The following is a 72089-nucleotide window of genomic DNA, read 5'->3' on the forward strand; positions in this document are numbered from 1 at the left end:
CTTGCGGTGCAGCGATAGCCGGCTGCCACAGTACTCTCAAAATGGCGGCCGGCTCTTCAGATTTGGGCGTGGTCCACTAAAATTGCCCTGCGACACCTTGGAACTCGGACGCTTGTCTGCTAGAGATTGGGCTCCATTCTCGAAAGCGTCCCCTCAGCCTTGAAGATTCTACAAAAGTCTTGGGGGCCCCCGACTCCCGCAGGCTTCTGGTGGAGAGCGGCTAGCATTATTGCTCGTCGAATGGCCACGACGGAGCTACGAAATGGTGGTGCTCTCATGCTAACGCCAGCTTCAGTCTGAAACATCCAGAAACACTGTAGACTACCAATTCGATCAGTTCCGGTAGCGCCCCAACGTGACCCGGTAGAGAAGAACTAGCCCTCCCCTCTTTCACTGATGGTTCTTGTTGCCTGTCCCTTCTGTTGTCATTTAACAGAACTATTTAGCCTGCTGAAAGGGGTTGTGTTCCGACCGCTGGTTGGTGGAGACATTTTGACTATATTCTAGACCTGCGTTGTCGCGTAATGCGTCATATGACGCGCCGCGTTAGCGCATCCGGAAGTGATCCGGGGCGCGACGCGCAGCGCGTAACGTAAGCATAACAGGTCATATGACTTGTTAATAAAACTTTTCATTGGTTCATTTTACTTTTCTTATTCTAATGATGCTTTCGAACATTATTTTTTCTTAAATATATGTTATAATGTTCCAGGCTAATGTACTTTCCCGGAAAATTTACAACTGTCCTGCAAGTAAAATATATTCCTTTTTCGAGAAAAAGGGCGTTTCTTCGTCCCATGACGGAGCCGTTGAGCAAAAGAGGGTCGGCCTGCTGTCTTAGTCGCCGATACGCCTGAATATCAGATTCTTATCGATCACTTTATGTTGCAGGAGTAGAAAACACAACAGCCCTTGACCATTTATCTTTACTGCGTTCCTGCGTATTATACCTTTTACCCTTCATGTAATTGGACTGCTTTATTTCACTTGCCTTTTACTGATTCGAAAACAGTGACTATTATTAAAAACTTTACCAATGTATATACTACTACCATGTTTTCTTTTAAAAACCTTTATTGTGAAAATTTCATTATACAAATACGGGCCTATAACCACGTGGGCCGGCCACGGAGCAAACTGTAATCGTATATGATGAGTAGACATTTACACTGTAGAGGAACGTAACGTGCGGGCCATTAGGTTGCAAGAACTAAAGTGTCTAACAGTTGCGGAATCGGTGGACGTACATTTTATAGTTAAAATACGACAGGGCCACTTACAATAAAATTATCTAGATATACATTTGCGGGCAAGTACCATGGGTGACGTTAATTCGAACTTTCAATAGTACAGTAATCAATAACACATCAGAACTTAATATCAATAGGGATATCGAAATATTCAATCTATTCTCGTCCCCGCCCGCCATGTGCTTCAAAACTGCATACGTATCTCGTGATATCAAGGTTGTGCAACCAGTACACAACAAGGAGTTACGAGTCCCATTTATTCCGGCGCCATTTTGGGCGAGGACGGAAAGGTCCAGGATATAGTCAAAATGTCTCTACCAACCATCGACTATGATGATGTTCATATGCTGTATTTATTAGAGTAACACTCATCTGTCCACATGAAATTAATTTGCCACAATCTAAACATGTCATTTTAATCTTTCCAAAGTTCTTCTAAATATTTGGGACCATTTCCCTTGCCTCTGATGCTGTCAGTGCCACTTCTTTGATGAATGTACTGGCAGGTCGGGGGTTCTCCTCCAAATCTCTCTTTTATGCAGCACTATAATTAATCGGTGCCACCTCTCCATATGTCGATGCATGGTATAGTTACCATAACTATATTTTTTTTCGGTTCCTCTGGAGAGTACATCGTGGCAGATGAAGCGTGTAACGTACCGGGCATTTACCTTTTTTTGCATGTAGAGGAAAGGAAAAAAAATTCGAGCGTCCGAGTTCTAAGGTGTCCCAGGGCCATTTTAGTGGACCAGGCCCAAATCCAAAGAACAGGCCGCCATTTTGAGAGTCCTCTTGCAGCCGCCTGTCGCTGTAGCATCAAGAGCGGCCGAAACTCAGCTGAATGGCAACTGAAACGGTAAAGGGGCGCCCCACTACAGCAGACGAGCCTCCACCTAGGAAGGCCCGTTCACGCCGCCTCCCCCCCCCCCCTTCGGGCACCCCACGCCGTTATTCGGAGCAGGATTGTAGGATGGCCACACCAGTACGGCAACTTGCTAGACACCACCTCGGTGCCTACCGAATCTCAGCGCCTTGTGGTGTCTTCTATTCAGAAAACATTGTTGTGCTGCCTTCGACCTATTCGCCGCAAGTGCGCACGCAACTCAGCTGCATAGCTTGCTAGACACCACCTCAGTGCTAACCGAATCTCAGCGCCTTGTGGTGTCTTCTATTCCGAAAATATTGTTGCGCTGCCTTTGGCCCCATTCGCACATCGGTCCGCTACTGACGCCATCTCACAGGCCAACGGGGCGCCCCACGCCGACTTTCAGCATTGTAGGATGGCCACACCAGTGCAACTTACTAGACACCACCTCGGTGCCATCCGGATCTTGGCATCTCAGCGCCTTGTGGTGTCTTCTATTCAGAAAATATTGTTGCGCTGCCTTTGGCCCCATTCGCACATCGGTCCTTTACTGCCGCCATCTCACAGGCCAACGGGGCGCCCCACGCCGACTTTCAGCATTGTAGGATGGCCACACCAGTGCGACAACTTGCTGGACACCACCTCGGTGCCATCCGGATCTTGGCATCTCAGCGCCTTGTGGTGTCTTCTATTCAGAAAATATTGTTGCGCTGCCTTTGGCCCCATTCGCACATCGGTCCGCTACTGCCGCCATCTCACAGGCCAACGGGGCGCCCCACGCCGACTTTCAGCATTGTAGGATGGCCACACCAGTGCGACAACTTGCTGGACACCACCTCGGTGCCATCCGGATCTTGGCGCGTTGTGCTGCCTTCGGCCTATTCGCACATCGGTCCGCTACTGACGCCGCCTCATGTGCCAACGGATTTTCTACGCTTTTAAACCCTATGCCGCATAACAGGTCATGTGACTTGTTTATAAAACTTTTCATTGGTTCATTTTACTTTTGGTTTCCTAATGATGGAAGGCTTGATCATATGACCTAAAAATAACACTTTTCATTGGATGAAAACTATTTTTTTTTCCCAAACGATGAAAGCCCCACCTTGTTTCTGGATGTTTCAGACTGAAGCTGGCGTCAGCATGAAAGCACCACCATCTCGTGGCTCCGTCGTGGTCATTCCGCGAGCAATCATGGCAGCCGCTCCCCACCGGAAGCCTACAGGAGTCGGGGGCCCCCAAGACTTTTGTAGAATCCTCAAGGCGGAGGGGACGCTTTCGAGAATGGGGTCCAAGACCTAGCAGACAAGCGTCCGATTTCCAAGGTGTCCCAGGGCCATTTCAGTGGACCAGGCCCAAAAAGGAAAGAGCCTGCCGCCATTTTGAGAGTCCTGTGACAGCCGCCTATCGCTGCACCGCAAGAGTGGGCGCAACTCAGCTGAATTGCGGATTTTGACACAGTGGACCAAAAGCGGATGGAATGGCAACTGAAACGGTAAAGGGGCGCCCCACTACAGCAGACGAGGCTCCACCTGGGGAGGCCCGTTCACGCCGCCTCCCCCCCCCCCCGGGGCGCCCCACGCCGTTATTCGGAGGGCGGCAACTCAGCTGAATTGCGGATTTTGACACAGTGGACCAAAAGCGGACGGAATGGCAACTGAAACGGTAAAGGGGCGCCCCACTACAGCAGACGAGGCTCCACCTGGGGAGGCCCGTTCACGCCGCCTCCCCCCCCCCCCCGGGGCGCCCCACGCCGTTATTCGGAGGGCGGCAACTCAGCTGAATTGCGGATTTTGACACAGTGGACCAAAAGCGGACGGAATGGCAACTGAAACGGTAAAGGGGCGCCCCACTACAGCAGACGAGGCTCCACCTGGGGAGGCCCGTTCACGCCGCCTCCCCCCCCCCCCCCCCCCGGGGCACCCCACGCCGTTATTCGGAGGGCGGCAACTTACTGGACATCACCTTGGTGCCATCGTTCTGCTGCCTTGGAACTATTCGCACAACAGACCACTACTGATGACCCACCCCCCGCGACGCCCCACGCCGGATACCGAAATCAGTGCAGCACCCAGGCAACATCACCTGGGTGCCGTCCAGAAATCTGGACGTTGTGCTGCCTTGGGACTATTCGCACAACCGACCGCTACTTCCTTCTTTTTCCCTAAAAATGTTTAAATGTTTTTACTGTTTTTGTTTTGTTGTATATATTTATAAGTTATTAAAGTTTTATAATCCTACTACTTTGTTGGAGTGCTATATATTTTTAATGTGACACATAATTGTAAAAACTTTGATGTACAAAGAGTCATCCCTGGAATCTTCCGCTTCAGGCTCGGTCCCCTCCCCAATCACAATACAGGATGGTTTTCAGATAGTAGGAACGCGTGTGGTGTGACGGATCTCATCGGGTGTGGGCCTTGATCTACTATAACTCCTTTGAAGAGGGGTAATTCTTTACAGCTGGGGCCATAAACTACATCTGCAGGGCTAGCTGATAGCCTGGGACCGGCCTGGACAATCGGACACAGAGGAAGAGGAGTGTCAGAGGGTGCGGTAGTGAATAGGGCGAAAGGGAGGTGTCGGGCGGGCACAGGGTGTGATTCTCAGGGAAGAGCAGCGCAGATGGGGGGAGGTTTATTGCCCATGCATAAGACAGAGAGCGGGGGTGACCAGTGCCTGGGGGAGATGCTTGCGAGGGTGGGGAGCCATGCTAAGGATCGACAGCGTGCAGAGAGTGGGTCTGGTCAAGTCATCTAAAATGGCTGCCGTGCACGACAAAAGTGTGGCATTTGAAAAAAGGCAAGATGGCGCAGACAATGTTTTTCAACACTTCCTGATTTCCTTCGAATCGAACGTTAACAGACGTTGGGGCATATTACCAAAGTTAAGCGATATTTATCCCTAACGATGCTTAGCAACAAATTTTTTACCGCTAAGCATCGTCAGAAATTATCGCAGATAAACCTTGCTATTATCAAGGTTTATCGCAAATGCGATAAAAAACGGCCGCAATGCATTAATATCGCTGAAAAGTCCGCGATATTCATGCATTACCGAGCTAATGCTCTTAGCCATGTTATCCACCTCCCATTGGATAACATGGCTAAGAACTGCCCAGGGCAGGTGTTACTTTTTGGAGATATTCGCGCTTAGCGCGAATATCTCCAAAAGTTGGTAATAGGAGATAGCGATGTTAGCGACTGTTTCCAGTCGCTAACATCTTGGCATGCCCACTTTGCATGTCATTAGTGATAAATATCACTGACATGCAAAGTGGGGCCCAAGATGGTCGCTATCTCCTACTAGCGGTCGCTAACTGGTGTTAGCGACAGCTAGGTAATACGGAGATAATTTTATCTCCGCTTTCTTGGCTTTTAAAGCCAAAAAAGCGGAGATAAACCCCCTTGATAATATGCCCCGTTATCTCTCCCACACTACCGGTCCCCCTGGGCTTAAACGCCGAGATGGTAGGGACTGCATCCCGTGAAGATAGGCCGAGACGTCACTCAGCAGAAAAAAAAGTTAAAAAAAAGTCTATAAACATACAATAAGTTAAAAGTCAATCATTCTTCATTCCTTGTAGTACGCTCCCCAGTCCGCTTCCCGTTACGCTAACCGGGCGCACCCCACCAAAAAAATGATTTTTTTTTGCCCCGCGGAGCCCTTTTAAAGCCTCCACATCAAACCTATGGGGTCAGGGAGGATCTACTATGCCCCCTTATGGTCATTTGCCCCTTCGCTTTGGCCTCCTCTTGTCTCTCGATCCTACCGAGAGACAAGATGGCGGCCGCTACGGACTGTTTGGAATGTTTACAGACGCCGGAGAACCAATCAGCTTCGCTTCACAAAGCTCCGTAACGCGAAAAGTACGCGAACTGGAGCGCTGCCCGTTCCGCTGTTACAGATATATATCTTTTTTTGAACGTTAATTTCTCAAAATCCACTGGAGCACATATATTGAGACCTAGCAAAGGCACATCGGGCTACCAGTCCCTACAATTTTGCCAAGTTTCGTGCAAATCCATTCAGCCGTTCGATTATTATTATTTTTTTTTTTTTTTGCCCCGCGGGGCCCTTTTAAAACCTCCACATCAAACCTAGGGGGTCAGGGAGGATCTACTATGCCCCCTTATGGTCATTTTCCCCTTCGCTTTGGCCTCCTCTTGTCTCTCGATCCTACCGAGAGACAAGATGGCGGCCGCTACGGACTGTTTGGAATGTTTACAGACGCCGGAGAACCAATCAGCTTCGCTTCACAAAGCTCCATAACGCGAAAAGTACGCGAACTGGAGCGCTGCCCGGTCCGCTGTTACAGATATATATCTTTTTTTGAACGTTAATTTCTCAAAATCCACTGGAGCACATATATTGAGACCTAGCAAAGGCACATCGGGCTACCAGTCCCTACAATTTTGCCAAGTTTCGTGCAAATCCATTCAGCCGTTCGGGCTAAAAGTGAGGCCAACCGCCCTATGGAAAACTCAATGTTAAAAACACGTTTTGGGACCCCCCTTTTTTCTCGGCCCCCCCTTGACGAAACCCCCCCAAATTTTCAGGGGCTACTCAGAAACAAAATGTTCCATTTTCCTGAAAATTTCAGCCAATTCCGTCCACAAACGCCAAAGTTATTAGACATAGAATTTTCAAAAATCCCATAGAGAAAAAATCCTAACTATATATACCTACTGGCGACCGCCAGTAGGTAATGTATATATATATATGTATATGTATATATATATGCATATGTATGTATATGTATATATATATATATATATGTATATGTATGTATATGTATATATATATATATATGTATATATATATATATGTATATATATATGTATATGTATATATATGTATATGTATATATGTTTATATATGTATATGTATATATATATATATATATATATATATATATATATATATATATATATATATATATACATACAGATATATTTATGGTATATTATATGGTATATATGTATATATATTCACTGAAAAAAACATAGGTTTCAGGCACGTTATAGTTAGAAATTAGCATTTAAAAAACCTTTGAAATTCACTGGAAAAACCATAGGTTTCAGGCATGTTATTGTTAGAAATTAGCATTTTAAAAACCTTAGATATTCACTGAAAAAACCATAGGTTTCAGGAGTATTATAGTTAGCTGGACATTTCACTTGTACAAAACCATAGTAATTCCTCCGTTATAGTTAGTTCTTCTAATTATAACTCGCGCCCCTGCAAAGCACTGCTGATAAAGTCACATATTATATCACTCATGACATGGTCAGTGACATCAATGATTACATCACTGATGACATCACTGATGACTGCATCCAGTGACTGTGTGTTTCTGTAAAGTTTAAATATGTTTAATATATATGGGGAAAGGCGCATTGAAGAATGAGTGGGTGTATAAGTGTCTGAATGGATGATTTAGTAGGTACGTGACTGGCTTTATAAGTGAGTGATTAAACGGATCTTACTGAATGCATTGGTTAGTGACTAAACTGTGTGAATGTCTGTATCCATCTGTCTCTTTGTGTGTAACCGGCTACATGGGTTTGTGAATAGCTACATGAGTGTCTATATATGTTATTGATTGGTTGGCTGAGTATCTGTATGGGTGCCTGAGTGTTTATGTGGGTAGGGTGTGTGTGACTCTGTGCATAGATGTGTGAGTGGGTGATTTACTGGGTGCATGGTTTCAAGAGTGCATCTGTGATGGACTGTATGGGTGGATGAGTGTGTGTATGGGTGTGTTAGTGAGTGAATGTATATCTCAGTGGTACATATGTGAGTAACTACATATGTGAAAGGTAGTATATATGTGTGTTGGAGTATATAAAAGGCTATAAGTGAGTGTGTGTGATTCTGAGAGTGGCTGTATGGATGAGTGGGTGCTTGTATCAGTGATTGTATAAAGAGTGTAAGAATGTGCTGGTATTTGTATGAGTTATTGAGCTGGTGTGTGTATAACTGTATAGGTGAGTAAATGGCAGTGTGATTAATTATTTGCATGACTGACTAGGTGTGTGAGTACCTCTATGGATGAGTGGTGGTGTGTGAGTGTTTATTTTATATGAGTGGATACGATAGTACTGTACTGAGTGACCATGAGTATGAGTGTCTGTACAGGTGAGTGAGTGGATGTGTGTATAAACCTAAGAATCAGTAAGTGTGTATGTAGTTATTGCTGTTGGAGTGTCTATGGTTTTGAGAATGGCAGTCTTTAATTTAGAGTGGGTGTATCAAAGGTTATATTAGGGTGTGGGAAGATGCATCAATTTATCACATGGATGATGTCATCAGTGATGTCATTTGAGATGTCATCAGTGATGTCATCATTGATGTCACTGACCATTTCATTAGTGATGTAATATGTGACGTCATCAGCAGTGCATTGCAGGGGCGCGAGTTATAGTTAGCAGAACTAACTATAATGGAGGAATGTCTATGGTTTTGAACAAGAGAAATATCCAGCTAACTATAATTCTCCTGAAACCTATGGTTTTTTCAGTGAATTTCTAAGGTTTTTAAAATGCTAATTTCTAACTATAACGTGCCTGAATCCTATGGTTTTTCAGTGAATTTCAAAGGTTTTTTAAATGCTAATTTATAGCTATAACATGCCTGAAACACATGGTTTTTTCAGTGAATTTCAAAGGTTTTTCGAATGCTAGTTGCTAACTATGCCAGAGGTAGGACATGTGAAGAAAATAGAAAAAACGCACAGAAAGAAGTAAAAGAAATGCAGAAAGAAGCAACGGAAGTCCAGAAAGACGAAGAAAAGTGCAGGAAGAAGAAAGACATGTGCAGAAAGAACCAACAGAGGAGCAGAAAGAGGCCTTGTTACAAAATCATCCTGTGCCACACTTTTTCAGATAGGTACTGGTGGTAATTGACTCTGACTAACAAGGCCTAGAGCCAGTGGTATGCTAAAAGACACTTAGAATACAGTGAAAACACCTACATACACTAGGGAGAATTATGTGTTGGGGTACCCCTGTGATTAGCATGACCTCCTCTGTAAGGCCCAAGTACATAATAGAGCAGGGGGATTAAAACTACCTCTTAAAACGCGATATGGGGCACTTTTGCACAGTGGTGAAGGGAGGGGGGGCCTGAGGTGACATGTGTGCAAACACGCCCTGTGGCTGTTTTAAGTTGGGAGATTAAGTGCCCTTGAATCCTGACGGTCCCTGTGGTCCAACTAGCCAACCAGGTACCTCCAGTAAGCGCCATAGAGCTGCATTGCAGAGAGGTGTAAAAAGGGGCGTGATCTTGACCACCTCTCTGCAACGCAGGCCTCTGGCACTCACTGGAGGTACCTGGCGGGCTAGTTGGCCCCCAGGGGCCCTCAAGATTGAAGGGGAATTAATTCCCCAACTTAAAACGCGCCACAGGGGGTGATTGCACACATCACCTCAGGTCCCGCCCCCTCCCTTCACCACTGTCGAAACACGCCCGGTAGCACGTTTTAAGTTGGGGGATTAAGTCCCCTTGAATCTTGAGGGTCCCTAAGGGCCAACTAGCCCACCAGGTACCTCGAGTAAGCGCCACAGAGCTGTGTTGCAGAGAGGTGTAAAAACCCGCATGGCCTGCACCACCTCTCTACAACGCAGGCCTCTGGCACTCACTGGAGGTACCTGGTGGGCTAGTTGGCCCCCAGGGGCCCTCAACATTGAAGGGGAATTAATTCCCCAACCTAAAACGCGCCACAGGAGGTGTTTGCACACATCACCTCAGGCCCCGCCCCCTCCCTTCACCACTGTCAGAACACGCCCGGTAGCACGTTTTAAGTTGGGGGATTAAGTCCCCTTGAATCTTGAGGGTCCCTAAGGGCCAACTAGCCCACCAGGTACCTCGAGTAAGCGCCACAGAGCTGTGTTGCAGAGAGGTGTAAAAACCCGCATGGCCTGCACCACCTCTCTCCAACGCAGGCCTCTTGTGCTTACTGGAGGTACCTGGTGGGCTAGCTGGCCCTCAGGGGCCCTCAGGTTGAAGGGCAATTAATTCCCCAACTTAAAACGCGCCACACGGCGTGTTTGCACACATGTCACTTCAGACCCTGCCCCATTCCTTCACCACAGTGCAAACGAGCCCTGTGGTGCATTTTAGGTTGGGGGATTAAGGCCACTTGAATCTTCAGGGTCCCTGGGGTCCAACTAGCCCACCAGGTACCTCCGCTAAGCTCCAAATAGCTCCATTGCAGAGAGGTATAAAAAGGGGCATGGCCTGGGCCACCTCTCTGCAACGCAGCTTTGTGGCGCTTACTGGAGGTACCTGGTAGGCTAGTTGGCCACCAGGGACCCTCAGGATTGAAGAGGAATTAATTCCCCATCTTAGTACGCACCACAGGGCGTGTTTGCACACATGTCACCTCAGGCCCCGCCTCCTCCCTTCACCACTGTGCAAACGCACCCCGTGGCGCGTTTTCAGTTGGGGGATTAATTCCCCTTGAATGATAAGGGTACCTGGTGGGCTAGTTGGACCCCAGGGACCCTAAGGATTTAAGGGGACTTAATCCCCCAGGGCGGGAGCCACACGGCTCCCGCCTTGTCATAGCAAACTGCAGTGTCCCGGGGGTTTGCACTGCAGGAGCCGGCCCTGGGGAGTGGCGGTCTCCAGGGCCATCACTGGCTCCATGAGGGGGGCCACATGGCCACATATTGCAAAGCTAGGAGGGTGGTGGTCCCCGGGCCTCGGGGATCCGTTACGGACCCCCAAATTTAAATATTAGTGCCCCAGGGAGGTGGCGGTCCTCGGGGAGTGTGGGGGGGCTCGAGCCCCCCCACAGGTTTATTTTTTTTTAAAAAGAAGCCCCGGGGTGGCGGTCCCCGGGACTGTGGGGGGGCAGTGTGCCCCCACAATTTCGATTGATGAAAGCCCCGGGGATGGTGGTCCCCAGGGCTTGGGGGGCCTTAGAGGCCCCCAAACTCTAAAAACACAAGCCCCGTGGGGTGGCAGTGCCCGGGGCTGCGGGGAGGCCGTGTGCCCCCGCAAATATTGTTGCAAAGCCCCAGGGGGTGGTGGTTCCCGGGGCAGTGTGGGGGGGATTGGGGCCACCTCACATTTTTTTACTGCCGCCGGGACCTGGGCCACCCGGGGGCTTCAATTAAAAGAAGCGCGCACTTCGTTTTAAAAAAATGTTCACAGCTGGATTCGCGCACCCAGCGCGAATTCGGCCGATTTAAAAAAAATGCTTTTTTGGGCCCTGGGGGGTCCTTGTGGGACCCCCTGAGCAGGCCAAGGGGGTCAGGGTGCTTCTACCCTGCCCCTTTTCTTGTTTTGCGCCTTCGTTTTTCTGTTTTCTTGTGCCCCGGTTACCGAGGCACAAGATGGCTGCCAACACTTCGGGGGAGAGGGGAGAGGAGTTGGCCTAACGGCTAAAGCGCTCGACCTCGGACCTGGGGATCTGGGTTCGAGTCTCGGTAACAACGCCAAAACCTCCTGTGATTCTGGGTAAATCACTTAATCCCTCCATTATGCGCCAGGGAGTTGCTTGCAGAGAGACGTTCAGAGGCCACATCCCTTTTTACACCTCTCTGCAACGCAGCTCTGTGGCTCTTACTGGAGGTACGTGGTGGGCTAGTTGGACCCCAGGGACCCTCAGGATTGAAGAGGGATTAATTCCCCAACTTAAAACATGCCAGAGGGCAGGGAACCTGCTCTCGCTTTCAAAAATCAAACCACATTGCTTTTCCACACGGGGAGCTGCATCTTAGAAGCTCCCCGGGTGGAAAAGCAATGCCGGCTCCCGCAGGAGGAGGGGAGCCGGCAGGGACTGTGGGTGCATCGGGGCTCCCACTACGGCCCCAAACGGAGAGGGTCAGCCCCGGGTGATGGGGTCCCCGGGGCTAGAAGTGGCACGGGAGGGGGGCCGCGCGGCTCCCCTCCACTACAAAAATGTTTAAAAAAGGAAGGCTGGCCCCGGGGGATTGGATACTCGGGGCCATAATTGGCCTGAGGAGGGGGGCCGCTCCTCAAAAAAAATAAAAAAACAATGGCCAGGCCCCGGTGTTGGGGTCTCCGGGGCCAGAAGTGGCCCGGTAGGGGGCCACGCAGCCCCCCTCCCCTCAAAAAACTCTAAAAAATAAATAAAGGCCGGCCCCAGGAGAGGGGGTCACAGGGGCCAATAGAGGCCTCAGGAGGGGCGCCACGCAGCCCCCTCCAAGATAAATAAATAAATATTTATATGGCCATACCCTGGGGGATGGGGTCACCGCGGCGGGAATTGGCCACAGGAGGCGGGCCCATGCGGCCCCCTTCCTGTTCAAATTAATATTTTCTTTTTGAATGGGGGTAAGGCCCTAGGGGATGGGGTCCCAAGGGCCCAAAAAAAGTAAAATGAAGGGGGGCCACACAGCCCCCCTTCTAAAAATATATAAGAATGCAAAACACAGCGATTGTGCCGGAGGCCCCGCCCCCTCCCAGCAATACTCTGCAAACGCACGTTTTACAATGGGGAATTAATTCCCCTTCAATACTGGGGTTCCTGGGGGCCAACTAGCCCACCAGGTACCTCCAGTAAGCGCCACAGGGCTGCGTTGCAGAGAGGGGGTCAAGGCCAGGCCCCTTTATACACCTCTCTGCAATATATATTACCTACCGGCGGTCGCCAGTAGGTAGTTATAGTTAGGATTGTTTTCCATAGGAAATCCGCAACATTCTATTGGGAATAACTTTGGCGCAGATTGAGGGATCTGCCTGTAATTTTCCTCAAATTTGCCTCGCTGCGCTCCGCTCCTTTCCTGAAAGTTTGGGGGGGATTCGTCAAGCGGGGGCCGAGATAAAAGGGGGGTCCCAAAACGTGTTTTCCCCATGTTAATTTCCATAGGGCGGTTGGACTCACTTTTAGCTCGAACGGCTGAATGGATTTTCACCAAACTTGGCAAAATTGTAGGGACTGGTAGCCCGATGTGCCTTTGCTATGTCTCAAAATATGTGCTCCAGAGGATTTTGAGTAATTTAGGTTAAAAAAAATATATATATCTGTAAGCGCGCCCCGGTACGCGCACCGGGAAGCGTACCAGCGCGCAACGCGAGTTCGCGCGCGGAAAGCTGATTGGCTCTCGGGTGTCTGTAAACATTCCAAACAGTCCGGAGCGGCCGCCATCTTGTGTCTCGGTAGGATTGAGACACAAGAGGTGGCAAAAACAAAGGGGGAAATGACCAAAAGGGGGCACGGTAGACCCTCCCTGACCCCCTAGGTTTGATGTGGGGCCATAAAAGGGTCCCGCAGGCCCCAAAAATGTTTTACTTTTTTTTCGATTTTCGCGGGGGGAGCGTCAGGTACGCGCACCGGGGAGCTTACCGGGGACCGTACCAAGAGGCAACCCCAGTGAAACAGTAAAATAATAATTTGAAGAGCTTAGAGGTAGGGTAGCTCTGCATAGAGTTGTTGTGTTGTGTGTGTGATATAAGTACCAGCATGTAGGTACCAATGCAGAGTTTGAAATTCAATGTAGATTGTCTCCTCTGTAGATAATTTGCATGTTGTCACAGAAGTTATTGTGGTATATGGAATCCATACCATAGTTTGTCAGGAAAGTAGAAACAACATGGAGGCAGGAGATGAAAAAGAGATGTCAAATACACATTGGAGATAATATAGTGGGAGAAAGGAAGTAACTATGAGCAAAATTACTATGTAACATAAAAAAGTTGCACAGTATACTATAAGTCTCACATTATATTATATTCATTTTGGTACTATTTCATGAATTACATATAAAAAAGAATAATGTCTGGAACAATTTTTAATTATTAAATAAAAATGTATTGCTCTGATTTTTCAAAATGTAATAACACTTCCAACATTATATCGTCAGGAATGTCCTCATTTGGATTCCATGATTCCATTTCTTCCAGACATTTAAGAAACTCTTGATCAAGAGACTGATCAAAAAAGTCTAAATCATCAATCTCTTCCTCTGGGTTGTTCTCGAGATCAATTTCGAATGAAATATTAAATTTCTTTTGTTCTCCTTCCATTTTGTTGCTGTAAATTGCATAAAAAATAAATATATCAGTAGAGATAGGGCACTGTTAGGTTTAAGTTCAGACAGGTACTTCTGAGTTTTTAACAGTGAAGTTATCTTTGGGCAGTGTATGGTATCAGGCAGGAAGTAGAACTATTAAAAAGTGCATGTGAAGAATGTATGCGCTCGCGTGCTCTTACGCTGTGCGTCATATGACGCATCACGCGGCTACGTGATATGTCACGATGTTGTTTTCGTTCGTGGGAATAGCGCTAACGGGACGCTCAGCGGTACGCACTGTTGCACTACGCTTACCGGTGAGCGCATCGGTACGCGCCCCAGGAGCGCTCCGGGGCAAAAAAATTAAAAAAAAATTACATAATTATACAATATAAAATTCGTTATAAAAAATATTACATTTCATACCTATAGAGATTTGCTATTAAAAAACCTATGAAATTCACTGAAAAAAACATAGGTTTCACACCAGTTATAGTTAGGAATTAGCATTTAAAAAACCTATTAAATTCACTGAAAAAACCATAGGTTTCACACCAGTTATAGTTAGCTGGAAATTTTACTCGCATAAAAACATTGAAATTCCCACGTTATAGTTAGTTGGACTCACTATAACTTGCGCGTGCAATGCACTGCTGATGACGTCACATATTACATCACTCATGACATGGTCAGTGACATCACTCATGACATCACTGATGACACCATCCTTGTGATACAGTGACAGACCTCCTTTCACTGTAATGTAACCCTTAAAACACATATTCAAAAATAGAAACTAAAATTTTCAAAAAAATGGAGATACCCATACCAGTTACAACAACCAATTCAATAATTCCATCTATATACACATCCACTCATTCACCAACAGTTCTATATATTCACTCATATGTATACTCACTCATCAAATATAATGATACACATATACATCCTGTTACACACCGACAGTCATCCAAAAGATACTCTCACACATACTCACACATGCAAATAAAGTATTGAACATCCATTTATTTGCATATACAGCTATACACACACTACCACCTTACTTCTAAGGAACCTTACACATACTTACTCTCTTAAACAATCACTTATAGAAACACATACTTATTTAAAAAGGAACTCTTACAATCCCTTACTCTCACATATGCTCACTTATATACATCAATATTCACATATACTACATTAAAACATATGTAGTTACTGATAAAGACACTAGTGAGACAGTCATTTAGTCAGTAACACACACATATACACAGTCATCCACCCATACAGTCCTGCACATATGCTATCTTCAAAACACATACAGAGAGTCAGTTATTCATGCATCTATGTGCTAAGTAATACCCCCACCAAACCATACAAACACTCATACTGATACTAAATCAAACATCTAATAACCCATATACATACACATGTAGCTACTCACCAACCCATGCAGCCACTTATACAGAAAGTGAAACACTAATCCTTATATTTAAATATTTAAACATTACTCACTAATATATGTATTGCCTAAGATACACTTATTAAGCCAGTTAACCAATCAATTAAAAAAGAAAAACATCTAAACACTAATTTATTCTTCCATCAACTTTTACATATACATATATAACACATATTTATTTCTCGGATAGACACACATTCACTGGATGATGTCATCAGTGATGTCATGAGTGATGTCACTGACCATGTCATGAGTGATGTAATATGTGACGTCATCAGCAGTGCATTGCACGCGCAAGTTATAGTGAGCCCAACTAACTATAACGTGGGAATTTCAATGGTTTTATGCGAGTAAAATTTCCAGCTAACTATAACTGGTGTGAAACCTATGGTTTTTTCAGTGAATTTAATAGGTTTTTTAAATGCTAATTCCTAACTATAACTGGTGTGAAACCTATGGTTTTTTCAGTGAATATATATATATATATATTTTTTTGTTGTTGTTGTTGTTTTTTTACATTTCTAAATTCGCCCTTGCCGTCCTTATGCGTGACGGTCCCAGAACAGAGCACAAACTCCTCTTGTCTTGCGATATATTATTTATTTACCCATACCATAATGCCATAACGTTTTGGTCACCCTTTGACTTTGCTCACATAAGGAAACGCTATACATTTGTGATTTTAGACACAACATGTGACCTGATCATATGACGTAATGGAGCATAGGCATAGTAAACAGACTGTTCTGTTGCAATGTGTCAATTTCACTACGCTTGGAGAGTACTCATGTTAATAGGGGAAAGATCATATTTTTTAAAAGCCTTATGTACATGAGTAAAAGCACAATAAATATATCAATATAATAAATAAATATATACATGTGCAAAAATAATTAGCTGTCCATATTGTGACCAATAGTGGTTATAATAATATTTGTTACAATATTGACAACTTGCACTGACACAGGTCTTGAATCTTGAATTAGGCCCTCATCATTCTACAATACCATATAACTGCTTAAATGCGTTATTATAATTGTAGTATGGCCCACACACTTTAATACCACTTGGTGTTAACTTTATCATGCATCCTGTAATGCCTTAAAAAGTCTCCTATTGCGTGTCTCATTACATGCTTAATGTTCAGATACTACCTAATTCATTATCTCCAATGTGCAACGTGTGCTAATGTATAAATATGCTTAACCATAAGCGCCTAAGTGCAGAAAACGTGTTTGGTGCTTCACAGTGCAAATATACAAATCTGTCACCTTATATTATAATGTTGTTTTTATCTATAATAAAAAGAGAGGTTTCTTAGGCGGTTGTATTGTTGCATTAAAATAAATGCAGTTGCCTTATTAGTCTCATATCTAATATATATATATATATATATATATATATATTTATATATATATATATATATATATATATATATTACCTACTGGCGATAGCCAGTAGGTATATATAGTTAGGATTGTTTTCCATAGGGAAATCGCAACATTCTATTGGTAATAACTTTGGCGCCGATTGAGGAATCTTCCTGAAATTTTCTTTAACTTTGCCTCGTGGCGCTCCGCTCCTTCCCTGAAAGTTTGGGGTGGATTCGTCAAGCGGGGGCCGAGATAAAAGGGGGGTCCTAAAACGTGTTTTCCCCATGTTAATTTCCATAGGGCGGTTGGACTCACTTTTAGCCCGAACGGCTGAATGGTTTTCCACCAAACTTGGCAAAATTGTAGGGACTGGTAGCCCGATGTGCCTTTGCTATGTCTCAAGATATGTGCTCCAGTGGTTTTTACGAAAATTAACTTTGAAAAAATATATATTGGGCTACATTGGGCTATATATATGTTAGAGCTCAAATGTAGCCCAATGTAGCCCAATGTAGCCCAAAGATGGCCACCAGAGACAAAAAAAAAAGAAATGTAGCCCAAATATCAGCCAGATGTAGCCCAACTATAGCCCAATGACAGAATGTCCCAGAGTGTTCTAAAGAACAACTAGAGCGCTAACAGTCTTACTTATGACAAAAGTATGGCACACCTGAAGTCATCTTGATTGAAATAAAGTGTTAACACTTAAAACATTTAATTTGCAAAGGAACAAAATGAGGGGGTTCATTTTGCCATAGAAATTATGATTAGTGCTGAAGAAAGAAAAATTAGGGCACATTTTGAGTGACTTCTCAAATCCTCTTATATTTCATTAAAAAAAGTCTGATATGCAGTCTCCCAAGATGGCCACCAGAGACAAAAGAGCCCAAATGTAGCCCAAATATCAGCCAGATGTAGCCCAACTATAGCCCAATGACAGAATGTCCCAGAGTGTTCTTAAGAACAACTAGAACGCTAACAGTCTTACTTATGACAAAAGTATGGCACACCTGAAGTCATCTTGATTGGAATAAAGTGGTAACACTTAATACATTTAATTTGAAAAGGAACAAAATGAGGGGTTTCATTTTGCCATAGAAATTTTATATATATATATATTCACTGAAAAAAACATAGGTTACACACCAGTTATAGTTAGGAATTAGCATTTAAAAAACCTTTGAAATTCACTGAAAAAACCATAGGTTTCACACCAGTTATAGTTAGCTGGAAATTCTACTCGCATAAAACCATTGAAATTCCCACGTTATAGTTAGTTGGACTCACTATAACTTGCACGTCTGCAATGCACTGCTGATGACGTCACATATTACATCACTCATGCATATATTTAAATATTTAAACATTACTCGCTAATATATGTATTCACTAAGATACACTTAATAAGCCAGTTAACCAATCAATTTTTTTTTTAAAACACTGAAAAAACCATAGGTTTCAGGCCTTATATAGTTAGGAATTACCATTTAAAAACCTTTGAAATTCACTGAAAAAAACATAGGTTTCGGGCCTTATATAGTTAGGAATCAGCATTTAAAAAACCTTTGAAATTCACTGAAAAAACCATAGGTTTCAGGCCTTATATAGTTAGGAATTCGCATTTAAAAAAACCTTTGAAATTCACTGAAAAAACCATAGGTTTCAGGAGTTATATAGTTAGGAATTAGTTTTTAAAAAACCTTTGAAATTCACTCAAAAAACTATAAGTTTTAGTGGTGTTATAGTTAGCTGGACATTTTACTCATACAAAACCAATGCAATTGCTCCTATATAGTTAGTTGTACTAACTATATTTCGCGCACCCGCAATCCACTGCTCATGATGTCATATATTAGATCATTCATGACATGGTCAGTGACATCACTGATGACATCTCAAATGACAACCTACCTTTCTCCGACACATCAGAACGACTTAGCCCACCATGACTGGATGAATGCAAGCGGTGTCGGAGTCACTGAACTCCGCTTTGGGCTGGACACACTGTTGTACTCGCCCCCGTGGATTACATACTGACAGTTGGTGGTTGTGCGGTTTTGGGGACACCGGAGGCCTTGCAGATGCGGATGGCAGCTCGGGACAGCGGTGAGAGCGGCTTGTGGGTTCACCTGGTTCCGCAATCCTGCGGTGGTCCCTGCTAACACATTGCATGATGGGACTTGGAATGCACTCCACCATGCCAGAACTATCAGTAGGTGGAGCCTATTTGCACTCTAATTGGGGCGTCAACCTGCAGCAGCATTTTCACTCACCACCCGTCACACTCTGGGCGCTGATGAGGCCACACGGCCGAAATGCATACGCCCGCTGATTTTGCTGTACCTGCATTAAAGAGACTTCTACTGTCCCCATACTGGGCCTCTGCCTTTTTCTTTGAAGAAGGATCCTTGGACATATTTTGCACGTTCTGCCTGCGACGTGCTTCAGAGGTCCCTGCACACTTCGGGCGAGGTCATTGGCTGGCGCTGTTCTGCCTCGGCAAAACCTACCTTTCTCCGACACATCGGAACGACTGAGCCCACCATGACTGGATGAATGCAAGCGGTGTCGGAGTCACTGAACTCCGCTTTGGGCTGGACACACTGTTGTACTCGCCCCCGTGGATTACATACTGACAGTTGGTGGTTGTGCGGTTTTGGGGACACCGGAGGCCTTGCAGATGCGGATGGCAGCTCGGGACAGCGGTGAGAGCGGCTTGTGGGTTCACCTGGTTCCGCATTCCTGCGGTGGTCCCTGCTAACACATTGCATGATGGGACTTGGAGTGCACTCCACCATGCCAGAACTATCAGTAGGTGGAGCCTATTTGCACTCTAATTGGGGCGTCAACCTGCAGCAGCATTTTCACTCACCACCCGTCACACTCTGGGCGCTGATGAGGCCACACGGCCGAAATGCATACGCCCGCTGATTTTGCTGTACCTGCATTAAAGAGACTTCTACTGTCCACATACTGGGCCTCTGCCTTTTTCTTTGAAGAAGGATCCTTGGACATATTTTGCACGTTCTGCCTGCGACGTGCTTCAGAGGTCCCTGGACACTACGGGCGAGGTCATTGGCTGGCGCTGTTCTGCCTCGGCAAAACCTACCTTTCTCCGACACATCGGAACGACTGAGCCCACCATGACTGGATGAATGCAAGCGGTGTCGGAGTCACTGAACTCCGCTTTGGGCTGGACACACTGTTGTACTCGCCCCCGTGGATTACATACTGACAGTTGGTGGTTGTGCGGTTTTGGGGACACCGGAGGCCTTGCAGGTGCGGATGGCAGCTCGGGACAGCGGTGAGAGCGGCTTGTGGGTTCACCTGGTTCCGCATTCCTGCGGTGGTCCCTGCTAACACATTGCATGATGGGACTTGGAGTGCACTCCACCATGCCAGAACTATCAGTAGGTGGAGCCTATTTGCACTCTAATTGGGGCGTCAACCTGCAGCAGCATTTTCACTCACCACCCGTCACACTCTGGGCGCTGATGAGGCCACACGGCCGAAATGCATACGCCCGCTGATTTTGCTGTACCTGCATTAAAGAGACTTCTACTGTCCCCATACTGGGCCTCTGCCTTTTTCTTTGAAGAAGGATCCTTGGACATATATATATATATATATATACATATATACGCGTAACCATATAGTGTACATACATTTTCTTAAATTGATTGTGGTCACTGACACTAGGGGGTCTATTATGATGGCAGATGACAAAGTCCGCCTGCCATTGTTTCGGCAAATGGTATCGCCCTCTGTCTGTGCTGTGGTCCCGCAAATCCAATTAGGATGCGCCCACCACACTGTCAGGCGCATCCCACATTTTTAACATTGCAGCGGGTAGTGCTTTCGGCAGCACCCGCTGAAATGTTTAAAAGGCATTTGTGCATCCCATTGCACACCCCTCCCTCCCCAGCGGGCCCCCACATCCAGACTCCGCATGCCCTTCCATGGCGGTCAATAATGACGGGTGGATCGCCACCACCATTCAGGCAGTGGCGATCCACACGCCATTATAATAGACCCCGATGTTTGCTTATTGTAGTCACTAGTTGCTAAGTCCTTTCGTTGAAGATTGGAGTTGGGGTACTGTGGGATCTGTCTTAAAATTTCTACAAAAAACACTGTCATAAAAAGTTAAACAAAGCATTCCATAAAATACCTCATAAAAAACCTTTTCATAAAAAAGTAATTCATATAAATCATTGATAAAACTCATGATCATAAAGCTGTTTTCCTAAAACATTGTTCTAAAAATATGTTTTTATCTATATCAAAAACTATATTAATAAGAAGTTATGTTTTATAAAAAGTTATGGAGCTCTTCATTGTTGTTTAAACCCATGGGAGTCTTGCTGTCTAATTCTAGTATTGCATGTAATTCTAGCTGTCTAAGCATGCGTTCTCTATTACCTCCTCCACATGGTTTCGGGATGGCTTTAATCACATAATATTTCAGGCTATTCAGGTCATTCAAGTGTGTGGGTTTATATATATACACACACGCACACACATATATATATACACACACACACACATATATATATATACTCCATCGCAAGCTCACTGCAGGTAATTCAACTCTGCACGCCTCAAGTTTTCACCCCAGACATCTTATAGCCAGCATTCCCTACAGGGAAATGCTACGTCTGGGCAGGATATGCAGCACCCAAGAAGACCTCCTTGAGTGCCAAAGTGAGGCTGCTAAGAGATTCAGGACACTTGGATATTCGGCTGCTGCCATACGCAAAGCCACAGAAAGAGCCAATACCATCCCCAGAGAAGAACTCCTGGTTGGGAACCCCGCCCGGAAAGCATTAGTGCAGATAACATTCTTGCAGAGCCAAATAGTACAATTAACACAAGGCTGATCATAACCCACAACATCGAGGAAAGAGGTATTAGATCAGCTACTAACAACCATTGGGGCATCATCAAGTCTGACCCCACACTGGGACCAATAGTGGCGAACCAACCCGATATCACCTACAGGAGGGCTTTTTCCATGCGTGATGCGCTACTCAGGAACAGTCCTGAAATCACAACCACCCAGAACTGGTTGGCAGATCGGAAGAGTTTTGTAAAATGCAATAGCTGCAGGGCGTGCAAATTTGGCAAGAATATTATGAAGTTGGACTCCGCTTTTAGACATGCACGACTCCAAATCAAGTATAGGCTGACTTTCAGGACGCAGTTTGCTGTTTACATCCTTGAATGTAAATGTGGACTACGCTACATCGGGAGTACTAAGTTACAAGTACGTATGCGGATCCTTCAGCACCTTAGGGCCATTGTCAACAGTGACCCAGCGTACCCCGTAGCCATGCATTTCAAGGAGGCGCACAATAACAACTTAGAGCACCTCCAGTACTCAGTCATCGACTACGTACCAGCACTCAGACGTGGGGGCAACAGGTAGAGGTTATTGCACCAACTTGAAAGTAAATACATCTTTCAGTTCAATACCAAAACGCCCGCTGGCCTCAACACTAATGAGGATCTGCACCATTTCCTGTGATATTAACCCATACTCTGAAGCTAGAAGCATCATGCAAGATGGTTCCATGTTATAGCTTGGCATCTACCTCCACTGTACATATTTTGAGCACCTCACAACCATATAGTTAGATTGCATACATGAGGACCATTCGAACTGATAATGTTGAGCAAAGCATGTATGGGTGCAATGAACTATTTGGAGTGTAGTATCTGTGTTTTTATGTTTCTCCGGATTCCATTGATCTAACTGTGTTGATTAGCTGCATCTGCACACGCATTTACTCAGAAAGGATTGATCCCATTCACACTGCGTCGCGTACATAGGAAATTCAGAAATTCATTGGGGAAACCTAGTATTGATCTTTTGTATAGCTTTTAATTTCCGCTATTTTATAATCTAATTTAAGTCATTTTTTCACGCCCTTGAGGAGGCTACACCACGGCACAGACACCTGCTATACATATGCGCACTATGCACATACGTCTCTCTTAAGTTGTATATCACTACATATATGCCTCACCCTCACTCATTTTCATTTTTTACTTTATTCAGTGGTGGTTAGCCCCGCATTCATGAATTTTATTATTCATTTAGGCTCTGCAATGGTACTCTGAGCTCAGATCGGCTTTACTGGTTTCTACTGAGATCTTCTGCAAACCCGGTAGCTAACGTGGACATCTGCATGTCAGCACATTAGGCTGATATGTATTAATATCACACATGTGACTGCATTTCCCTGTCTCGAGTAAGGGCACCCTTTCACAATCTGGAACGCACAACTGTGTTCAAAATGGGTTTGAGGGTGGAGGTCAACTTACTTGCTTGTATATGCGGGTATTCACTCAGTTTGACTCTCATGAGAAGCGCGATTTGTTTTACGTATTTCATGTATGCTGCCAAAATGCAGACGCAGAAATTACACACAGCCACGAACGTTGCAGTTCAATTAGCACACAACAAAGTCTGTTCACTATGTCAATACATGATGACCATGTTGTGATGTCATTTCGCCTGTCAGCAGTAAAGCAGCGCTACAGTAAAAGTTACCACATGATGTAAAAAACCTAGTCACTCAAAACAACATAGAAAAAAACACTACCACTGTCTCATGTATATAATGCACCATTTCTTATCAGCGCTATGTGAACCGCATGTCTGATGGCCGAAACGCATCATTTGGACCTATGATGTGTGAATAAACAACACTCATCTTTATCATTGCCCATGTAGTCTGTATCCTGGTGTTGCACCGTTTGTTTAGATGGTCGCGCTTTGGGATTTCGCTAAGATTCGTCAACCAGCACCAAAGTTATTCCAAATAGAATCTTTCGGACTTCCTATGGAAACTAGGTCCTAGCTAGATCTACCTACTGGTGACTACCACTATATATATATATATGTATATATATATCTATATATATATATCTATATATATATATATATTATATATATATATATATATATATATATTCAAAGAAACAACTTATGAATCACAAAGTTGACTCGAGCCCAGGTCCTTTTAGCGTGTTATTTATTCACACACGGAATGCCAAACAACACCCGACGCGTTTCGGTGCAGCCGCACCTTGGTCCCGTAATATTACGAGGATCGCCTCCTCACTCGAGCCCGCCGCCGTGTGTGGCTGGGAGACTGGCGGACATTTGTGGATTCATATATATATATATATATATATATATATATATATATATATATATATATATATATATTTAACAGCAAACGTCCCTTCGCAAGGAGGAGCAACTTGTCAGCTGGTGCCGGCGACGAGACAAGGACCAGGCTTGTGTATTATTTTGTAGCAAGTAAATATTAACGCCGCACTCTTCTCGGATGGATTTCAACACGGTTTATTCCAGCTCTAAAATACTTCCTTCACCTACGCGTTTCAAACACAACTGTTCTTGATCACGGTAGTTACCATTGATCAAGAACAGTTGTGTTCGAAACGCGTAGGTGAAGGAAGTATTTTAGAGCTGGAATAAACCGTGTTGAAATCCATCCTAGAAGAGTGCGGCGTTATTATTTACTTGCTACAAATATATATATATATATATATATATATATATATATATATATATATATATATATATATATGTATGTAACCTGATCTCTCTTCCAAAAATCAAAGCCGATTGCTTTTCTACATGGGGAGCAGCATGTTAGCTGCTCCCCATGTAGAAAAGCAATGCTGGCTCCTGCAGGATGCGGGGAGCCGGCTGGGACCGTGGGGGGATTGGGGACCCCGGGGCTAGTAGTGGTCCGGGAGGGGGGCCTCCACAAAAAAAAAAAATAATAATAATTTAAAAATGGCCCCGGGGGATGGGGTCCCCGGAGCCATAAGAGGCCACAGGAGTGGGGCAGGGAAGTCCAACTCCAAAAGAGATTTTTTTTTTTTAAAAAGGCCGTGCCCCGGGAGATTGGGTCCCCGGGGCCGAAAAAGGCCTCGGGAGGAGGGCCCCCTTCCTAAAATGTTTTTAAAAATTTGGGGGCAGGCCGTGGGGGATGGGGTCCCCAGGCCCAAAAAAGAAAAGAAAAAAAAGGGGGGTTACACAGCCCCCCTTCTTAAAAGTAAAAAAAAAAATGAGATGCAGAGAAGGCCACGCCCCCTCATTGCACCTCTGGCGCGTTTGCAGAGGGGGAAGTAATTCCCCTTAAATACTGGGGGTCTCTGGGGCCAACTAGCCCACCAGGAACCTCCAGTATGCACCAGGGGGCTGCGTTGCAGAGAGGTGTAATTAGGCCACGCCCCTTTTTACACCTCTTTGCAACGCAGCCCCCTGGCGCATACTGGAGGTTCCTGGTGGGCTAGTTGGCCCCCAGGGACCCCCAGTATTCAGGGGAATTTAGTTCCCACTCTAAAAACGCGGTAGGGGGCTGCGTTGCAGAGAGGTGTAAAAAGGGGTGTGGCCTCATTACACCTCTCTGCAACGCAGCCCCCTGGCGCATACTGGACATTCCTGGTGGGCTAGTTGGCCCCACCCCAACCGCCAGTATTCAAGGGGATTTAGTTCCCCCCCTGGAAATGCACAAGGGGGCTGCTTTGCAGAGACCTGTTATCACGAGAGACCTCAGTGCTGCATCTTTGAGCCCAGTATGGACCCTGAAAATTAAATCTAAGCGTACGTACCAGTAACTTGTATTTCCTTCCATAGGAATCTATTGTGTGGTTTTCACCAGAAAAGTTTCTAAGTGTCTATTTTTGAAACATACAAATATTCCTCTAAAATCAGCCGAACTACGAATTTCGATTTACTCACCTGTTATCAGGAGAGATCTCAGTGCTGCATCATTCAGCCTACTACTGATCCTGAAAAGTAATTCTAACCATACTTACAGTAACTTGAATTTCCTTCCATAGGCTAACATTGACTGGTTTCACTTGGAAATTCTTCTAAGTGTGAAGTTTAGGAGCTTTGAAAAAGTCCTCTAAAATCAGCTGAACTACGAACTCCGATTTACTCACCTGTTATCAGGAGAGAACCCAGTGCTGCATCTTTTAGCCCAGCACTGACCCTGAAAAGTCATTCTAACCGTACTTACCAGTAACTTGTATTTCCTTCCATAGGAATCCATTGTCTGATTTTCACCAGAAAAGTTTCCGTCTATTTTCACAAACTAAAAATATTCCTTAAAAATCGCCTGTATGACTTAAATGCATTCTTCCAACTGTTTACAGGAGATGCACAAGTGCTGGATCCAGGATCCACCACTGAGTAAGAAAAAGTAATGGTAACACTACTTACCTTCTAAGTGAATTTCCTCCCATAGGATAACATTGGTGATTCTATCTGAAACATTTTCTGTCAACTTTTAAAATACAATAATATTCCTTAAAAATCACTACTGTAACTAAAACACTTTTACTTAATCGTTTACGGGAGATGTCCAAGGATTGAATCTAGGATCCAGTCCTGTGGTTAGAAAAGTAATCCATAAAGTAACTAATTGCATTTAACTAGAAAAAAACATTGAGGTCAATGTTGCATTGTGTTTGAAATTGTGTTGCCCATTGCAATAACTGTAACTACTGTATTTAAAAGTCTGTTGCCTATTTGCAAAGTATTTAAACTAAAGTAATTCATTCTGAGAAAGTATATTTTGTAATGTAATGTATAATGTAATTACAATGTAATTTAAAAAATAAAATATCTAAAAATAAATAGGTAAAAAAATGTAGTAAATCAGTATAACAAATAAATATAACAATTTATACATTTAAAAATTGTCAATTACAAAACCTTCGAAATTCACTGAAAAAACCATAGGTTTCAGGCCTGATATAGTTAGGAATTAGCATTTAAAAAACCTTAGAAATTCACTGGAAAAAACGTAGGTTTTAGGGGTGTTATAGTTAGCTGGACACTCGTACAAAACCATTGAAATTCCTCTGATATAATTAGTTGTATTAACTATATCTTGCGCGCCCGCAATCCACTGCTGATGATGTCACATATTACACCATTCATGACATGGTCAGTGACATCACTGATGACATCACTGATGACATCATCCATGTGACAATCAGATACATCTCATCATACACTAGTATAACCTTTCATCACTCACTGTAAAATACAGAGTATCATATTTGAATCCATTGACACACCAATACAAGTTTCTAAAAACCCACTCAGTGATTCCTATATCCAAACACACATCTAATCACTTACCTACAGATTCACTCATACATGCAGTCAATGGTCAATAGAACACTATCAAATATACTTATACACCTATATCGATATTACACACCAGCACACATCCTGTTCACTTATGAAGTCATCCTATTCACTTATGCAAGCAATGGATCATACATTTACTTAGCTATACACTTATACAAACACCACTTTATATATTCATATAGGTAGTAACTTATACTTAGTGTGTTATAAAAATCACTATTACAAGTATACAGTTATCCATACAGTCACGCATACAATCACTGAGTCTTATGTATACTTATTTATAAACAACAACTGACACATACACTGCCTTTTATTTTTCTATTTTTTTGGACATGTACCATTGAGAGAGATATTTGCTCATCACCACACCCATAAAGATATTCACTCACCCAAACAACTGTTATAACATGTAGTCTTAACGTCATATACCTACTAAATCAACTATTCACACATCTTTGGGTAGTCACACACCTCCCACCAAACCACACACACATTCACTCTCCCATACAATTACTCAGTTAACTAATCAATAACTAATATAGACTTTCAAATAGCTAGTAATCAACTGGAGAAGTAGTTTACACAACAACTGACAAAGTGATGCAGATGTTCACCCAGTTTAGTCACTATCCAATATATTTAGTGAGACACTTTAAATTACTCAAGTAACCAGTCCATCACACTGCTACTAAATCCTCCATCCAGATATTTATATTTATATATCCACTCATTCTTCAATGCAAATTGCTATACATATAATACATATTTAAAAAACGAAGCAAACTGCATTCACTGGATGATGTCATCAGTGACGTCATTTGAGATGTCATCAGTGATGTCACTGACCATGTCATGCATAATGTATTATGTGACATCATCATCAGTGGATTGGGGGCGCGCGAGATATAGTTAGTACAACTAACTATGCCGGAGGAATTTCAATGGTTTTGTACGATAGAAATGTCTAGCTAACTATAACACCCCTAAAACCTATGTTTTTTTCAGTGAATTTGTAAGGTTTTTTAAATGCTAATTCCTAACTATATCAGGCCTGAAACCTATGATTTTTCATTTTTCAGTGAATATATATATATATATATTAATATTCACTGAAAAATGTTTAAGAATTGTTTGTATTTTTAATATGTGTTACATTTTTTGTAGTTATGTTTTTTTATTTGAATTTTGCGTTTTTAGTTCTACAGCAGGTTGAGGTTGTATAGTAGAATAGGGTGGGAAATAATGTAATTATATTAAATATATTGATTATTTTTTATTTATTAATATGTGCTGAATTGAGATGTTATATTGTTAAATGTGTAAAGTGATTTATTATTAATTATTTAATGATTGGTTGTTTATTAATTTAAATTAATGAATTGGTAATTCATTATGGTAATTGTGTACTTAATTTTAGGTGAGTGTTTTGGTGTTTTATAGGAGTAAAGCGTAAAGCATTAATTATTTGATATGTATTTTGGGTAATTGTTTATTTTTTTGTCTGTTGTTTTTACTTTTAAAGGGGTAAAGGGTGGGTATTAAATACATTTTAATTACTTTATTATTAGTTGTTAATAGTAATCATTTTTAACTTATAAATAAGTTTTAATTGTGTTTTATTATTTCAGAGTTTGATTTAGGTGTGTGTTGTGGATATCATAGTGTGAAAGTGTGCGTAGTAAACAAATGCTTATTAGTTTTTTACATTAAAAATACAATTTTAATTTGATTAATAATTACAAATTTTGAAGTGTTTTGTTAATGATGTTGTGATATAGGGTAGGAAATAGAATAATAGAATAAATATATTAAACCCAGATCTGTGACTGGGGGTGAATGTTTTGCCATTGTGCAACATTCCGTCCATCATCTTGTGTGTTTAGCTGTTCACCCTATGTGGGAAGGGTATGCCCAGACGTGGTTCCCGTGCTCACTAAGCCACTGGAGTCAAGCTATGCTGGCTGAAGACGGCTGATAGCCAGAATACGGTCCTAGGATGCTTGATTCCAGTCCAGGGAAGACATATCTTGGCAGTTCGGTCTGGACTGTTCCCATGAGGCACAGGGTCAAGACTGATTTGCATATGGCCATGTCTGAACTGGGGTGGCTTGGTGAGCAAAGTAACGATGGATTAAACCCAGATCTGTGACTGGGGGTGAATGTTTTGCCATTGTGCAACATTCCGTCCATCATCTTGTGTGTTTTGCTGTTCACACTATGTGGGAAGGGTATGCCCAGACGTGGGTACCATGCTCACTAAGCCACTGGAGTCAAGCTATCCTGGCTGAAGACGGCTGATAGCCAGAAACCGGTCCTAGGATGCTTGATTCCCGTCCAGGGAAGACATGTCTTGGCAGTTCGGTCTGGACTGTTCCCATGAGGCACAGGGTCAAGACTGATTTGCATATGGCCATGTCTGAACTGGGGTGGCTTGGTGAGCAAAATAACGATGGATTAAACCCAGATCTGTGACTGGGGGTGAATGTTTTGCCATTGTGCAACATTCCGTCCATCATCTTGTGTGTTTTGCTGTTCACCCTATGTGGGAACCGTATGCCCAGACGTGGGTCCCGTGCTCACTAAGCCACTGGAGTCAAGCTATCCTGGCTGAAGACGGCTGATAGCCAGAATCCGGTCCTAGGATGCTTGATTCCAGTCCAGGGAAGACATATCTTGGCAGTTCGGTCTGGACTGTTCCCATGAGGCACAGGGTCAAGACTGATTTGCATATGGCCATGTCTGAACTGGGGTGGCTTGGTGAGCAAAATAACGATGGATTAAACTCAAATCTGTGACTGGGGGGTGAATGTTTTGCCATTGTGCAACATTCCGTCCATCATCTTGTGTGTTTTGCTGTTCACACTATGTGGGAAGGGTATGCCCAGACGTGGGTACCATGCTCACTAAGCCACTGGAGTCAAGCTATCCTGGCTGAAGACGGCTGATAGCCAGAAACCAGTCCTAGGATGCTTGATTCCCGTCCAGGGAAGACATGTCTTGGCAGTTCGGTCTGGACTGTTCCCATGAGGCGCAGGGTCAAGACTGATTTGCATATGGCCATGTCTGAACTGGGGTGGATTGGTGAGCAAAATAACGATGGATTAAACCCAGATCTGTGACGGGGGTGAATGTTTTGCCATTGTGCAACATTCCGTCCATCATCTTGTGTGTTTTGCTGTTCACCCTATGTGGGAACGGTATGCCCAGACGTGGGTCCCGTGCTCACTAAGCCACTGGAGTCAAGCTATCCTGGCTGAAGACGGCTGATAGCCAAAAACCGGTCCTAGGATGCTTGATTCTGGTCCAGGGAAGACAAGTCTTGGCAGTTCGGTCTGGACTGTTCCCATGAGGCACAGGGCCTAGGACTGATTTGCATATGGCCATGTCTGAACTGGGGTGGCTTGGTGGGCAAAATAACGATGGATTAAACCCAGATCTGTGACTGGGGGTGAATGTTTTGCCATTGTGCAACATTCCGTCCATCATCTTGTGTGTTTTGCTGTTCACCCTATGTGAGAACGGTATGCCCAGACGTGGGTCCCGTGCTCACTAAGCCACTGGAGTCAAGCTATCCTGGTTGAAGACGGCTGATAGCCAGAAACCGGTCCTAGGATGCTTGATTCTGGTCCAGTGAAGACAAGTCTTGGCAGTTCGGTCTGGACTGTTCCCATGAGGCACAGGGTCTAGACTGATTTGCATATGGCCATGTCTAAACTGGGGTGGCTTGGTGGGCAAAATAACGATGGATTAAATCCAGATCTGTGACTGGGGGTGATTGTTTTGCCATTGTGCAACATTCCGTCCATCATCTTGTGTGTTTTGTTGGGGAACGTTTCCAGCACAGATTTCCGCATCCTTTGAGGGAGTAGTCCCACTTCTAGTGCCTCCCGGAAGCTGATGTCGAGCTGCCGGACTAGCTGCTGGGACAAAGTGGAGCACAGTTCTATCGGGAAGCCGTAATGGCCCGGAGGTTTGTTTTTGGCCAAGCGGTGAATGGCGGATTTGAACTCCGCCGGTGCAAGTGGGACGTCTATGGTCATGCGTTCCTCATCTGTGATTTGGACTATGGTGTTCGTGGTGAGTATATTCCGAATGTGTTCCCCCCTGTCCTGAGTCGGCTCCTTGTAAAGCATGGTGTAGTAGTCATGGAAGGCCGATGAAATGTCTGCCTGCGAATAGACCACCTCCCCCGTGGCATTGATTGTGGATACAGGTGATCGGTTGTGTCTGCGTGTCCTGATGAATGAGCCAAGCTAGTAGGGTACTGGCGCGGGTCCCTTCATGGTGGACTCTAGTGGTGTATGTGTGAAAATTATAGCGCTGCAAATCGGCACACGCCTCCTCGTATTTGGTTTTGGCCTCTGCTAGTTGCTTGGGGGGGAGCACCCGCTGATCAGCTGCTTTAGATAACTGCGCCACTTGTTGTTCTGTGTTTTGGACCGCCCTCTCTAGTGTGCATTTCACTCCTGTGATTTGCCTGATGCATGTTCCCCGAAGGACCACTTTAAAAGCGTCCCACTCTAGGGACCTGGTCGATGTGGTGCCTGGGTTTTCAGCAAAGTAGTGTTGAATGGTCTCTGACTGTTCGCAGTGGAACACAGGGTCTGTAAGGCAGTCTTTGGGGAGGCGCCAGGTAGGGATCAGAGGTACGTGAGGCTGCCATGCGAGTGACACAATATGAGCGTCGTGATCTGAAATGACCCTGCCAAAATAGTCAGAGTGTCTGCTGTGTGGAAGGAGAGACGGAGGGCACATGAAGCGGTACAGGCGGACTCGTAAGTTGTGAGGTGTCAAGTGAAATGAATATATTTTGGTGGTAGGGTGGGTATGTCTCCATGTGTCTGCTAGGGACCGGTGGGTAGCCCATGCGCGGAATGCGGCTGTGTGCCTGTGGCCTGGGGACTACTTGGGGGGGGGTAGGATCTAACTAGTGTGAGGTCCAGGGAGCAATTGTAATTCCACCTAGTATCCATGGGGAGTGTGTGAATCCCGCCAGGGCGTTCGTCAGGGTCCTCCAAAATGGTGTCTGATCAATATTGGGGCATAGATACTGCCTACAAGGATGGCCTGCCCATCTAATAATCCTTCTAGTAGCGCATAGCGCGTAGCGGCCCTCGGGATCCACCGTTCTGCCTGTTTCGCAAAAGGGCACTCCGGGCCGAATCCAGATTAGCGCTCCTATCGCGAAGAAAAAGAGGCACGCCATTTCTTTTGGAGTTTGCACAATTCCTCCTTAGTGAGGTGGGTCTCCTGGAGAGAAATGATCTGTGCCTGCTGCCGCTTAATATACCCGTATATCGCATAGCGTTTCCTGGCTGTGTGCATCCCTCGCACATTGAGTGTCAAAAACTGAAAGTTGTGTGTGCCATGGTGGAGACAAGGTCGTGCCCTGATAGTGCTGGGTCTCTGAGGGAGTGGAGTCTCTTAGCTCTAGTCGATGGATGTAGTGTGCTGAGCTGTGTGGGGTTGTAGGTGCGCGCCCCTGCCATGTATATGGGAGGTAACAAGAGATCATGGTATGTGGGATAGGTAAACTAAGAACTGGGGTTGGGAAACAGTCCCAATACTGGGGACCTATCGCTGGGAGTGATACGTCCAAACTGGACTGAGACTGGACTGAGGGAAGGAGAGCGCGCACAAGAAATGAACAATCATGGGGTGGTGGTACGCGCATGCGAGGGTGATCCTTGGGCGGGTCTGTGAAGGATCAGTGTGCATCATCTGGTCCCTGGCAGTGTCTGAATAGTCACAAAAATTTATGGTGTTAGAAAATGTGATAAACATTGAAGGAGTGAGCATGAAAAACAAATTGCTACAAAGAGAAAAGTTTTGGATTCCTTATCTGTGCACGATGCAGCCCACTGGCTTGAACGACAGGATGGAATTTTTATGTTACTTGTGAATACTGTAGAAATGTTACATTTCATGAATAACGGTAATTTTGATACACTACACACATGTTTACAAAACATTTTTTTGTTAGATCTTTTTAGCACTAAATCACAGATATCGATATATATTTGTCTAGCTTTTAGATAGTTTTTTGTCCATTATATTCTTTGACTATCATTAGTTGTTCATTTTTTACCATGTTTACTACATATATCTTGCACCTTATCCACTACAAGATGGCCCCCAATTTAACATATAACTAGTCTCTCTTTTATGTTTAATATTCTGCCGTTGAACGTGGATTTCTAACTTTATTTAACAATGTCACACACAACCTCGTGGTAACCGCAACGAGTGAAGCCGTAGGTTGATTGATACTGTTCCGAGTAAGTATATTTTTACAATGTTGACCCTTCGGGCACTTTTGAGATAATACAGAGATAGTTGAAACTGGACCGTACACTACGAACTCTGTGATGGTTCATGCATACGCATGTAGATAACAGTTTGACCGTACAGTTAGCGTAACAATTCTCAACATTGCGCGATCGACATGCGGGTTTTAATTAATGATTTTTGCTGTTAACGGAAGCCATACACATTGAGATGTCTTAAATGCGCAATAACATTACAACATGAGATTCGCATTTAGAAGAAAGGAGGATACTCATACACCAGTGAACGCATATAAGTAATTGTTTTGCACATAAGGTCACTGTGAGATAGAATATGCGTCGAGATTATTGTTTCTTTAACAACATCGATCTTGTCACAAAAATTCGTATTATTTATGATTATGTTTACCCATTATTACTGTTGATCATTTGTTTTAATGATGAAATGTTGACACAGAATGAAATTGATTACAGAGGACAGATCACTATAATCAGATCATTTAATTTTTGTTACAGAGATTTCCTCTGATGAAGTGCCGATGTAAGGCACGAAATGCATAGGGATCTTTATGGAAATTCTTTGGGATATTTGGATTGATAAAATGAAAAAGTGAATTGAATTGTACAAATGATTGATAATTTGGACATCAAACATCAAATGAAGTAAAGAACTTAATGAATTGACAATTGAGTTGGTGTACTTTTCACATATACCCTGTCTAGGGTTATTTACGCTGTGCAATGGGGGACAAACCCTAATTGGATTTGCTCTATAGATACTTTTGGAATGCTGGATTGAACAGAAAGCAAAGCCCCACTTCACGCGACAAGGAGACAATACTGATTATAACGCGGTGCGTGTCTTACTCATTTTTGTGAAAACAGTTGCAATTTATGGTGTTAGAAAATGTGATAAAAATTGAAGGAGTGAGCATGAAAAACAAATTGCTACAAAGAGAAAACTTTTGGATTCGTTATCTGTGCACGATGCAGCCCACTGGCTTGAACGGCAGGATGGAATTTTTATGTTACTTGTGAATACTGTAGAAATGTTTCATTTCATGAAAAACAGTAATTTTGATACACTACACACGTTTACAAAAACATTTTTTGTTAGATCTTTTGTAGCACTAAATCACAGATATCGATATATATTTGTCTAGCTTTTAGACAGTTTTTTGTCCATTATATTCTTTGACTATCATTAGTTGTTCATTTTTTACCATGTTTACTACATATATCTTGCACCTTATCCACTACAAGATGGCCCCCAATTTAACATATACCTAGTCTCTCTTTTATGTTTAATATTCTGCAGTTGAACGCGGATTTCTAACTTTATTTAACAATATCACACACAACCTCGTGGTAACCGCAACGAGTGAAGCCGCAGGTTGATTGATACTGTTCCGAGTAAGTATATTTTTACAATGTTGACCCTTCGGGCACTTTTGAGATAATACAGAGATAGTTGAAACGGGACAGTACACTACAAACTCTGTGATGGTTCATGCATACGCATGTAGATAACAGTTTGACCGTACAGTTAGCGTAACAATTCTCAACATTGCGCGATCGACATGCGAGTTTTAATTTAATGATGTTTGCTCTTAACGGAAGCCATACACATTGAGATGTCTTAAATGCGCGATAACATTACAACATGAGATTCGTATTTAACAGAAAGGAGGATACTCATACACCAGTGAACGCATATAAGTAATTGTTTTGCACATAAGGTCACTGTGAGATAGAATATGCGTCGAGATTATTGTTTCTTTAACAACATCGATCTTGTCACAAAAATTTGTATTATTTATGATTATGTTTACCCATTATTACTGTTGATCATTTGTTTTAATGATGAAATGTTGACACAGAATGAAATTGATTACAGAGGAAAGACCACGATAATTAGATCATTTAATTTTTGTTACAGAGATTTCCCCTGATGAAGTGCCGATGTAAGGCACGAAATGCATAGGGATCTATATGGAAATTCTTTGGGATATTTAGATTGATAAAATGAAAAAGTGAATGGAATTGTACAAATGATTGATAATTTGGACATCAAACATCAAATGAAGTAAAGAACTTAATGAATTGACAATTGAGTTGGTGTACTTTTCACATATACCCTGTCTAGGGTTATTTACGCTGTGCAAGGGGGGACAAACCCTAATTGGATTTGCTCTATAGATACTTTTGGAATGCTGGATTGAACAGAAAGCAAAGCCCCACTGCACACGACAAGGAGACAATACTGATTATAACGCGGTGCGTGTCTTACTCTTTTTTGTGAACAGTTGCAATTTATGGTGTTAGAAAATGTGATAAACATTGAAGGAGTGAGCATGAAAAACAAATTGCTACAAAGAGAAAACTTTTGGATTCGTTATCTGTGCACGATGCAGCCCACTGGCTTGAACGGCAGGATGGAATTTTTATGTTACTTGTGAATACTGTAGAAATGTTTTATTTCATGAATAACAGTAATTTTGATACACTACACACGTTTACAAAAACATTTTTTGTTAGATCTTTTTAGCACTAAATCACAGATATCGATATATATTTGTCTAGCTTTTAGACAGTTTTTTGTCCATTATATTCTTTAACTATCATTAGTTGTTCATTTTTTACCATGTTTACTACATATATCTTGCACCTTATCCACTACAAGATGGCCCCCAATTTAACATATAACTAGTCTCTCTTTTATGTTTAATATTCTGCAGTTGAACACGGATTTCTAACTTTATTTAACAATATCACACACAACCTCGTGGTAACCGCAACGAGTGAAGCCGCAGGTTGATTGATACTGTTCCGAGTAAGTATATTTTTACAATGTTGACCCTTCAGGCACTTTTGAGATAATACAGAGATAGTTGAAACGGGACAGTACACTACGAACTCTGTGATGGTTCATGCATACGCATGTAGATAACAGTTTGACCGTACAGTTAGCGTAACAATTCTCAACATTGCGCGATCGACATGCGAGTTTTAATTTAATGATTTTTGCTGTTATCGGAAGTCATACACATTGAGATGTCTTAAATGCGCGATAACATTACAACATGAGATTCGTATTTAACAGAAAGGAGGATACTCATACACCAGTGAACGCATATAAGTAATTGTTTTGCACATAAGGTCACTGTGAGATAGAATATGCGTCGAGATTATTGTTTCTTTAACAACATCGATCTTGTCACAAAAATTTGTATTATTTATGATTATGTTTACCCATTATTACTGTTGATCATTTGTTTTAATGATGAAATGTTGACACAGAATGAAATTGATTACAGAGGAAAGACCACGATAATCAGATCATTTAATTTTTGTTACAGAGATTTCCCCTGATGAAGTGCCGATGTAAGGCACGAAATGCATAGGGATATATATGGAAATTCTTTGGGATATTTGGATTGATAAAATGAAAAAGTGAATTGAATTGTACAAATGATTGATAATTTGGACATCAAACATCAAATGAAGTAAAGAACTTAATGAATTGACAATTGAGTTGGTGTACTTTTCACATATACCCTGTCTAGGGTTATTTACGCTGTGCAATGGGGGACAAACCCTAATTGGATTTGCTCTATAGATACTTTTGGAATGCTGGATTGAACAGAAAGCAAAGCCCCACTGCACGCGACAAGGAGACAATACTGATTATAACGCGGTGCGTGTCTTACTCATTTTTGTGAACAGTTGCAATTTATGGTGTTAGAAAATGTGATAAACATTGAAGGAGTGAGCATGAAAAACACATTGCTACAAAGAGAAAACTTTTGGATTCGTTATCTGTGCACGATGCAGCCCACTGGCTTGAACGACAGGATGGAAGTTTTATGTTACTTGTGAATACTGTAGAAATGTTTCATTTCATGAATAACAGTAATTTTGATACACTACACACATGTTTACAAAAAAAAATTTTGTTAGATCTTTTTAGCACTAAATCACAGATATCGATATATATTTGTCTAGCTTTTAGGTAGTTTTTTGTCCATTATATTCTTTGACTATCATTAGTTGTTCATTTTTTACCATGTTTACTACATATATCTTGCACCTTATCCACTACAAGATGGCCCCCAATTTAACATATAACTAGTCTCTCTTTTATGTTTAACCCCTTCGACGCTCATGACGAGCCCAGCTCGTCATGGAGTTTCCATTGATTTCAATGGAAATTTAGTGTAAATCATGGAACATGCCTTAGCATCCAAGTGGTTAATATTCTGCCGTTGAACGTGGATTTCTAACTTTATTTAACAATGTCACACACAGTCTCGTGGTAACCGCAACGAGTGAAGCCGCAGGTTGATTGATACTGTTCCGAGTAAGTATATTTTTACAATGTTGACCCTTCGGGCACTTTTGAGATAATACAGAGATAGTTGAAACGGGACCGTACACTACGAACTCTGTGATGGTTCATGCATACGCATGTAGATAACAGTTTGACCGTAAAGTTAGCGTAACAATTCTCAACATTGCGCGATCGACATGCAAGTTTTAATTTAATGATTTTTGCTGTTAACAGAAGCCATACACATTGAGATGTCTTAAATGCGCGATAACATTACAACATGAGATTTGCTTTTAACAGAAAGGAGGATACTCATACACCAGTGAACGCATATAAGTAATTGTTTTGCACATAAGGTCACTGTGAGATAGAATATGCGTCGAGATTATTGTTTCTTTAACAACATCGATCTTGTCACAAAAATTCGTATTATTTATGATTATGTTTACCCATTATTACTGTTGATCATTTGTTTTAATGATGAAATGTTGACACAGAATAAAATTGATTACAGAGGACAGACCACTATAATCAGATCATTTAATTTTTGTTACAGAGATTTCCCCTGATGAAGTGCCGATGTAAGGCACAAAATGCATAGGGATCTATATGGAAATTCTTTGGGATATTTGGATTTATAAAATGAAAAAGTGAATTGAATTGTACAAATGATTGATAATTTGGACATCAAACATCAAATGAAGTAAAGAACTTAATGAATTGACAATTGAGTTGGTGTACTTTTCACATAGACCCTGTCTAGGGTTATTTACGCTGTGCAATGGGGGACAAACCCTAATTGGATTTGCTCTATAGAGGGTCTGAATAGTGCCACATGCATAGCGTGATAGGACAGTAGTTGTGTCTGCTAACAGGACCACCCTTCCTCTATGTGCTACGATAGGCCGAGGACAATGTGGCTATGACAGTCCCCTACATATTATCCGCTTGTTCCCTAATTTATGAGATCTGCTGTCTGGGGGGGTGACTCAGGGCAGGGTGATGAGTCTCCCTTAGATGATGCATCGTCGCTATCGTCTTCACCCGCCGAGGAGAAAAGGCTTGGGACTCTGTCCATGTCATCCGAAGGCGGTGAGGCCTGTAATGCTGTTACGGCTTGTAGGACGTCTCGGAGTTCCTGGATGATTTGCTCCAGATCTGGGGAATCCAGTACGGGGCTCCGTGCTATCTTGTTCTCGCTATTGCGCCCCCTGTTTGTGACCGCTCAGCCCTCCACAGGGCTTGGTCGCCCCACTCACTGCTGCCGCTCCTGCCTGCCTTTGCCGCCTCCTGCCTGCAGATTCCTTCGCTCGCTGCCCGCTGCTCCTGGGAATTTCCCGCTGCTCCTGGGAATTTCCCGCTGCCCGCTGCTTCTTGGAATTTCCCGCCGCTGCCTCCCTGCGCCCCCCCCCCTGTGATTCCATTCGCCGCCCCGCTCCCGCCACCCAGCTGCTCCTCCCTCCCGGCTCCTTACTTATGACGCCCCCAGAGCGACCGCGCAGCGGGAGCGCCGATTGAGCGCCGAAGGTGCGCCAAAGGTAAGCCCGTCTGCGCCCGTCCACGCCTGGCCCGTGCCCAGCGCCAGGACCCCTGGCCCTCCCCGCCGAGGCAAGACGACCCGACTGACCTACGACGCCGCCACTCTCAACGCACTCAATGCCGGCCGGACCCACGCCTGCTGCCGAGCCACCCCGAGAGGCACCCACGGACCCTTCACCTGCTGCAAGTTCACCTGCCTCCGAACCTGCCCCGCACCCGCCAAGACAAACACCAGCAGCAACCACCTCAAGTGCATCCTGATCAACACCCGCTCCGTCCACAGACACGCCGTGGAACTCTGGAACCTCCTCGACGCTACATCACCGGACGTCGCCTTCCTCACGGAAACCTGGATGAACGCCTCCTCTGCACCCGACATCGCCATCGCCATCCCGGACGGGTACAAGATCATCAGGAGGGACCGCATCAACCAGACCGGAGGTGGCATCGCCATCGTCCACAGGAACACCATCCGCATCACGACCGACGCCAACGACTCCTTCGCCGCAGCCGAACATCTCCACTTCCAGATTCACACCGACCCTAAGACGACCCTCAGAGGCACCCTCGTCTACAGACCCCCGGGACCACGCACACAATTCAGCGAAGACATCACAGACTTCATCAGCCCGCACGCCCTCCCCTCCACTGACTACATCCTCCTCGGGGACCTCAACTTCCACCTGGAGAACAACAAGGACCGCAACACCACCGCCCTGCTGGAAAACCTCGCCAACCTCAGACTCAAGCAACTGGTCAACACCCCCACGCACTACGCCGGCCACACGCTTGATCCCGTCTTCTCTTCCAGCAAGTACATCACCTTCAGCCACGCCACCGGACTCCACTGGACCGACCACAGCTGCGTCCACTTCAGCTTCAAAAGATCCACGACCCACCACCACCCGCAACAGGTACCTCACAGGAATTGGAGCAAGATCACCGCAGACCAGCTCACCACCTCCCTCAGCCAGAGCCCACCCGCCAACACAACGGACCCCAACGAAGCAGCCCGCAACTTCACACAGTGGCTGACCGCCTGCGCCGACGACCTCGCGCCACTAAAGAACCCTCCCAGCAGACCCAGAAGCAAGAAGGCATCCTGGTTCACCGACGACCTCAAGGACTCCAAGAAGACCTGCCGCACCCTCGAGAAAGCCTGGCTCCTCGACCGGACCACCGACAACATGACCGCCCTCAAACACGCTACCCGCAAGCACCACCAGCTCATCCGCACCACCAAGAAGAAATCCCTGAAGGAACGACTGGACAACAACGCCCACGACAGCAAAGAGCTCTTCACTATCGTCAAGGAGTTCTCCAACCCCAGCACCGGCACCAACGACATCACTCCGTCACAAGACCTCTGCGACTCCCTCGCCTCGTTCTTCCACCGCAAGATCGCCGACATCCACAACAGCTTCGGCGCCCCACCCACGCACCCAACCGTCGAACCAACGCCCCCCACCGCCACCCTTCGCGCCTGGACCACGGTGACCACCGAAGACACAGCCCGCACGATGAACACCATCCACTCCGGATCACCGACCGACCCCTGCCCACACCATGTCTTCAACAAGGCCGACTCCACCATCGCACCCCAATTCCGGAACATCATCAACGCCTCCTTCAACACCGCCACCTTCCCGGAGAGCTGGAAGCATGCCGAGATCAGCGCCCTCCTGAAGAAACCTACAGCGGACCCCACCGATCTCAAAAACTTCCGCCCCATCTCGCTCCTCCCTTTTCCTGCTAAAGTCATCGAGAAGATCGTCAACAGACAGCTGACCGCCTTCCTCGAGACGAATGGATCCCTCGACCCCTCGCAGTCTGGCTTCAGAGCCAACCACAGCACCGAGACCGCCCTCATCGCAGCCACCGACGACATCCGGACCCTGCTCGACAAGGGGGAAACAGTGGCCCTCATCCTCCTGGACCTCTCCGCTGCGTTCGACACGGTCTGCCACTGCACCCTAGTCCAGCGCCTCAGCAACATCGGTATCCAAGAGAAGGCACTGGAGTGGATCATCTCATTCCTCGCCGGAAGAACACAAAGAGTCTGCCTCCCCCCGTTTCGCTCCGAGGCCACCGAAGTCATCTGCGGCGTCCCGCAAGGATCTTCACTCAGCCCCACCCTCTTCAACATCTACATGAAACCTCTCGCAGCCATCGCACGCCAGCACAACCTCAACATCATCTCTTACGCCGACGACACCCAGCTGATCCTCTCCCTCACCAGAGACCCCAACACCGCCAGAACCTGCCTACACGAAGGGATGAAAGACGTCGCCGAGTGGATGAAGGACAGCCGCCTGAAACTGAACTCGGACAAGACGGAAGTCCTCATCCTGGGATCTTCGCCCTCCGCCTGGGATGACTCCTGGTGGCCCCCAGCCCTGGGCACCGCACCCAAGCCAACCGACCACGCACGCAACCTGGGCTTCATCCTGGACCCCTCCCTCTCGATGACCAGACAAGTCAACGCCGTCTCCTCATCGTGCTTCAACACCCTGCGTATGCTTCGCAAGATCTTCCGCTGGATCCCGACCGAGACCAGGAAGACTGTCACCCAGGCACTCGTCACCAGCCGACTAGACTACGGAAACGCCCTCTACGCCGGAACCACAGCCAAGCTACAGAAAAGACTCCAGCGCATCCAGAACGCCTCCGCCCGACTCATCCTGGATGTCCCCCGATGCAGCCACATCTCCAGCCACCTGAGGAACCTGCACTGGCTCCCCGTCAACAAGAGGATCATGTTCCGGCTCCTCACCCACGCACACAAGTCTCTCCACGACCTGGGCCCCAAGTACCTCAACGACCGCCTGACCTTCTACACGCCCACCCGCCAGCTACGGTCCACCAGCCTCGCCCTCGCAGCCGTACCACGCATCCGAAGAGCCACCGCCGGAGGAAGATCCTTCTCTTACCTGGCTGCCAAGACTTGGAACTCCCTCCCCATCCACCTTCGGCTGACCCAGAACCATCTCGCCTTCAGGAAACAACTCAAGACCTGGCTGTTCGAGCAGTAGCATACCCCTCCCCCCAAGCGCCTTGAGACCCTCCCGGGTGAGTAGTGCGCTATACAAATGGCATGATTGATTGATTGATTGATTTGTGTTGCGCTTTCTGGGTTGCGGAGCTCTGTGTCTCTGTCCTCGCATGGTTCCTGACCCAGAGAGCTGTGGGCAGTGCAGGTCCGCCCAGTCCCTCGCCTCCTCCGCACATGTAAAGAATAAGGCAGAGTCGTAGTAGATAATTCTGAGTCTGGCGGGAAATAACAGAGAGTATTTAAAGTCATTTGCCTTAAGTCGCAGCTTCATCTCCAAGAAGAGTGATCTCTGCTGCTGCACCACCCGAGCATAATTTGGAAAGACCATCACCTGCTTGTCCTCAACCTGGAGGGGGCCCGATCGTCTGGCAGCCCTGAGCACCGCATCTCAGTCTCTAAAGTGGAGGAATTTTGCTACCATCGGCCGGGGGTTGCTCCAGGTTGGCGTCTTCGCGCCGGGACTCTGTGAGCACACTCAATAGAGAAGAAGGCCGATCGGTTGGCAGCCGGGGTAAAGGACTTTACCCATGCCTCCATGTGCCCCACCGGGTCCTGCCCCTCGATTCCTTCCGGCAGCCCAAGCACCCATATATTACAGAGCCTCGAGCGTCCCTCCGGGTCGACCATACGTTCCTCCATTGTGGAAAGGCGGGTTAGGACATCACGTATTGTCTTCTGTTGGTCTTTTACTGCTGGTTGAAAGTTCGCCATGCTCTTTCCCCCTTCATTGACCTTGTCGGCTAGCTTGCGGTGATCGTCCTTAATGAGGCTGATGTCGGTCGTCAGGGTGCCAAGCCTTTATTCCATTGACACCGTGGAGAGTTCAATGGCTGCCAATACGCGGTCCAGCTTGTCCGATATGGACAGGTTCTGTGGGGTCGTCGTCAGCTTGGTCACCGTCTTGGGATGCAGCATATTTTTCGGTGCCGTCTCTGGGACCATGGTGGTCTGCGTGGCCCTAGGTTTCCCCATCGTGCCTCCTGGGGTGTTCACTCCCTCTTGGGTCCACGTGTGGTGGTGCTGGGGCCTGGCGGATGCTGTGCGAGACCTTTCCTCCTCAGATGTGGACACTGGGTAAGCTCTATCCCTCATCTGCTCCGCCCGGCGAGGCGGGTGTTCCAATTGTTCAGCCCGGGCATGTTTCTGCCCGACCGTGCTCTGTGGGAGGCACCATGAGAGTTACTCTGAGGATTTCAGCGGTTAGGTGACTTGCACAGCCGGATGGTCCCAATAGCTCTTGGGGTCAATGGGGATCTTGTTGTGCTGCACTCTCTGTGGCCGGCTGGCTGGGGAGGGCCAAGCACCGATTTGGGCGCCAATCGGTTTGCTAAGTTGCCATCTTAGGGTCAGGCACCGGTCAAGTTAGGGCTCGGTGGTGGGGGGGTACCACGCCCTCTTCATGGTATCAGGCAGCCCTGGGGGGGTTCCCCCACCATTCACCGTCTTTGAGGCCGCGCTGTCTACTCCCAAGTGGTCTGGCTCTTCGCTCTGTCTCCCTGGAGGCTCAGCAGTTGTGCTCGCGGGACGGCGCCATGTTAGATTCAGGCAGCCTCGGCCCCAACGGTGCTCAGGTTACCGACGGCCCAAGTTGGGGAATCAGCCCAGTGCCAGCGGTCTATAGCAGCTCGTGCGGTGCCTGCCCTCTCTCTCGGCCGTCTATGCCAGGTCCGTTTCGCCTGTCCGTCACAGGCTACTGCGTGTCGTGCAGTGTGGGGATCCACCTGATGCGTGGGGCCCGTCTGTCTGCGGTGTCTACACCGCAGAATGCTGCTGCCGGGCATTCTGGGTGCCTCAGGTCGTCACTGCTCGGTCTCCCCTGGCTCTTGAGCGGTGTCTCAGGTCGCGCCTCCCGCAGAACACTTAGACCCTCGGAGATTGCGCGCGGACGGCTACCATCTTATCTTCCAGCATCGCAACCTTCAGTGGCTCTGTTTTGCCCACGACCCCGATCTTTGCAGGAGGGGTCAACGCCTTCAGGTGCTCCGTGGGCTCTGGTTGCTGGAGATCCGTTTCTTTTGTCGGGACCGACGCTGTAAAGCGGATGAATTGTCCGCCCGCCGTGGAACCTCAGCAAGGCACATCTACCATTGCAGCCTGCTTGGCCACACCCCCCATCATCTCTTATGTTGATGACACTCAACTCCTGCTCATGTACGAGGGGGAGCCCCAGAGGATGAAGACTGCCATTGCTAACTGCATGGTAGCATTGTAAGACTGGTTGAGGGCTAACAGGATGCAATGCAACCTGGATAAGAAGGAGGTCTTATTATTCGGACAAAGTCCCCTTCACGGTTGGGTGGGGGCCTGACTTGGACGTTTTCCCCCGCCGCCCCCACCAATGGCAGTGGCAAAATATTTGGGTGTACTGTTCGACACCCAGCTTGCATTCAGTGCACCAGTGTCAGCGTTGGTGAAATCCTGGTCCTGGATCTTTTGCATGCTAGGACGTTTCTGCGTCTGCTTCCTCATGAGACCCAAATCACTGTGGCTAGATCATTGATTTTATCCAGGTTGGACTATGCTAATGTCCTGTATCTCGGTCTCCCGGAATATCTAATCCAGCGCCTGCAATCATGCAGAATATGGCTATTTACAAATATATATACAAAATTCTAAAGTGCCCATTGGTCACAGCATACCGTGCTAAACTGCACTGGCTGCCATCTGTCAGCGAATTAGGTATAAAGCTCTGTCCCTAACACATCAAGCCCTCCACGATATGGGACCTAGGTACTTAAGGGACCGCATCAAGGCTTACTGCCCGGGGAGACCGCTGGGATCAAGTTCAGCTGGCTTTATTATCTTGCTGCACTTTCTGAAACAGCGTTGGGGAGGTGCTTCCTTCACGGTGATAGCAGTGAATCTGTTGAACAAACTCCCTGATTACCTCTGGCAGATATCTGAAGAAGCTTAATTTAAAAGGGAATTTAGTTTAGAGGTTAACAGTGAATTATGGGCTCTATCCTCATATCTCTTCCCTTTGGGCATACCTAGTAGCGCCGGTACATTCTTTGTGAGTAGCTGTGAGCTTTAGAAATGGGCAATTCATTCAATTCAATTATAGTAATTCAATTATAGTATTACAATGCTGACTAAAACTGTCAGTTCCATCTTCAAGGACTGCAGGATATGTTTTATGATATGGAGACTTGTTAACGGAGAAGCCAATTATTTGAATACGAACAATGATGACTTGTCATGCAAGAGTGAGATCTTAGTAGAGAGATAGGTCCTTGTACACACTGTAGTATAGATTCCTCTCATATATAAGACAGAGATTTTGGCACAGAGGCCAGTCCATCCTTATACTGTACTAAGCACTCCTTTCACCTGCTAGAGATGTTATAGTGAAGAGGACAGTTATTTAGTACATGTTACTCTATGTGCTTGTGTCTCTGGAGAGAACTTTCAGCGGAGAAGGTTGTCCCTGTGCAAACCCTACTATGCCTGCCTTTTTCCTATGGGGAGTGGTCTGAGGGAGAGGTGTCTGTTTCCCCACATTCAACTATCCACACCTATCAACCAAGACACATTTCTCAACATAGAGGAAACTCACTTTCTAAACCCTACTATGCACATTCATCACCAAAAAGAACGGTAGGAGCAGAGGGAGCAGTCCCTATCCACAGTCTAGTGCACACATGTATTACTCTGGGAAATGGTATGAGCTGACAAAGCAGTCTCTCTCCACACCATACCCTAGTCTCTATGCTTGCTTGTCATCCAAGAGAGACTTCTCAGCATTGAAGTAATTTACACCCCACAGCCTATTTGTACATCTGTCACCCTGGGAAGAGGTGTGATCGCACATGTAAGGCCCTCCTCACATCCTACTATGCCCACCCATCATCTAAAAAAGAGGTCTCAGCATTAGAGGCAGTTCCTCTGCACGCACACTATGCGTTGCCGTCATCCATGATAGAGGTGTCAGCAGAGAGGGCCGTACATCCCAGCACCCTACTGTGCATATCAATCAATGTGGGAAGAGGTATGAGCACATATGTCAGTGTAGAGGCCAGTCACTTTCCACACTCTACTGTAAACATCAATTATTCAATAGAGGGGTCTCAGTGTAGAGGCTAGTTCCTCCAGAAACTGTGCTATGCTTACCAGATTAAAAGACAGATGTCTCAGCGAAGAGGCCAGTCTCTCCACACACCTTACTTTGCACACCTATAAGCCCAGAGAGAGGTATCAGCTGAGAGGCTAGCCTCTTCCCTTACTAGTATTACATACAACCACTATCTGAGAGAAAATTCTCTGCAGCGAGGCCAGCCTCTCCCAGACACTACTATGCATACTGTCTACCCTGAGGAGAGATGTCAGCAGAGAGACCAGTCTCTTCTTACACCTTTCTATACACTGCTGTTATACTCTGGAAAGTTCTTAGTGGAGAGGCCACTTTCTCGCCATAGCCTAGTAGTAGGAACTGTAAAGTATAACTACTGTAATCAAAGAGATGTTATGGTATTATGTCATTATAAACTTCTGGAGCGCATTATCACCCAGGGATATCTAAGCGCTATCCACGGACACACACCACCGGTGAGAAACACAAAACCACCAGCTCAGAGGGGCCCCCAAGCCTCAAGAAAAGCACAGTCTTCAAATTCTTCCTAAAAGGGAGGAGATTGGTTTCCTTCCGGAGTTTCACTGGAAGGCGGTTCCAGGCTTGAGGGATGGTACTAGAAAAGGCTCTGCCGCCCATAGACGCAAGGTTGAACCGGGGACAGACAAATTGAATGCCTCAGCCGACCGAAGGGCCCTCCTTGGCACATAGTTAATCAGTCGGTCCTTGATATAATTAGGAGCTGAGCCATAGATGGCCTTATGTGCTATGCAAAGGCTTTTAAACTTAGATCTCTGGGTAATTGGAAGCCAGTGTAAATCCTGAAGTAAGGGCGTGGCCTAAGTGCACCTGGGCTATTTGTAGATTAATCTGGCAGCGTCGTTCATTACAACCTGAAGCCTAGCCAGAAGATTTTTGGGTAGGCCATAATATAGAGAGTTGCCGTAGTCAAGACGTGCCAGAATCAGGGCAGACACCGCCAGTCTAAGAGTAGAGATTTCAAATTCTTTCCCCCAAAAGATTTTATGATGTTGCAAGACTCTTGTGAGATCATAAAAATAGTAGGTAGGGGTTATCTGTGTGAAGAGTGAGGTGCTATCAGAGAGGCTGATATATTTACATACTGTACTACCTACAAATAAGAATACAGGACTCTTATCCATTAGATATATTCTAAGTGTTTGAGCTTGCGAGACTCTTATGAGAGTCAGACAAATATACGGGCGGACGCAGGAGTTTGGATGTTACTTCTCTTGCGAAAGTCTTGCGGGTGCCACTATCCTAACTAAAGGGAGTAATATCATGAATGAATCACTTAATGTAGGAAAAGCATGGCTCTGACAAGAAGCTTTGCTTATAGTGTGTAGCGTTCAGTTACACATAAAACTGGATGCATGCCTTAATGTTATTAGGGAAGATCATGTTCCCTTCTACAGGTAAGTACACTACATATAGAAAGTTTTATTAAAATACTGCCGGGACTTCTCAATCATAGAATAAAACTCTTTTGACCTTTGCCATTTTTGCTTCTGAGATATATTAGAATATACAAAGGCAGTGTGATGAGAGACATCAATTGTGAAATGATCTCCTTCATTTGAATTTCAAGCAACCTCTGAGTTTGTACCTTGGTCATTGCCACTGCAGTGCACTGTCATCAGGTCTGGGTGGTCACAATCTAAAATTCTCTCTAATATTGGTAACAACTGATGCCACTTCGTACCCCTGTGGCCAATCCAAGTGAAGTTTGGAAATCCAAGATTCTTGTCAATACTAAAATTAATGGCTCATTCTCTAGCCCAGTGGATGAATCTGTGTCTCAAACTCCAGAGACAAATCATGGTGGAGTATGGAGATGTCAGTCACAAGAGGAGTGCTCAGCAAAATGCTTAAGCCGATTATAATGAAATGGAAAAGTAGAATATGTACGTAAGGATCATTGGCATTTCTTCCTCATGCGAGAGTCAGACAAGAAACAAAAAGGAAACATAATACAAACAACATAGATAATGAAACTATAGGGTAGCTCTGAAAAGAGCCTTTTTTTAAAGATTCAACCATTTTGTGTTTTCAACTTTTACATTTTTTTTTGAATTTTTACATTTTAAAACAGGGTAGAAATGAAACTTGAAATTTGGGGAAAAACCAACAACAACATCTCCTTCAAAACAAACAGGAGAAAAATGTGGAAACAATAACTGTTAAATAAATAATAAAATGCTGCCTGGGGCGCTTGCGGTCTTGCACAAGCTTTCCATGTGCAACCCGCTTGTCTCCCAAGAAAAAATTATCTGCTTACCGAAGCAGCAAAAATGTGCTTTATTAAGATTGAAGGGTTGCTATCTGCTTCAGCACTGAGTACCTGGGCAGGGACAGTGTCGCTAGGTTCAAACGAAGTGGAAACACCTGAAGAGCTGCCCAGTTCTGCTGCATGAGCTAACTCTGCCTGAGCTAGTCTTTGTGAATGCATAGACCTTAGGTGGCTCCACATTCCTATAGGTCTCATACTATATTGTTTATTTCTACCTCCTGGCTGAACTCCTTGAAAAGTTTGCATGTCACAAACTTTACTGAGACTTTTTTTCCCACTGAGCCTCATGTCAAAAATCTGCCATATCAAACTCTCTTTAGCAGGCTGAGATGGTGCAACTACACTAGGCTGCTCATTAGAATCTCATGAAGACATTTTAGTAAGGGAAAGCAAACAGGGAAACGGAGCAAGTCAAGAAGGTCTATTCACAACAAAACCCAAAAGAGAGATTAAGCAAAAAGGCTGGATTCTTCATTTTGTAAATGAACACATCCATATGAACCAATCACAACCCTTCCTTAGGGATTGTTTCCCCTCCCAAAACACTCACAAGCATCTTGCGAGATCGTAAATACATCTTGCTTTATATATTCAATGGAACAATACTTAATCAATTTTTCTAAGTTAATCAACATCTCTAATGTCTTACTTTGTTCAGAATTATAAGGAATCACTGTTATTAACTTAATATAAAATAGACAATCGCGTGAGTGGTTTGCCAGAGCTGAACATGAAGTACAGTCTCCTCAGAGTCAACACAGGGGATTGTGTTCAACTCCCATGAGCACCTCCCAAAGTTACCACTTTGTTATTTTATTTGATTTTTACAAACACATCTAAATGACTCTCTTATTATACATTATAATACAATTTAAACTAAACACATAAAAAGGAACTCAATGCAATACTTTAATTTATTTTTATAACTTTATGATCTCTCAAATATCTCACAAGCTACTCCCAAGCTTTTCGCTCAGTAATAAAACACCTTAAAAACACATTTACATTGTGAAATACAGTAATATTCCTTATTGCAAAAACTGATCACTCTTTTTCTGAAGCATAATTACATCTCTACTGTAAAAATACATACAAAGCCCATAAAAAGTATGCTATTAGATTATTAATGAACTTGCTGGGAAGCTCTCTCAATGTCACAGACATAGACAATCTCAACTGAAATATTGTTGTATTACTCTGTATTATACTCAGACAATAATTATTAGAAAGATTTTGCAAACTGTGCACCATTTCCTGTTATGTTATAATAGAAAGCCATTCCCTTTCAAAATAATGTCCACACACAGGATATATTCTTCACTCATTCTACCATATATACACAAAAACAATAATTAATTTGCTTAAAAAAAGACTAGAAATTCACTGAAAGAAACAAAGGTTAAAGTAACATTATGGTTAGGTGTGATAAAATGATCTGCTTTTGTATAGAAAAAACCCCTGAAATTCACTGGAAAAACCAAAAGGTTAAAGTAACAGTTAGGTGTGATAAAAAGATTTGTTTTCATTTTTTAAAAACCCTAGAAATTCACTGAAAAAACAAAGGTTAAAATAACATTATAGTTAGGTGAATTTATCAGTGACAACATCAAAGTTTGGGACCAAAAAAATACAGAAATTCACCAGTTATAGTTAGCAGCGCTAAGTGTAACTTGCGCCCTGCCATGCACTGCTTATGGGCTGCGGGGGACCCCGTGGGACCCACTGCAATTATAACATTTATTGCCCCGGGGAGGAGGTGGTCCCCACGGCTGCAGGGGGAGACCAAAGGTCCTTTTCCAAATCAGTTCACTTGGTTGTGGCGGTGGTCCCCCAGGCATGGGGGTGCAGCATGGGCACACCATACATTATGATAAAATATGTCCCCGGGATTATCCCCACCCATGTGTCATTTCAAAAAAATGTTGCCATGGATTTGATAGTCCACCCACAAATGTGTGGCAAAATAATCCGGGGGTCAGACTATTCCTACCCTACTTCCTTTTCAGTATGTTTTACTTTTTATGTGGGGCTGGGCTTCACGCTGAGTCCCAACGGTGCTGCCAACACTTCCAGGTTGAAGTTTTGGCAGCCAATGAAACTTTAGTAGGATCGGCTACTCCACTGCAAGGACTCGCGTCCACAGATATCTTATTTTTAAAACATGAATATCTCTGAAGCTACTGAACGGGTGTACACTAAATCACATAAAGCAAGCTTTCTGGAAGAACATGTAGCTGTCTGCCAAATTTGGTGCAATTTGGTTCAGCAGTTAAAAAATGAAAAATCCCTATCTTCATACCATGGGGAAAATGTGTTTTGAGACCCCACTTTTTTCTCTGCCCTCTATTTGACAGTTCACCCCAAAACTTGCAACACAGAAACTGAACCAATAAGGGGACGTTTATTGAAATTTTCATGAAGGTTCGTGAAGTGGCGCCAAAGTTTTTGGCGAAACAAAAAATTATTTTCCTATGGAAAAATCATCATAATATACACATTTAAAAATAATTTTCATTTGGAACTAATCAAGAGAGATTTAGTAATTAACTTTTTATTCAGGAAATTAATTGTACAAACAAATCACTATGAATAAACACCATCAAACTGCTTATATTTCCACCTAATGCTCCGTGTGCATGAAACACGCACCTAATATGCTTCACATGAAAGAGAATCATTATGAGACTGGTCGCATTTTTTTCCAATTTTATAGGGAAGGAAGGAGTCATATTCTTTTAAATCCGCTATAGAAATATAAAATCTAGATTATATTTTGATTAAAATGTTTTATCTCAATTGTGGATACCAATGGCAGTCTTCTATGTCACATAGAAATTTCTATGCTAACACAATTCTGTCTAATAACTAAAGGGTGCTTACAATACATACCCCCAGATTCATCATTGTCCTGTTTTGCGAGTCCTTAAAAGCGATTATTAAGGAATCGCTATTAAAGACTCGCAAAACGGGATTCATGGAGAAATCGCAATATTATTTGCGATTTCTACAGCTTCCTTATTTGCGATTAGCAAATTGCTAATCGCAAATAAGGATGCGATTTCAAGGGTGCCAGGGGTGTCCAAAGGACACCCTGTAGCACCCCTGAAATGAAAATGTAGACTGATGTTGCGCACACACATTTCCAAAGGACATGTGTGTGTGTAACATACAATTTAGAAAAATGCTCTAAAGGGCATTTTTAAAGATTTCGCTATTTACCACGAAGTCAGACTTCGCGGTAAATAGCGGCCAAAAATAGCGATTTTGCAATTCTAAAATGGTTCATGAATTGCATTTAAGGAATCTCAAATAGAGATTCCTTAAATGCAATTCCTCGCAATTTAGCGATTTCGCAATTTGCGATTTTTGCATTTGGGGTGATGAATCCCAAATGCAAAAATTGTGCTCGCAAAGGGCCAGATTCTCAGAATCTGGCCCTTTGCAAGCCGATTTTCCGTTGATGAATCTGGCTGATAGTATGTTGTATGTAGACTCGGTTGCAAACTTTTTCTACAGTGTAAAAACTTGTATGAACATAATGGACTCAAGTTGTCAACTGTCATCTGCACACGGGGTTACTCTTCAATGCAAACATAGATACCGTCTTTAATACTTGAGCACACCTATGGTGCATTATTAGCACATGCTTTTTTTGTAAACAATTACACCCAATAGCTGAACCCTGGCAGTACAAATATAAGTAGAAATGTAATATGGGAGTTGCTCGCCACTATGTGGACTATGAGACAAACTAGCACACTCATTGGATGATGTCATTGATAATGTTATCAGTGATGTCATTTGAGATGTCATCAATGATGTCATAGAAAATGTCATGAGTGATGTCGGATGTGAGGTCATAAGCAGTGCATTGAGGGTACAATTTATAGTTAGTGCTGCAAACTATAACTGGTGAATATGGTAATATAGTTAGTGCTTCTAACTATAACTGGTGAATATGGTGAATATATATACATATAACTTTGGCCTCATTTGACAAATCTTCACAAAACTTTCTAAAAAAAAGTGTTCTTCTTTGCCTAGTTTTTGCATGGTAAATTTCAGGGGGATTTGTCAAGCGGGGACCAAGAAAAAAGGGGGATCCCACAGCATAAAATCCATATGCATGTTTTGATAGAATTTCTTTAGACAGCACTGTTGCAAAAACTCCTGAATGGAATTACACCAAATTTGACAAGAGGAAGGATCTTGGACCAGAAAGTGTGCTTTTTCTGATTTGGTGTGAATTTGTTCAGTGGTTTTTCAGAAATTAATGATAACAATTTTTTGTATATCTAGATGGTTGGGTTTGAAGCACACTTCCGAGAGTTCCTCAAACTCAATTTTAAAAATAGAGTCTTTTGATTGGCCCAGGGGGATTTTTTTCCTTAGGCCGTCACGCTCCCGAGTGAGTTCTCTGATTGGCTCCAGTAACATTAGAAGAGTGTTGCCGGCAGCCATAGCTGGACTTGGGGGCTAAGTATCCTGTCCTAAACATAAACAAAAGTATATACGGGCGGAGTAGGGATAACCTGGCCCCCTAGGCCCATGGGGGGCCCAGATGGACTCCCCTTTGGCCAAAATAAAGAAAATCTGCATTTTTTGCCACGATCCTGCAGCATTCCTGTGGGATCGTAGCGAAAAAAAACAAATGACAGCTGCCATTTTCTTAAGTATATGGAGTTGGGGGCATGAGTTGCGCCCACCTCCCCTGGCCCATTTTGGGGAAGTGTTGTGTGCCCCCCTCCTCTAGCAGTTTCCAGTCCCAGTGAACCCATTGCCTGGAGCCCCTTAAATTTAACAAGGGGAGGGGGCAGCGTGGCCCCCACCCCAACCCTTAAAAAGTCCCTGGTGACCCCAAGGCCATCACTTAAGAGAATATAGAGGGGGCCACGTGGCATTCCCTTCCTGAGCCTCTAATTGCTACAGGAATCCCATTCCCCTAGTCTGGCTCACTTGCTGTGCCCTAGGGATCCCACTCCGGGACACACTGGTTTCCCTACCCTCACTAGCACAGGCAGGGAAAAGTGTTTGCTCTCACCTGGTGGAGCATTTTCAAATCTCCCACCACACTCCCTCCCCTTTAAAATAAATATGACCCTGGGGTTGGGGAACCTAGGGCCTTATAAGGCTCAGGGAGGATGGCCACGTGCCCCCCCTTAAAATAAATATGACCCTGGGGGCCTAAGGTTGCTCAGGGAGGGAGCCCACAAGTCTCCCCTCCCCTTAAAAATAAATATGGCCCTGGGGGATGGGGTCCTCAGGGCCTAATAAGCTCGGGTAGGGGGGTCATGTGGCTCAACTCTCCTTTCAAAATATACGGCCCTGGGGATGAGGTGTCCAGGGCCTAATGAGGCTCTGGATGGGGGCCACATGGCCCCCTCCCCTCTTTTATTATATTTGGACCTGGGAGATGCAGTCCCCAGGGCCTAATAAGGCTAAGGCCCCCTTCCCTTTATAAAAGATATTGGGCCTCGGGAATGGGGTCTGCGGGCCAACAGCGGCTCATAGATGGTGGAGCTATACATCCCCTTCCCTTCTTAAATAGTTTGGGCTGTGGCGGATGGGATTTCTTGGGCTGAAAACAGCTCGGGGAGAGGGCCCACGTGCTTCCTCCCTTTAAATAATATTACCAGCCCAGGGGGATGGGTTCCCAAGGGTAAAAAATGGGCAAGGGGAGGAGGACCATACTCAGGCCCCTCCCCAGACGCTTAAAAGAAATGATCCCACACACCACCCTCCCATTATTCAAGATATTGGGCCCTGTTGAAAGGTGTCCTGGGGGCCTAAGAAGTCTCAGGAAGTGCTTGCACACTTTCCTTCTCCCTTTTTTCTGCTCTGGGAGGGGGCTCCAAGCCCTCCTTCCCTGTTAAATTGTATTTGCACCAAGGATAGGGCCCCCTGGGCTTTTAAGGCTTGGTGAGTGGAGCCACACAGCCCCCCTTCCCTTTTTATTGGAACTGGCACCAGGGGATGGAGTCCCCTGGACTAATTAAGGGTCAAGGAGGGAGCCTGCACGCCCCTCCCCTTAATATATATGTTTTGGCCCCAGGGAATGGGCCAACCCTACACTGAGCAAGCCAAAGGCTGTGCACGGTGTGAGATTGGAATCCTACTGGCGGTTTAGTCACATGCCTAGTGGCAGGCCAAGTCATGGCCAACCCCCCACTGCGCACGCTAAAGGCTATGAGCAGTGTGGGGTTAGCTGCATCTAAGTACATGTCACACACGACCATAGGCTTTGCACAGCATGGGGTTGACTGTCTCACTGTGGCTGCCCTGCGGGAGTTCGACAAAGGGGCTGGCCACAAGCCAGGCCCTGCAGTCAAACCAGTGTAGCGTTCTATAAAAGACTATGCACAGTGTGGGTTGGCTGCGTGTGGGGGCTTTGCAGTAGGGCCTTGCCGCAGTCCTGGGGGGTTGGCTTTTCGTAAGGGAATAAAATAATAATTTACATAAAAAAACACTAGACTTTCACTGAAAAAAACAACGGTTAAAGTAATTTTAGGTGTGATAAAAAGAGCTGTTTTTGTTTTTGTTTTTAAAGAAAACCCTTACAAATTCACTGTAAAAACCAAAGTTTAAAGTAACTTTATAGTTGGTTGTGATAAAACAGATTTTTTACGTTTTTTTTAAAAACCTTAGAAATTCACTGAAAAATAAATGTCAAAGTGATGTTTTAGTTATGTGAATATGTTAGTGACAACATTAATGTTTTCAACAAAAAAAAGGTATTCACCAATTACAGTTAGCAGAGCTAACCATAACGTGCGCCCTTGCCATGCACTGCTTATGACCTCACATATTACAGCACTCATAGCATGTTATATGACATCATTTATGACATCACTGATGACATCTCAAATTACATAATTGATCACATTATTAATTATATCACTGGTGAGATCATCCATCACTGGTGAGATCATCCAATGAGTGTGCTAGTTTGTTTTATAGATTACATAGTGTCGGGTAACTACCATATTACTTTTCTATCTAGTTATGTACAGCCTGTGTCCAGCTAATGACTGTAAGTGTTTGAAAAAACAAATGTGCTTCTAATGCATCATTGGTGAGCAGAGGTATTGAAAACGTTATAAATCTTTAAATTGAAGAGTAACTCTGTGTATAGATGACAGTTGACGACTTGTGTCCATTATGTTCCTCACAGGTGTTTTGGTTCTGCGTATAAAGATTAGGCTCAGGTTTCACTCATACAAAGCGATTGAAATTCAGCAGATATGGTTACCTGAGCTAACTATAACTGAGCGTCCGTGTGGGTTTGTGACTGGGTGTATGAGTGTCTGAGTGGGTCTGTGAGTGGGTCTATGAGTGTGTAAGTGGGTTTGTGAGTGGGTGTGTGAGTGTCTGAGTGGGTCTGTGAGTGGATGTGTGTGTGGCTGCATGGTTCAGTGAGTGGGTGTGTGAGTGACTGTGTGTGTCTGGGACTGGGTCTGTGAGTGGTGTTATGGGTCTGTGAGTAGGGTCTGTGAGTGGGTGTGTGAGTGCATATGTGGGTCTGTGACTGGCTCTATGAGTGTTGCATTATGGGTTTGTGAGTGGCTGTGTGAGTGGCTGTGTGTGTCTGTGAGTGGGAGTGCCTGTGTATGTCAGTGAGTGGTAGAGTAAGTGGTGCTTTGGATTTTGGGCATTTACATACTTAGGGTAACTATTCAGTCAAAATATTGAGTTTTAAATGTCGACTTACACTAATATCGAGTTTTAAATATCGCGACAAAGAAATATTGACAGCAAGAATATTGTGGTCAAGAATATAGACTTCAAGGTAAGAAATATTGACTTTAAAAATAGTTATTAATATTGCTTGCAAAAATATAGTTGTTTAAAATATCGATGTTTTAATTAGTGTTATGTATTTTAGCATATATTTTTAATGTATGTGATGAATGTTTTTTATAAGTATTGTTTATGTTTTTTACTATATGTGTTATATTTCTAATAGTATGCGTTTTTTAATTGAAAAGGTTTTTTAATTGTGTAAATAATTTTAGATGTGGGTTGTGAGGATTATAGATTTAAAGGATGGGAAGTTAATTACATTTTATGTGTTTTAATTTGTTTTTCAATTAATAATATTTATTTATTTGATAATTAATTATGGTAATTGTGCAAATACAGTTTTTGTATTTTTAATGTGGGTTGTGAGTTGTGTGGTGTTATAGGGTAGTAAGTAAATAGACTAAATTTGTGTAAAAATGTTATTGCTAATGAATAATTTCTAGATGCAAATATTAATTTGTTTGAATTTTTTAAATTTAATGTAGGTTTTGTATTTGTGATATCTATTTAACATTATAAAATTATTTCTTTTTTAATAAATATATGTTTATTTTTAACATTTTTATATTTTTTCTTTACTTTTAAAACATATTTTTATTTTGTTGATGATATTTTGTTTGTTTTTAATTTTGAACTGACTGGAGTGTCAGTAGTAAATGTTACCCCTCTGCAATCTAACACTTTTCCTATTGATGCAGTGACTGGAGTGGGAATAGTAAATGTTATCCCTCCGTTATCCAATACTTTCCCTACGGTTGCACTCACTGGAGTGGGAATAGTAATTTTTATCCCCAGCTATCCAACACTGTCACTACTGTTGCACTCACTGGAGTGGGAATAGTAAATTGTATACCTCCTCTATCCAACACTTCCCCTACTGTTGCACTCACTAAAGTTGGAATAGTAATTTTTACCCCTCCACTATCCAAACCGTTCCCTACTGTTGCACTCATTGGAGTGAGAATAGTCATTTTTACCCTTCCGCTATCCAACACTTTCCCTACTGTTGCACTCATTTGAGTGGGAATAGTAATTTTTACCCCTGCGCTATCCAACACTTTCCCTACTGTTGCACTCACTGTAGTGGGAATAGTAAATGTTATCCCTCCGCTATCCAACACTTTCCCTACTGTTGCACTCACTGGAGTGGGAATAGTAATTTTTACCCCTCCTCTATGCAACACTTTCCCTACTGTTGCACTCATTGGAGTGGGAATAATAATTTTTACCCCTCCGCTATTCAACGGTTTCCCTACTGTTGCACTCACTGGAGCGGGAACAGTACATTTCATCCCTCCGCTATCTAACACTTTTCCTACTGTTCCACTCACTGGAGTGGGGATAGTAATTTTTACCCCTCTGCTATCCAACACTCTCCCTACTATTGCGCTTATTGGAGTAGGAATAGTAATTTTTACCCCTCTGCTATCCAACACTTTCCCTGCTGTTGCACTCACTATTGTGGGAAAGTTACATTTAAGGATGTTTAAATAGTTTAATGTTTCAATTTATATTAGAATGTTTTTTCAAATAGATTTATATAAATGCAATAGATTGTGCTCCACGAATGTGTGCATACTTATGTCAAACAGTGGCTGTATCATGCAACAATAGTAAATTAGTGTCTTGTGTAACCGTGCCCAACAACACTCCCAACGCACACCCCCTGCTCGGCTCACCACTAGGTTAAATTACATGATTGTGATTAGCGTACACTTCCTTGAGATGCTACATCCAGATTGGCACAACTTGGGGTTGATTATTTTCATTCGTATGTATGTCCCGGCTAACACTGTGTTATCCGATTCCATTAACCTTAAGGAGGGATATGGGTGGCCTCTATCATTTCACTGCATGTGAGGGTCCGTATTTTTAAAGGATTCCAATATCATGTTCCATTCCATTGAAATTGGTGTTTTTCTCAGGCCTCTATATTCCTCCCTGCTTATAATTGCACTCTCAGCCCTCCCCCATCGGACAACCTCCTCATGCCAGCTTAGTATGTTGGGTGGTGAAGCTGACTTCCATTGCATGGTGATGGATCTCTTTGCAATGAGTAAGGCCAAATCGGCAAACCTCATTGGCAGCTTCTGGGTCTTAGTACGGCGATGTAAGCCTACTACACAGCTCTCTGCTGTGTCCCAGTTAGCTGTCCCTATTATGTCCACAACGTGAGCCCAGAATGGGGCGAGGCATGAGAATGCTTGTAACATGTGAATTAACTTGGCGTCTCGAGTGTGACATTTAGGACATCTTGCTTGTGCTTCTGGGTACATTTTATTTAGTCGGTGTGGCATGAGGTAAGCCCTATGTAATATCATAAATTGTATAAATTTGAATTTGGCGATGCGTGATACTTTTTATAGCTATTCCAGCAGAAAGTCCCACTCTTTATCCTGTAGCTCCTTGCCTAAAACTCTAGCCCATTTCTCCCTTAGTCATGCAAGGCGTATAGCTGCATGTGTTTGGATGCCGCAGTAGTGCCACCTGATCAGATGGCGGCCATTGCCCATTAGCTATATAGTGTGGACAAGTTTGTGTGTAGGGGGTTCTGAGTTGTTAGGTGTCCAGTGTTTTCTGATGTATCTAGTTATGCTTACGTGCAGGAGGAACACGGATTCAGGGACTCCTTGTTTGTGAGCAAAGTTCTTGTGGCTCAGAAGCATTCCATTAGCAAACAGTGCCCCAATTGTTGACACCCCTTTCCTTTCCAATTTGTATATACGTCCATTTGTTACTAACCCTGTGGGGGTGGGAAGACCCAGCAGTGGGATGTTCAGGGCATATGGGACTGTTCGGTTTGTGTATTGCAGTGCCCTCCACCAGTAGTCAAGAGCTATTTTCAGCAATAGTGGGACTGTAGGTGGAATTTTGTTTTGGGACAGTAATAAGGTGTGCAGCTTTCCCTGGGATAAGGCTTGAGGTGCAAGTCCTATTTCGGATAAGTTGCGTCCAGCAAGCCAATATGCAAGCCATTGGAGCTGACTAGCATAGCAGTGTTCTCGGAAGTCAGGGGCACCCATACCCACTTTGTCTGTCCCAACTGCAACTTGGGGAGCCCCACCCTTCTGCGGCCTTCCCCCCATATTAAATCAGATAGTAGTGTGTTCAAGACTGCAAAAATGGAAGATGGGATCACTGTTTGTAGGCTGGTAAAGTAGCAAAGCAATCACGGGAGCATGACCATTTTAGAAATTGCTATTCTGCCCGCCACCGATATAGGGAGGGATGTCCCGAATGCTATTTGGGTGCTGAGGGCAGAGATTGCTTTCTGGAGATTACCATCAAGCAAGTCTTGTGGTGTCCTATATATTTGAATGTCTAGATATTTAAAGGTGGTTGGTGCCACTTGAAAATTATACGGTCCGAATCATCTTGTTGGCGGGTACTGTGCATTTTTATAAAAGAAGAAGGCGTAAGACTTGGTTTTGTTTATGACGAGTCCTGAAATTTGTTCGAAATGTGTAATTATGTGTGCCACGGGGTTAAGTTGTCTGGTAGGTTTTTAAGGTATAGGACTATATCATGTGCATATAGTGATAATATGTGTGTGGATTGACCATTACCTATGCCCTGTTCTACTGTCTCTTTGTGGAGTTTTATCGCCCGGGGTTCAAGTGCCAGCACAAATAGGAGTGGAGATAATGGGCAGCCTTGTCGTGTGCCTCTGCATACAGGGTAGGGTTGTGACATATGTGCACCCTTGCGGGCCCTTGCAGTTGGCATCGTATAGAGCAGTTTAACCCACTGTAAGTATGCAGGGGGGACACCGAATCTGGGGACTTATTTATGAAGGCCTTGCGCCACCGGTGCGTCACTTTTAAAATGGGAAAAAGTGACGCACCGGTAGCGCAAGGCCTTCATAAATAAGGCCCCTGGTAAGCACTGTCAGCATGTACTCCCAACTAAGGGGCCGATTCCGGTCGGAAGGGCTCTGAACCATGTTGCAGGGGTGCAGGGATGAACTGCACCCCTGCATTTCACAATGGAGGCATGCATTCCTCTCGGAATGCATGCTCCCATTGTGTAGTATGCCAGTGCGACCGAACAGGGTTCGGTCGCATCGTACTTGCCGGGCCGTAACCGACCACAGCAGGTCGGTCAGTTACAGCTCCTGACCAATGTCCGTCCGACATTGGAATAGGCCCCTAAGAGTGTCAAAGGCATGTCGCAAGTCTAGGGAGAGGCAGCCCGCTCCGGTTAGGTCCTCCGAAGTAGCGCTCATGATCTGATATAGACGCCCTATATTCAGGGAGGTAATGCGGCCAGGCGCAATACTGCATTGGCCCGTGTGTATAAGTTGTGGTAGGAAAGGAAGTAATCAACGGGCCAGTATCTTGCTTAATATTTTGTATTAGGTGTTTAACAGCAATAATGGTCGGTATCCTGAGATGTCTTTGGGGTCCTGCCAGGTTTGGGGAGGTAGGTAACTAGTGCTCGCAGTGTTGTGGGGGAAAGGCCGCCCAGTTCCAATGCCGTTTGGTAAAGTCGTTCCAGGTGGGGGACTAATTGTTCAGAGAAGGTGTCATAAAATTCGGCTGGGAGGCCGTCTAGCCCTGGTGTTTTGTTGTGCGGGAGTTCTTTGGTACATTCTTTTTTTAAATAGATTTTATGTTTTTGGTATATGTATATATATATAAATATATATATTTTTTATTAGTTAAATGTTAATATAATTTTAAAATTAAAGAATAGATTAAAATTATTGGTTTAATAATTGTTTTAAAGCAAATATATATATATTATATTGTGTGTGTTTTTTTTAAATTAAGTTTATTTGTTATATAATTGTTTTAAAGCAAATATATATATATTATATTGTGTGTGTTTTTTTTAAAATTAAGTTTATTTGTTATATTTGTTAAAATGTATATTATCATTATATTATTATATATATATATATATTGTGGAACTTCAGGTGTGGATTGAGGAACAGCCCGACATGCTGGGGCCCATCTATGGGCTTAGAATTGTTTTCAGCAGCGTCTATTCAGGCACCCATTCGGGATCTTTAACCAGTGGACTACAAGACCCATAAAGCCACGTTGCTCATCTGAGCAGCCCATTGGAGGGCTTGAACTGTGTATTTAAGGGGAGTGGTCCAGATAAGCCTTTTCTTTGTTGAGCCTCTGAGGAAGGTGATTTCGTCACTGAAACGCGTCAGGCCACTTCGACAAGAAGCTGTCATATGCACCGGTTTCCTGCCGCTGTTCCATTCCAATAAAGGGTTTACAGCCTACTGGTGTGGAGTGCGTCTATCCCTAGGGGGGCAACTTGGAGCTTGTATTATTGCGCGGCAGCCCAGCCGCGATAGACGCACCTCCCTGCAAAGAAGTGTGGGCCACAAGCTTTGAATCATGCGAAGCTGTTTGTGGAACATCAGGTGTGGATTGAGGAACAGCCCGACATGCTGGGGCCCATCTATGGGCTTAGAATTGTTTTCAGCAGTGTCTATTCAGGCACCCATTCGGGATCTTTAACCAGTGGACTACAAGACCCATAAAGCCACGTTGCTCATCTGAGCAGCCCATTGGAGGGCTTGAACTGTGTATTTAAGGGGAATGGTCCAGATAAGCCTTTTCTTTGCCGAGCCTCTGAGGAAGGTGATTTCGTCACTGAAATGCGTCAGGCCAATTCGACAAGAAGCTGTCATATGCACCGGTTTGCCGCCGCTGTTCCATACCAATAAAGGGTTTACAGCCTACTGGTGTGGAGTGCGTCTATGCCTAGGGGGGGCAACAGTAGTGTAATCACAAATAATTACCTGCACTGTGGTTGCAGGTCTGTAACCAAGCCTAGCAGGCATACTCAGGGGTATATGCCACTTCTTCCAGCACTATATCCTATAACTCTTTAGTAGCTTGTACCCAATAAACCTGCACCTTCGCGCAGTACCCTTATCAGTAGAACAATTAACAGCAATATAAACATTGCTTGATGACTAACTCTCCCCGTTTTTATAACCGTTCTGACTTAAACTGTAGGGGTACACCCTTGTGGGGACAGCCAGAGGCCTCAACCAAAACCCTCCCAAGTCACAGGAGAGGCCGGACTGAATAACTAGGGCAAACATCAACATAGTACAGTGTTGAAACGAGAACTGCCCTTGTGTGGAAGAATTCCATTGCTCCACCAGTTTGATGCGCACCCTATAGCCAGGATGTATCCATAACCAATCTACATTACATCATAAATGGCGGCCCTCTTATGGCATCTTAGTGACTACAGTGAAAACCAATATGCATTGCATAATAGTTCTACCTGCGAATGTAAGTATTACTACACATCATCAGTCACGCAGACTAGGCTGCCTCCTGAACCCACACCGCTCGGGTCAGGTCCCAGCGGGAGGCGAGTGAATCATCAGTGTCCTCCATTTCTGGATCGAGGTGTTCTCAGACTAGGCTTGGGCCACACCACATCGCTCCAACCCAGTTTTCCAGACAACAGTCTAGAGGTCGAGCACCGATAAGCAGGGCCTGTTACTAATTTGAGTGCACTAAGGACACTGAGCATGGTGAGCCGGAATGTTCACGCTGTATTTGCTTCAGGAACTCTACAGCCGGGCCCGGCGTTGCGAGAAGCCATGGTATGCCCTCATAGGTAATCTGGAGGCATGCAGGATAGAGCATCGCATTGGGGATGTTTGCCATGCAAAGTTTCTTTTTCACTGTAGCGAATTCCTTCCGAGCAACCTGGACTGTCACGGATAAAGTATTGGAGGAATGCCACCTCATTCCATTGGTAGGTGCTTTTCTCTCGCCAGACGTAAGATTGATTTGCGATTAAGATAATTCAAGATCTGAACTTTAATGGGCCTGGGGGGTGCCCCCGGTGGTGGTCTGGTGCTCAGTGACCTATGCGCACTCTCCACTATTAATACTTGGGATAAGTTTTCTGAAGATTTCTTTCAGCATTGCTTCGACACCGTCTTTCAGGCGGTCTGTATTTGTACTCTCTGGGATCCCCATCCCCATGATTCGGGCATTGTTATGCCGGGAGCGCGCATCCAAATCTTCATTATTTGCCTTGATTACTTCCAGTATTTTCTCCAGCCCTCTGCATTTGCCAGTTGTTTCATGGGATTCATCCTCCACAGAGGAGATCTGCTGCTCTGCTGTGCTCAGCGGCGCCGCTTGTTTATCCAGCTTGGCGACCATGCTATCCATGCGCAGAGTCAAAGTGTCTATTTTCCCATTGATGGCTTAAAGACCTTGCTGCATCAATATCAATGTGGTCTCTAGTGTCGATGACGCCATCTGCCCTGCCTCCAATTCTGTGTTGGAGTGCGCATTTCTTGGCCTCGTCGAGGGGCGCGATTCAAAGTTTAGAAGTGACTGCTGTATGTCGGTCTTGTCCATGTTTGATATATGCACGTTGTCTTGTGACTGCTGAAACCTGGGGAGGGGGGGGCGGTCTACGATATAGAGGCCCGGATCTCTCCACCTTACACATGTCCCTCATGTGTCTGTGTTTGTGCGGAGTCATTAAGGCATTGGCGCTTACATTAAGTCGTAGATTCACCCAGTGGTCTTCACTTCCTGGCCTCTTTCTACCAGGCGGACAACCAGGCCAGTAAGACCCGCCCACTGGCCCGCTAGTGCTTACTCACAGTTCATGATGCCGAGACCTACTGGTATTGGCCCCCGCTTCTTGGGAGGCAGATGTCCTGGTTCCATGGTCTTACCCTCCGGGCTCGTCCCTCCAGCAGGGCTCCCGCTCCAGGGTTCCCCCTCTTGTTCTGCTTATCTCTGTGCCAGGCATGGAGCAAAGCCTCCCTGCAGCCTCCCTTGCTCCGATTGTGATACTTAGCAGGAGTGCGCGGCCCAGACGCAAACTCTTGGCCAACTCTGGTCCGGGTATGAGCGTTGGCTGCAGTCCCAGCGGGGCATCAGGCCTCTCCCAGGGTCTGCACTGTGCGGCCCCCCTCAGCCAACCTGGGTGCGCATTTGTTTTGCCGAAGCGCCAAGGTCAGGCACTCACGATTCTCTGTTTGTTGTGTGCGTCTCACTGTTATCATTTATTATTAGGGCAGCCTAGTGCGGCGCGGTCTCCCATCACCTCATCTGCGATCTTCCAGGGCCGTCCGCGCCAAGGCCTCACCTCCTCAATGCGACAATGTGGTCTCCCAAGGCACTGCCACTTATCCCAGTGTTGGAAAACGAGGCAGAATCTGTGAGGCCTGCACAAATAACGTGACTACATTTGTCCTTCACTGGGAACCAAACACCCAATTGTAGCGCCGGACTCTCAGAGGGTAGAGTTGCAGAGCAGTCTGAGGCTTACTTAAGGGAGGTGGTGAGGGCTAGTAATCGCCATTTGCAGGTGCAAAAAAATAACACTCAATAATTGATTGTCCAGTCTGTACTTTGCTCTATAAAAGTAAGAGAACATTCATAACAATGCTTTGCAATTACAGCCCCTAAAGGCATCACAGATGAAATCACAGGATTATGCCTATACAGCCAGACACCCTAGCAGGAATGTCTGACAACATAACCCCACTTTGCTTACGACATCACCTTACATCAGTACTTCACATTACACATGTGACCTTAAGTCCCTCTAAAAGAAATAACAGTAGTAAAAGCATTTCTGGGGCAATTACACATCTTCACCTCCAGGAGATGCCCTTCTCCAGACATTCCCACCTCAGCCCTCCACTCTTAGATGCACTCCTCAATACACCCTCAGCTGTAGAACAAAAGTTCCAGCCCAGAAGGTGTTAAATTGCTGGCTGAGCTCTTGAGGGGGTTATTCTTTAAGTAGCCCAGAGACTGAGAATGGGACTTTTCATCTTCGTGCTGGGGGAGACTGCGTTGCTCCTGCAGCTCCCCCGGCACCTTGCATTCATGTGGTGGTGACCCCGTCCTCCTGGTGCCACCACAAGTAGAGAAAACAGCGTTTTTCTCCTTGCAGGCCGGTTCAGTCCTGCAAGGCATTATGGGCGATTCTGCATAGTAGAGTAGCGGCCCCCCCGCTGCTCCGAGGAGAGCCTCGAAGTGGGCCTCCGGCTGCGTTTGCCGCCGGTTGGATGGTCCGGTCCCACCCGGACCCCCAGGTATGTGACACAGCTCGGGGACCCCACCCCCGGCTGCTCCTGCTGGTTGTGGGGCCCGATCCTACCTGGGCCCCTCGCACCTCCTTTCCGGCGTCCCGGTCCCACCCGGGCACCCCGCGCCAGGTATATGTTGGAGGGCAGCTCGGGGAGCCCACCCTGATGAAAAGCAGTGAGACTCCCAAGACTTTCGATGCTGCTTGGTGCAAACCACCTCTAATTCACCTTAAGTATAGCGATCAAAAGGAGGCGCTAGGGGGCGCACAGCGGAATGGCTGTGTCAACTGCAGCTCCGCCGGGCGATCATCAGCAATGTGATCTATCCCCGCAACGGCCCCACTAACTCGCCTTATGAACAGCTCCGCGTGTGTGGGAAGGCAAGGAGCATCAGCGAGAATGGAGGGATTCGCCCTCCCAACGTGGCTAAAGATTTAATTCGGAGCAGTTTGAGGAGTAGCGGGGCGCCTGACAAAATGGCAGATCGCCGACTCGCCGGTCCACTGGAATACACGGAAGAAGCCTGTGTGTGAATGGTGTGCAGCGGCTGGAGGACCAAAACGGGGGTAAGAGTCGGCCCCCTGAATCTCCGTTTGCGCTCAGCAATGCATCCGATCCCAGGCTCAGACGCCCGTTACTGTTATTGTCCCGGGCCACGCGCCTGACAAAATGGCGACGCCCAGTGAGCGAGAAACGCTGCAGACACCCTCGCGCTTCTGAAGGCGGGCTCGGCTGGGCTGTATTGGCCGATCAGCTCTAGGTGCAGAGTGGAGGTTCGCCACCGAATGGGCACCTTCCACGCAGATATACCCTGCCAGGCAGACCTCAGCAGCTAACCACCGCCACATAGGAGTTCAGGCCGGCAGGAAAGATACAAGGGAATCACACACTTGCAGGTCGGCATCGGCCGCAGCGTAGAAAACGAGGGGGACCGTGCTCCGCCTCCCTAAAGTCCAGGGTGGGGTGTTGACCTGCTGTGCGGACACTCACTTTCGACCCAAGCTGTGCAGAAGAGAATACCACCGGCCGCACCCCCCCACAACACACGAGACGGCTCAGTGATAGCAGGCGCGGCCCAAGGGCGCACAGCAGCCACCTGGCCAGTAATAGTGCTGATCACACAAGCAAATAGCCAATATCCCCACAAGTGCATCACGGCGACGGCGGCCAGAGTCACGAGGGCATCAGGCCCCACTTCCAGAACACCAGCTTCTCCGACTGCCGTGATGGGGAAACCTGATAAACAACAACCAAAGCTCTCGTTCGATAGTAGAAAATCGAATAAACCCGCTGAGGAAATGGCGGACTCCGGTGGATCTGCTGAACAGCAGCCGAACAGCAACATGGAGAAGATACTGCTCGCCATCCAGTCGAATCTACAAGACATTAACGGTAAACTGGACAACTTGACGTGCAGAATGGATGGAATGGCCGCAAGGCAGGAAAAACATGGTGAACGTCAAGACGAGGCCGAAACGCGCATATCAACCGTTGAAGACGAAGCGCGAACCTCCACCACCAAATGCGCGGGAATGGAACGCATCCTCGAAGTGATTAAAGCGAAGGAGGAGGATTTGGAAGCGCGCTCGAGACGCAACAACGTGCGAATTACAGGCCTACCGGAGTCGACCAACACTGGGTGTATGGAACAGTACGTCGAAAACCTTTGCAAAGATCTCTTTGGCGCGGAGGCCCTGTCGCAGGTCTTCATAGTGGAGCGGGCCCATAGATCGTTGGCACCTCGACCACCACCCGGAGCAACGCCGAGACCAATAGTGGCACGGATACTTAATTACCGAGACAGAGACACAATCCTCAGGCTGGCGAGGGAAAAAGGCAAAATCACTCATCAGGGCAATTCCCTGGAATTCTATCCAGATCACACGATTGCGGTTCAGCAGGCACGTAAAGAATATACATCCGTCAAGGCGAAACTGAGAGACCTAAACATTAGCTATGCCATGCTGTACCCTGCCAGACTTCGAGTGACCTGGAAAGAGAAAGCGATTGTACTACCAACACCCAAAGCAGCCCAAGACTTTGTCAAAAAGGTGCAGCGGGAGACTAGGTCGAATTTGCAAAACGACCAGCAACAAGACTCGGACTGACATCACGAGCAGGCCCCATCTTCATCCGGCGGTGAGTTGTTCAACAGGTGTGGGTTATGAATGATCGAAGTGTAGCTGCAAATGGACATACTGGGTGACACGGCCTGGTATGGGACACCTAATGAGACGGCTGAGGCAATTCTAATTAACTTTCCATACAACTGGGGCGCTGGCGACTATATGGGCCAGGCGAACTGGGGCGTACTCCAGACTGTGACACGCGTCTCTGCCTAAGACTGAGCCTTCTTTATCGCACATTCCCCGTTTATGAACATTGATGTTTTCCCTGCTGTATGAGGTGACGTCACGGTGATCTGGGCGACTCTCCATCGCTTCGCCCACAGTCGTGCGCGGATGGCGACCTCCAGGGGGTCGACGGACAGGGGGGTGCGTCCCTGCACAGCAATCAAAACTCGCACCGCAGCAGGGCACAGACTTTATCAACACGCACGTACTCCTGCGACACCACGTCGCAGTAAGCACGAGGGTCGCCAAACTCATTGTGTGGGAGGGGATCGTATACTGCATAATGCGGAACGTCTTGCTTTCTCACACGAAAAACAATGACTGGGGTCCAGCTGAAATATACTTGCTCTTGCACTATCCTGTAGGTAAGGCTGCAGACACTTTTGGAGGGTGAGGGGAAAGTGGGTTCATAGTCACATACATTGTATATATGTAAGCTTTTATAGTATCGCCTATACCCGTAACATCGGGTGTAGAGTTGTGCTCCCTGCGGTCCTCCACAAGGGTAATACCCACCACAAGTTCCTCAGAATGGGTATTGAGTTGATTATTACGGGTTTTTGGGATTTGTTTTTAAGGGGGCTAAGGCTTCGGCAGGTTGGGGTTGCTGGAGTGGGTGGGCTGAGGGGGGTGGGAGGTTCTGAATGTTTAAAAAGACCAAAGACATTGAATTTGGACAATTTACTGAGTTCTCCCTGGCGTTCGGCTGCCATTGCTAGGTGTGTTACTCCTAATGCGAAGAGACAGGCCCCTCCTATGGATGTGGTTTACATGGGGACGGTACACAGCACACTATCAGATGACACCAGGTTCTAGACACGCGGGCAGACTGCACTTAAACGTCCTCACCTGGAACATAAGAGGATTCTCCCGGCCACAGAAAATCAGGCAGGTTTTTGCGAGCCTCACCAGATGGGAAATAGATATTGCATTTTTGCAGGAATCTCACCTAGCCCCCAACACGCACGCACAACTGGGTGCAAGATGGGCAGAGTCGACATACAGGGCTTCCTATTCATCTTATTCTCGAGGAGTACTTATTTTGATTAGGAAAGGGGTAAATTTTAAGACACAGCAAGTCACACATGATCCCAATGGTAGATACGTGTTGGTGTCAGGCACGTTGCGAGGCCAGCACATGACACTCCTTAACATCTATGGTCCCAACACTGATGCTCCAGAATTCTTTCGGGAAATCTGGGGCCATTTGCAAACGCATACAAACACGCACATGATATGTGGAGGGGATTGGAACGTAACGTTACAGGATGGGCTAGATCGCTCCTCTACTTCGTTAGAACAACATAAGCAGTCAAGATTAATGGTGGGACACATGATGAAGGATCTGACACTATCGGATCTTTGGAGGCTAAGACATGCTGACACACCAGGAGCTACCCACATCACAGCGTCTCACAATAGCTGGTCCAGGCTAGATTACTGGCTAGGCACAAATGACATAGCCCTGTGGGTTAAGAAGATACAAGTATTACCACGCACATTGTCGGACCACAACCCCGTCATGTTGCAGATCGACATACCACAGTATACACCCCCTCCGTTCCAGTGGCGATTCAATTCCCAGGCTCTATCCGATTCTGTTTATACCGACACTTTAACGAAGGAAATAAAGGAATATTTCAAAATAAATTCGCAGACAGTGGAAGACCCGGGTATATTATGGGAGGCCTTCAAGGCCACGATAAGAGGCGTCTGCATCAGCACCACTGTAGGGGTCCTGAAAGACATAAGGCGACAAGTACACCGCTGCGAGACGCGTATAAGGGATACAGAACTGAAGTTTGAGACAACACAAAATATTTCGCTGTTAACTGAATTGCGCGACTTGCACACCGAACATGCTGAGTTTGTGGCAGCTGAAATTAAATACTAAGATCGCAAACAAGCAGCCAGAACCTTTGGGGAGGGAGGCAGGCCAGGGAGAACATTAGCGAGGAAGATATGTGAGGGTAGAGGGCAATCGGCCATACTTCAAGTCAAATCAAAGGAGGGTCTACTGCAGACGCAATCAACAGATATTCTGAAAAACTTTGTAGAGTCCTTTAGCTCCCTATATAAATCGCAGCCCTCAGCGACAGCAGAAGAGATTTATGATTATTTGCAGGATGTAGCGATTGGTTGGCTATCGGATGAACAAAGGGAACACTTAGCTATGCCCATAACGGTGGAAGAAGTGACTGCTGTAATCAAGTCGCTGCCTAATGGTAAAGCGCCGGGCCCCGACGGGTACACTAATGAGTTTTACAAACATTTCGCAGACATTCTCGCACCCTATTTGGTAGACATGTTTGGCACTTCCTTTGAGAAATCATTACTTCCCCCTACTCTAAGAGAAGCACTGGTCATTGCCCTCCTAAAACCTTCCAAGGATCCTGAGGAATGCGATTCCTACAGGCCCTTATCCCTCATTAACGTGGATTCGAAAATACTCGCAAAACTACTAGCGGTACGTCTGTCCCCTCTGATGACTAGTCTGGTCCTGCCAGATCAGTCGGGATTTATCCCCACGAGATCCACTTCCCATAACACCAGATCCCTGTTTGCGCTTTCTCACTATCTCGAGCCCTCGGTTAAAGCTGTGGCAGTAATGCTCGACGCCGCTAAGGCGTTCGATTCCATTGAATGGAGTTATATGATAGCCATTTTACACAGGATGGGTTTTCCTAAACGGTTTGTTCAATGGGTCTCTTTACTCTATACCCAACCGTGCGCTAGAGTCCGAATTAATGGCTATATCTCTGCCCCTTTTAACGTTGAGCGTGGAACGAGACAGGGCTGCCCCCTCTCACCCCTTCTATTTGCGTTGGCGTTAGAACCCCTCGCCTGCATAGTGAGGCAAAATTACAAATCTTCGGCCTTGCAGTTCGTTGCCAGACCGCTCCACATATCCCTATATGCAGACGATATGCTGCTGTATGTCCGCGACCCCAGCACCCACCTCAATCCTCTGCTTAGAGAATACATTAGATTCGGGGGTCACTCAGGTTTATCGATTAATTGGTCAAAATCTTCCATAATACCCCTAACGGACAGTACCACTCCCTTTGAAATCGACTACCGGCTTGAGTGGCAACAGGATCCGATTCGTTATCTGGGGGTCATGTTTCACAGGGACCCAGAGGAAGTCATGCGCGCTAATTATGGGGTAGTGATATCCAAACTTGAGGATAAAGTCCAACGCTGGATCCACTTGCCTCTATCTCTAGCTGATAGAATCGCGATAGTCAAAATGAATGTTTTACCTAAATTACTATATCTTTTTAATAACATTCCCATCACACCTTCAGGTGAAGTTTTTCGCCGCATTAAATCCTTAGTACTGACCCTGATATGGGCCGGCAAACAAGCCCGCATAGATCTTCAGACATTAACACTCCCATATGCACAGGGCGGTTTTGGAGTACCTGATTTTCTCCTCTATTATCTTTGTGCCCAGGCGCAATATGCAGCATATTGGTATCATGAGGTCCTGTACCTCACCCACACAGCCATAGAGGAGGAAGATGCAAATCCTGTCCCCCTGTCAGCAATAATCACACACACCAGACCGCCACTGCATGCAAAAGACATTAACACCATAGATACCACGGTCAAAGCCTGGCGTAAACTTGGACAACTAGCCCATAAAACCCCGTTATACGCACCAGCGATGCCGTTACAACATCATCAGGCACTGTCCGTCACCAGTGAACAGGTAGGAATTTCTTTGCTGGGTAGAGCTGGAATTGACAAGATGGGTGATGTGTTTAAGGGAGGCACGTACTTAGGCATTGATCAATTAACAGATATACAAAACCAAACACCCATGTTTCGCTTCACGTACTATAGACTAACTAGAGCATTGAAGGAACACTACCCAACATTCCCTACGGAACCAGAATGCTTAGCGCCACTGCAGCTACTGATCACAACACAGGACTTATCACACCTGGTATCCAGACTGTATGCAGCGGCGCAATCGGAGATAACACGGCCCACTATTAAGGCTAAGGGGAGGTGGGATGCGGTATTGGAGACTCCGTTAACAGATGATGAATGGCAGAGTGCGTGCGCCCTAACACAGATTCTTACACCCAACGGCAATTTGAGAATTATACACTACAAATTTATTCACCAGGCGT

The sequence above is a fragment of the Lissotriton helveticus genome, chromosome 8 (genome assembly GCF_964261635.1).
Source record: "Lissotriton helveticus chromosome 8, aLisHel1.1, whole genome shotgun sequence".
Classification (NCBI taxonomy): Eukaryota; Metazoa; Chordata; class Amphibia; order Caudata; family Salamandridae; genus Lissotriton; species Lissotriton helveticus.